Here is a 71,328-nt window from a genome sequence, read left to right as displayed (position 1 = left end):
CTCGATGTGGTAGGATGGCTCGTGTTGGCGAACCACTCCCTACACACTTGGAAGTCATAAAAACTGCTTGTGTAGCCACCTTACCAGGTGGTAAGAGTGAGACTACCCCAGTGACGCATAGGAAGCAGGCCCAGACAGCTGGACAGCTGAGGGTGAAGCGTGAACATGGCACCCACCATGGGATCTGCTTATTGAAATTTTATTCCTTCTCTGGCCAGATCAGAAGGGGCCTGGCTTCGGAAGCCCTGCAGCTTTCGAACTGGTGATTGTCCATCAGTGGGCACCTGCCAGGCATGGTGAGTAATGAAAACATTGACTCCCCTCTGTGACTAGAGTTTCTCCCTCTTCTTCCCTGGAATTCCCTTTTCCTCCTTGACCATGGTTTTATCCTTACTATGTGAATCTTTGTTTCTGGTAAAGGGCTCCTCATGTGAAAGAAAAAGAACCTGAATTACTTTCCTCAAACTGGGAAATCAGTCCCGTTCTCACACTAAAACTCAGAAGAGGAACACACGTTAGGAAATACGTACTAACAAGACATCATGAGGGCCATGAAGACATAGAGTGGGTGTGTGAGGAGAGAAAACAAGTGAGACCTGCCTTCGATGGATGGCCAGGAACGGCATGCCAAGGACATCAGAATGGAGCTCAGACTTGAAGCAGAGTTGGGGTTCTCCAGATGACTGTTCACGAACGTTTCCAGGCAAAGAGAAGAGAGTATTTCAAGGCCATGTTATGGCCAAGAGCTGGTGTTTTTGAAGCACGGCAAGAAGGCCAGTGAGTCAGGAAGACGGTGATGATGACCTGAGATTTGGCTGCAGTGTTGTGCTGGGGTCAAAATTGCAGAGCCTTGAAGTCCTGGCCAGTAAGGAGGATGGTGCATTCCAAGTGCAACTGGAAGCTGTTGGAAGGTCTTCAGCAGAGAAGTGACAAGATCTTGCTTTGCTTTAAAAAGTCATCACTCTGGGGGATGGCAGGAAGAAGAGATTGGAGCAGGCAGGGGGAAGAGGAAAGGACATGAGGGGACTTATTGCAGGGTATGGGGGAGAAGCCACAGAGGAAAAGCTTCATTACTTTTGATGAAGAGTTAGTAGATCAGGAGGAAAAATAAGGGCAGGCAAAGGTAGATTGAAGGCATGAGAAAAGAAACCGTGGTCAGAGGATAAGACCTTGAAAACGACCAGGCCTGCCCAGGTAGGCAGAGCACGGAAAGGGATCCTTGCAGAGGGAATGGTTGGTGTCTGGGTAGACCGCAGCCTGTTGATATCTGGGAAGTGTAACTGCAGGTGGCAGAAGGCTTTGGCTCGTTGGGAGCTCAGGAGTGTGACTAGAGTCCCCGAGAGGTTGGGGTCAGCCTGTCAGGAGAGCTAAGGAGAAATCACATCCTCAATGATGGAAGAATAGGCAGGTCCTCAGGATCAGGACTAGGCACTGAATGGAAGGCCAGGGTCCAATTCCCAGGACAGGGCACAAGAGCCTTTTTTTCAGGAACAGGGCAATGTTTCGTCACCATAAGAGGAGTACCATGGTGAATGTGGACTCCCACGAAGCGAGACTGAGGCCGAAACCCATAGAGCTGGCCTGGGTCTTTCCAAAGTCTCCCTGCCCTCAGCCAGGATTGTCCCAGAATTTGGAGGGAAGGGTCAAACGAGGACAGAACAGGTTTTTGCATGAGGGGAAGCACCGCTGAGACCACTTAGAGTTGTCACAGTGGGATTCTGTCTTCTATACTTTGCCTGCCCTCTCTTCTCTTAGCCATTGCTCCGCTGCATTAAATTCCATTCCATTCCATTCAATCAAGATTTATTGAGCACTCACTCACCTTGTGTCAGGTGGCACGGGGAACCCAACAATGGAGCAGACATGGTCCCTGTATCATAGGAGATCATGATTGAGTCTTTTGTCTGGTGACTCTAACATGGGTGGATTGCTTCGTAGCCTCTTGGAGCTTTCATGGACAGTATGTTTGCTTCTAGCCATCCGAATAGAGGACAGATGTAATGTGGTCTCCGTGTTGTTAGAGATCTTTTGTAATATTCAGTGGGACATCAAATAGCATATTTACTTGGTGTCAAGACTAGTCTTACATATTTCTTGTGACAGGCAGCCTCTTAGATGGCCAGCCCTTAGGATCCCCACCCTCCTGTGGTGTTCATATCCCCGTGTCATCCCTTCCCCTCATGGAACTAGTGACTAGCTCCTAATGAATAGAATACAGTAAAGGACTAAGACGTCACTTCTGAGAATGTTACAGAGAGTCTGTGATTTCCATCTTGCATGCCCTCTCTTGCTCTCTTGCTTGTTCTGAGGGCAGCCACCTGCCATGTTGTGAGTTGTCCTTCAGAGAAACCCCAACGGCAAGGAACCGATGTCTCTAGGTATCAGCCAGAAGGCCTGTCAACAGCCACATGAGGGGACCTGGAAGCAGATCTTCTCCCAGATGGAGCCTCGAGATGACTGTCTTCCTAACCTACATGGTGGTTATAACCTTGTGAGAGATCCTGAGCTGGAGGCACCCAGTTGTGTCATGTCCCGATTCCTAACTCAGAAACCGTGAGCTAATAAATGCTTGTTGTTTTAAGATGCTATGTTTAGGGATAGTATGTTACACAACAACAGATAACGAATATAGTTCTCTTCAGGAATCTAGCTTTTACTTTTGCGGTGTGCTGGTGGGGCATTTAATGCAGGATATGCTGGGTACAGATGTCCTACCTCCTGTACCTTTGGTCTTGAGCTCTCTGCTGATGATAGCTGCTTTGATCTAACTTTCTTTCTTTCTCTTTCTTTCTTTCTTTCTTTCTTTCTTTCTTTCTTTCTTTCTTTCTTTCAAAGACGGCCAGTGGGAGAGGGAACACAGCAGGGGGAGTGGGAGAAGGAGAAGAAGGCTCCCAGCGGAGGAGCCCGATGTGGGGCTCGATCCCAGGACCCCGGGATCACGCCCTGAGCTGAAGGCAGACGCTTAATGACTGAGCCACCCAGGCGCCCCTACTTTGAACTTTCTGATACTCTAAATCTTGAGCTTGGTTTATGCCATTAGTGATTCTCATGCAAACTCTTAGAGACCAGTATTTGCTGCTTCCTGGGATTGAATATGGAGACCTCATTGTCCGATGGTTAGGGACAAGCTTACAAATACTGACATCACCACTTTCTTCTCAGTTATGACCATCCACTTGTTGGACAGCTTTCTGTGCTATAAACTAAACAGTGAACACGGGAAATGGACAAAGGGACAATTCCAGTGCTACTGGAAGTGTTGTGAAGAGTTCCTTGTCCCAGTTAACATGCTCGTCCCACGTTTGCTGTGCCCACAATAGAGTTGTCTAAGACAGAACCAACTCTGAACCTTCCAAGCCAGCTTTTCTCCCTATTGCTCTGTTTCTGTGCTAACATCTTTCTAATTACCTAGACTCAAAACCTGGGGCTCTCCTTTAATTGTGTTTTTTTCCTGCGATCATTTTACCTCTAAGGTACCCAAGCCCTAGGAGTTTCTGCCCGTGCAGCACCTCTTACATCTTTGTTCTTGTTGCATTGCCATGGGTACTACTCAAGGTCATAGCCACATTACCTCTTGTTTGAAGCATTTCTATGATCTTTTCACTTTACGCTTTTATTATGGTTACTTTAAACATATACAAAAGTAGACAGATTATACTAGGACTCTCCATGTACTCATTAGCTAGCTTCGACAATAACCAGGTCATGGTCATCCTCGTTTCACCTAGGCTACCAGCTATTTTCCCCTTTCCTATATTATTGTGAAGCAAATCCCAGACATCATATCACTTCATCTGTAATTATTTCAGGAACTATTAAAGCCATAGTACTCTTTAAAATGTAACGACAACACCATTATTACTTTTAAAATTGAAAAATAGAAGAATCATCCAAAGGGTTATTATTTTAATTTGAATTGTCCTATTAATATGGTTGAACCGCTTTTTCTTCATTCATTGGCCCTTTGGCGTTGCTTTTCTGTGAGGTGTCTATGTGTATCCTTTGCTCATGTATCTGGTCGGTGGCTTGTCTTTGTACCGTGTTTGTAGGATGCATTTTCCATCCTCCCCTTGCTGCATACCCGTTCAAACCTGTTCATGCAGTTATTTTTACCTTGACCCTTGGATGGAACTCAGGCAAGGTGTAATGAATTTTCTGGCCACTCATTATTTTAGAAGTCCTCCATTTAGTGTAAGTCCAATGAATGGGGTTATTAAGTTGCCCAATGCTATGTAATTGCTAGAATTCTGAACATCGTTGAAAGTTAAAAGGTACCCTTCCAACACCTAAGACCTCTTTCAGGTGGGAAATCTTCAGAGGGAACGGGTGTGTGTTGTTGACTTCGTCTGACTTAACTCTGCAAGCCCACCTCCCCCTTACCTGTGCTTTCTACCCCTGCCCCCTTCCAAGGATATGAGGATGGGGCAGTGGGAAGTAGGCGATGGTGAACCTAGAGGAAATGGAAGTTGGTACGGACAAAGACGGTAGTGCTGTCGATGGTTAGAAGCGGTGGGGTGTTGTATATATTTTGAAAGTGTAATTTACAGAATTCGCCGATAGATTGACTGTAGGATAGAAGAGAGAGAGGGGGAGTCAATGATAACATAGTCTTGTTTTGTTCTGGAATCTGTATTTTTCTTATTTTGGTAAAATACACGGAACATAGAATTTGCCATTTTAACCATTTAAAAGTGTACTGTTCAGTGGCATTAAGTACATCCACGGTGCTGTGTAATCATCATCGTTACCCGTCTCCAGAACTTTTTCATCACCTGAAACCAAAACTCTGTATCCATTAAACAGTAACTCTCCATTCCCATCCCCACCTCCAGCCCCTGGTCACCACCATTCTACTTTCTCTCTCCATGATTTTGACTGCTCTAGATACCTCATACACGTGGTCTCACACACTATCTGTACTTTTGGGTCTGGCTTGTTTCAGACACATTAGTAGAATGTCTTCAAGGTTCATCCATGTTGCATAGTGTGTGTCAGAATTTCATTCCTTTTTAAGGCAGAATAACATTCCATCGTATGTCTATACCACGTCTTGTTGATCCATTCCCTCTTCCACAGTTATTTGAGTTGTTCCCATGTGGTTGACTATTGTGAGTAATGCTGTTATAAGTGTCGATGTACGAAGATCTGTTTGAGTCCCTGCTCTCAGTCCTTTTGGGGATGTACCCAGAAGTGGAATGGCTGCATTGTAGAGTCAATCTATGTTTGTTTTTTAGGAACTGCCATAGTGTTTTCCACAGTGGCTACACCATTTTACATTCCCACCAGCAAAGTCCAAGAGCTCTAATTTCTCCACCTTCTTGCCAACACTTGCTATTTTCTGGTTTTGACATGTAAACAATATGAGCCAACTTACTGGGCATGAAGCCGTAGCTCCTTATGAGTTTGATGTGCATTTCCCTAATGATTAGTGATGTTGCACACCTTTTCCTGTGTGTAGTGGCCATTTGTTGAATTGGGTTGTTTGTTTTGTTGTTGAGGACATGGTTTTTGAGATTATAGAAGGTATATAATCCCATTTTGAAATCCTTCTATGGTAATTTATCTAATTAAATGTTTTCTATTGCTTCTTAATTTTTTTTGATAATTCTCTTATTCTAGGAAATCGTCCATTTCCTCCTGGTTTTCCCATTTGTTGTGGAAGAGTCGCACATGATTTTTTTCTTACACAGATCATTTTCTACCCTGAATTATAGTTATTTGTGTACTTTCTATCTTCCTTATCAGATTTCAGATTTTTCAAAGACATAGATTAAGTTTTATATCCCGGGCCACATAGTACATTTTCTTGAGCATGACATTTGTGTCATAATTATTTAGGAATGAATAAATACAGTAATCAATTTCTTCCTTTATTTGATGTTTGTTTATTTGCCAATATGTCTTTATGTTTTCCTTCATGAAAGTAGTGAACATTTCAGTAACAAACTTCAACAGGTCCAATTGTATGTTTCACTTTATATACTATTTACTGTATCATCTGGAATACAGAATTCATAGCCTTTTGAATAGGAATGGTTTCGTTGACAACCGATGTGAAGTCCAGAGGGAAGTGAGGGAAGGAGGGATGAGAAATGGAGGAAATGAACTAACATTTATTGAGGACTTATTTTGTGCTGGTCACTATTTGAGGCATCTGGCACAGATATCTCATTTGACTTTCGTCACCCTCCTTTGGAATGGGCATCGCCTTCCCATTTTACAGAGGAGAAAACTGAGGTCAGAGAAGTAACCACGTAGTAGGTAGAAGAGTCCTTGTCAATAGGAATGAGGAATTTCTATGAATTTTAATACTAAAAGAGCATAAGCAGCTTATGTAGGAATTAAGGAGTCAGCCTCAGGCCTTCGTTGAGTTTCTGCTGATGTGTTACTGTGACAAGAGCACAAGTGTGAAATGAGGGCAGTGCTAACAGAGGAAGGTTCTCCTCTCCTCTGAGGGTGTTGGAGCAACAGACACAACGCAATCTGTCTGCAAGTACTTATGAGTATTCATATGGTCAATGACAATGGGTAGGTGCTTGAGGCTTAAGGAGAGTTCCAGAGCTAGTACCTGTGCCCAAAGAGCTCTTTAGAGTCTTTTGGGAAGCTAGGCAGACACAGATGGAAAGAAGAGAATAATTCAAATCTGATAATTAATAAAAATGCTTTGATGGTCTAGAGAACTCATGAGTTCGTGCCGAATTGCATAGTGACGGGCAGTCCAGAAACATGGCATCAGAGAATTTTCTAAGGAAAGTCTCAGTTTCTTGGAGGGGCCTGATAATCCCTTAGCTTGTCTGGGAATATTAGCTTGGGCTTCCTAGTTCCATAGCTTTATAAGAAGAGTTTGTTTGCCTGCTCCCTAAACACCTGCTTCACCTGTTTGTTCCTCAGGGTGTAGATGAAGGGATTGAGCGTTGGGGTGACCACGGTGTTGAGCAAGGCCACCACCTTGCTTTTGTCCTCTCCCTCATTACCCTTCCCTGACCGGACGTACATGAAGATGCAGCTGCCATAGAAGAGAGACACAACAACGATGTGGGAGGAGCAGGTGGAGAAGGCTTTCTGCCTCTCCTTGGCTGAGGGGATGTGCAGGATGGTGTGGAGGATGTGGCCGTAGCAGGTGGCCGTCACGGACAGCGTGCCCAGTAAACTGAAGTTGGCCACAATAAAGCCCAGGAGCTCTATCACACTCGTGTCTGCACATATGAGCTCCAGGAGTGGGAAGTTGTCACAGAAGAAATGATTAATGACATTGGGGCCACAAAATGGCTGCCGAAAAGTGATGAAACTTGGAAAGATGATGAGAAGGAATCCTGCCACCCATGAACAAAGAACTAGCTGGACACAGACCCTTTTGCTCATGATGGTGGCATAACGCAAGGGGTTACATATGGCCACATACCTGTCAAAGGACATCACCGCCAGGAGGAAGAACTCTGTGGTGCCCAGGAAGAAATAGAGGAAGCTTTGTAGGAAACAGCCGGGGACGGAAATGGTCTTGTCTCCGGTCAGGATGTTGGTCAGCATCTTGGGGAAGATGACCGAGGTGAACCAGATCTCCAGAACAGCAAAGTTGCGGAGGAAGTAGTACATGGGGGTGTGGAGGCGCCTGTCCATGAGGGTGACGCCCACGATGAGGAGATTCCCCAGCAGAGTGAGGAGGTAGGTCAGAAGCAGCCCCAGGAAGATGGGCATCTGCAGCTCACAGGCATCTGAGAGCCCCAGCAGGACAAACTCAGTGACAACGGTGTGGTTCCCCATGGCTCCTCTGACGTCTCCTGGGGGTGGCCAATCAGAAGGGTGCAGCATCAAGAGCTGTGATGTTCTGGGGACCTGAGGACACTTGGAACTGAAAGGAAAGAGGGATGAATATTCCATTTTGTGCTGAAAGAGTCCTTTATTTGTGTGAGGGAGGTATCTTCCTAGTACTCACTGTTCAGGCTTGTTTTGTAGATACCCTGGGGATTTCTGTCTCATGTTGGGTGCCAGGCATACTTTTGTGTTGGTTTTCAGGGTGATGTAAGTAAGGCCCTAAGCAAAAATTATCTTTGCTTACATTTTTCCTAAACTTTTATTCTTGATACTGAACAAATCCTTTTACTCCTAAATTATAATCTGTTTTCGATGCTTTTTATTCTTATATTTACCCCAGTGTTGGATCTTTGCACACAAGCAGTTCATATCTGAGGGTGGTAAACTCTGTGCTTAACTTAGCCATTCGCTGCAGAGATCCATATGCTCGTGTAAACTGATTTAGGATGCATAGAAGCTCTATTGCTTTCAAGATTACCTGAAAATGTGATGCCTTTCACTAGTAGCTAGATTAATGAGAGAGAGAGAGAATCTATGAGAGAAAAGCACAACTCTTACAAATCAAAAAAGAAAAAGTTAAATAATGTGTTCATAAATAAAAATTCCTAAGAGGGGGTTTGGTAGTCAACGTTCTTAAGGATCTGTTCTCAAATGGTATAGCCGTGTTCTTCTCTCATAACATTTTCTTGTGGACTCTAGAAACAATGGATTCTTAATATATCCTAGTTCTATTTTTTGCACCTGAGCTTCTATCTGTGACATTCTTTTGGGGTGAATTATCAGCCTTTCAAGTCCTATTTATCCTTTAAGTCTCTCCTCAAAAGGTGCTATCATTTTTATGAAATCTCTTCAGAATGAATGATTCTTTCCTCTTATCCCTCATAATTTTATTATATCTCATTTGGTTTTTATTGAATTTATAGTTGTTTTTCATTTGTTGCCTATTGAGTCAAAAAACTTCTTTACTAATTTGTGGTTTTTTTAAGATTTTTTATTTATTTATGTGACAGAGAGACAGCCATCGAGAGAGGGAACACAAGCAGGGGGAGTGGGAGAGGAAGAAGCAGGCTCATAGCGGAGGAGCCTGACGTGGGGCTCGATCCCAGAACGCCGGGATCACGCCCTGAGCCGAAGGCAGACGCTTAACGACTGCGCTACCCAGGCGCCCCTAATTTGTGTTTTATACAGCCCTTTGAAACCATTTTCTGAAATAATCAGCTTCAATAAACATTCAGCGAATGGGTGAGTAACACCTCAAACGCCTGAGGGACGGATGTGGTGGCGTTTGACACAGAAGAGGTTGAGGACGTGTCATTTATGTCGTACTTTCTAGGGGCCAGCAACTTGCAGAGTCATATGCCCAGGAGCCTTAAATTGGCCCATGTGAAGAGTTTGCTTTTCCTCATGAGCAGATGGAGGTGTCTCCCCACAAACATTCTCTAAGGGGACATTCTCCATCTTTGAGACAGTCTGTTTTTTGAGCTAGTAAGTAGAGCTCTGGTTGGGTCTGCCAAAATGCTCCCAGCAGCAAAATTCCCCAAACCTTAAAAAAGTCTCTCTTTAAAACTCAGCACCCCCTAGGAGTACCTGGCTGGCTCAGGGTTGTGAGTTTGAGCCCCATGTTGGGTGTAGAAATTACTTCAAAATAAAAATCTTAAAAAAAAAAGTCAGCATTCCTGGAAGTTTCCTCCCTTAAACATTATCAACTACAACCTTAATTATTTTGCAGACCTATAGCAAGAATTATTTCCTAGTCACTGGAGAATAAGATTGGGACCCATGTTACGTACTTGGAATGAAGGAAATGCTAGGGATACTAGTAGAGAGGATGAACTGGTAAACTGTATACACTTTCCTTTTTTTATGGTTTTATCTTCTTTTAACACAGGCCACACCATTCATTCTACAAACTACCACTATATCTAACATTTGTTCGCAGCTATTAACACAAAATAGTTGATCAGCCTCTGAGGATATAACGAGGGCTAGTCCTCAGTGTTATTTCTAGGTAACATTATTTAGATTCTCAGCCATTTGAAAAAGAGGGCTTTGGGGAACCTGGGTGGCTCAGTTGGTTAAGTGTTCGATTCTTGATCTCAGGGTTGTGCGTTCAAGACCTGCATTGGGCTCCACGCTGGATGTGAGCTTACTTAAAAAAAGAGAGAGAGATGGGGCGCCTGGGTGGCACAGCGGTTAAGCGTCTGCCTTCGGCTCAGGGCGTGATCCCGGCGTTGTGGGATCGAGCCCCACATCAGGCTCCTCCACTAGGAGGCTGCTTCTTCCTCTCCCTCTCCCCCTGCTTGTGTTCCCTCTCTCGCTGGCTGTCTCTATCTCTGTCGAATAAAATAAAAAAAAAAAAAAAAAAAAAAGAGAGAGAGAGAGAAAAGTCTTTGAGTTTCAAAGGTGAGCCCAGTGGCCAAGAAACTTACCCAGCTGTTCTGTAACAGAAGCAGGATCCAACATAAATGTGATACCCAGAGGCAGGATCCAACAGGAATGTGATACCCAGAAACACCATCAGGAGGAAATAGAATGAATGCTTTTTAGGAGAAGTCCTAGTGGGACATGACGGAAGAAAGACAGAATAGAGACTAAGATGAGGAAGGGTTGGATGCAAGTGGGAGGGGAGGTCAAAGCTCTGGCTTTATACTGAATCATAATCTTAGCACAGATAAACTATGAAAACACCTTGCGACCAGCCCAAGGATATAGCACATAGATAGCGCTGCTGATAATCTTCTGGTTTTTTTCCTATTTCAAACCAGAAGTCAGAATCTGAGGGTAGGGGTGGGAGTACAAAGGGAAATGGGCCACTTCCTGAATCCCAGGCATTTCCCCTTTTATCCTAGATGCTTGCAGAATGAAGGGGAGACTTGCCTGGCAGCCTAAGAGCCTGAACCTGCCTCACCATCTACCTAGATCATTCACTGTTGTAAGAGTCAGTTAAGCAGAGCCCAGTGGGGAAGTCTGTGGATGCCCTGGAGGTTTGTCTTGCTATACTGGAATTGCACGGTCTCTGGACAGTTCTGGTTCATTTAGAAGGAGGGTGACGTCTTTTCCTTCTAACGAAAAGCGTTAAAAATTTCACCCAGACTCAATAACGTCCAGAGCTTTGGGTTCTCCAAGGGCCAGTTACATAGTGTACAAGGTGGGACAGGCAAGCTTCCTCAATGCAAGCGAGCAACTGAATGAATAAACTGAATCAATAAATTGCCTAGCTTTGACATGGATGGTGGGGCGGAAGTTACACCATGAGTGTGTTCGATGTGCCAATCTCGAAAAGGAATATAAGAGCAAAGTGCACGGACTGGGAGGGTAAAGAAGCCACTCTGCAGTGCCAAGGTGGAGATTACCCCACAGGTCCGGGGCAGGTGTCTAGGAGCCCTCTGGGGAAGTCCCTATCAGGTCATGCCAAGTATACTACTCACAGGATTGCAGAAGATACCTGGTTCTCATGGGTATTTCTTGAAGTTCCGATATTGTCTATGGCTCTAAATGTAGATTTTACGCTGTTAGCGTGAGATCATCATCTCTCATGAATTTGATGGCATTCTCGTAGAACACCTATCTTTTCCTAACACATCCTGAATGGTCAGCTGGCATTCCCTGGGTAGGAGAATGGTTTCCTTGAACTTTGTCATCTTGCAGGTCACAGAATCTGCTGAGCACAGAATGTTGAAATCTTCCATTTTCAGCAAGCTCATCCTGGGGGAAGCCTTGGAAAAATACAGTTATCACTTGATGCATTCCTCCTTCATCCTCCTCTTGGACTAAGGGGGGTATTTTGACTGATAGAGAGTTTCATTGCATCTTCACATTGGCTCAGTCTCTGTGAGATGATATTTCTTCTGTGGACAACGGGGCTCTAGGGGAGAGCGGGTGAGCTATTCCTGGAACGAACACATCTCTTTATGGAGGTGACATCAAGGTTGAAAGATTTGGGTTGCATCTTTGTTTTCCTAAGGGATCTACTCTTCTCCAAAGTTTGATGGGTTTGGGATCCCCAGGTAATTGGTATAATGAGCCTCCCTCACCCTCTTCCCAACTCTCTTGGCTGTTACTTACCACACCTTTGCAAACAAAAGTTTCTGTTGTTTGTTCAGATCAAGAATAACAGTTACTTTTAGTTAAAGTAATATATCTAATTATGCCTCTGAAATTGGGGGCTCCAGTCTAATATTAGGCAGTCCTATTGCTACAGGGATGGAAGGAGCCAACAAAAGTAATATAAAACCTTGGTTAATCCTATCCTGACTCCTACGTTGCTGGGGCTGGGAGATGGTGAAGATGGGGTCCTGGAGGGGAGGGGAGGAACGACAGTGAAGGAAATGAAAAAGTTAGGCTTTAAAAATTTTCCCAGCTTTATTGAGATATAATTGATAAATAAAATGGCATCTATTTAAAGTATACAATGTGATGATTTGATATACCATACAGTGTCAAATGATTACTATAAGGAGCTTAATTAACATGTCCTCACCTCACAGAATTACCACTTGTGTGCGTGTTGATAACACTTAAATTTTTGCACCATGTGGGGCTCCTGGGTGGCTCAGTCGGTTAAATAGCTGCTTTCTGCTCAGGTCCCCGAGTTGGGCTCCCTGCTCAGCAGGGAGTCTGCTTCTCCCTCTCTCTGCTCCACACCCCCCCACTTGTGCTCTCTCTCTCAAGCTCGCTTACTCTCTCAAATAAATGAACAAAATCTTAAATTTTTTTTTTACCACATCGGAATACACAAGTGTATCAAATCAGCATGTCGTACATCTTAAACCTGCACAGGTTATTATGTCAGTTGTATTTCAATAAAAGATAAAAAACTTTTCAGTTTGGGGAAGAATCATTTATTCTTTTAGCAAATTTCAAGCGTACAATAGAGTATTATTAACTATGGACACCATGTTGTACCTTATGTCCCCAGAACTTATTCATCTTATTTTTTTTTTTTTTAAAGATTTTATTTATTTATGTGACAGAGAAACAGCCAGCGAGAGAGGGAACACAGCAGGAGGAGTGGGAGAGGAAGAAGCAGGCTCATAGCGGAGGAGCCTGATGTGGGACTCGATCCCGGTACGCCGGGATCACGCCCTGAGCCGAAGGCAGACGCTTTAACGACTGCGCTACCCAGGCGCCCCCAGAACTTATTCATCTTATGATCAGAAGTTTGTACTCTTTAGGGGCGCCTGGGTAGCGCAGTCGTTAAGCATCTGCCTTCGGCTCAGGGCGAGATCCCGGCGTTCCGGGATCGAGTCCCACATCGGGGTCCTCCGCTGGGAGCCTGCTTCTTCCTCTCCCACTCACCCTGCTTGTGTTCCCTCTCTCGCTGGTTGTCTCTCTGTCACGTAAATAAATAAAATCTTAAAAAAAAAAAAAGAAGTTTGTACTCTTTGGCCAGCATCTCCCCATTTCCTCCACGCCCCAGTCCCTGGCAACCACCATTCTGCTCTCTGTTTCTATGACTTTGACTTTTTATTTGTTTGTTTAGATTCAACACATAAATGATGCCATATAGTATTTGTCTTTGTCTGGCTTATTTCATTTAGCATAATGACCTCCAGTTTCACCCATGTTGTTGCAAATGGCAGGATTTCCTTCTTTTTTTATGGTTGAATTATACTCCATCAACTTCTTTATCCGTTCCTCCAATGACAGACCCCATATCTTAGGTATGGTGAGTAGCGCTACCATGAACACGGGAGTGCAGACATCTCTTTGAGACACTGACTTTATTTCCTTTGGATATATACCCCAAAGTGGGGCCGCTGGATCATATGGTAGTTATATTCTTAGTTTTTAAAGGAACCTCCATATTCTTTTCTATAATGGCTTTACCAGTTTCCATTCCTGTCGACAGTGTACAGGTTTCCCTTTTCTTTCTTTCTTTTTCTTTCTTTCTTTCTTTCTTTCTTTCTTTCTTTCTTTCTTTCTTTTTTAAAGATTTTATTTATTTATTTGACAGAGAGAAATATAGCCAGCGAGAGAGGAAACTCAAGCAGGGGGAGTGGGTGAGGAAGAAGCAGGCTCTTAGCAGAGAAGCCTGATGTGGGGCTCCATCCCAGAACGCTGGGATCACGCCCTGAGCCGAAGGCAGATGCTTAACGACTGTGCCACCCAGGCGCCCCAAGGTTTCCCTTTTCTTAACCACCTCACCAATACTTGTTATTTCTTGTCTTTTCTATAATAGCCATTCTAACAGGTGTGAAGTGGTATCTCATTATGATTTTGGTTTGCATTTTCCTGGTAATTAGTGATGTTGAGCAACTTTCTATATACCTGTCATCTATTTGCATAGAATAGATGGAAATAGACCTGGAAAAAGTGTCCCTTCAGGTTCTTTGCCCATTTTTTTAATGGGCTTATTTGATTTCTTGCTATTGAGTTGTTTTTTCATCAGTCCAGATATCTCTTGAATTCCAGAACCTTCTATCCAACTATTAACTGAGGAGCTCTACATGGATGGCTTAAGGCCAACACATTGAAAGCAGCTGGAGGAATATGCCAGAGGCCAAGAAATGTCATACTTGTTGCAGGTGGTAGTTTGGGGTGGATAGTGATAGGGTTGACAGCATGATCCCTAACCATGTATCTTTTTATATATTAAAAAAATTTTTTTAAAGATTTTATTTATTTGACAGAGATAGAGACAGCCAGCGAGAGAGGGAACACAAGCAGGGGGAGTGGGAGAGAGAGAAGCAGGCTCCCAGCGGAGGAGCCTGATGTGGGGCTCGATCCCAGGACCATGGGATCACGCCCTGAGCTGAAGGCAGACGCTTAACGACTGCGCCACCCAGGTGCCCCTTATATATTAAAAAATTTGAACCAAGTGAATTTTTAAAAGTAAAATGATCGATGAGTAACAAAATGTGAATGTATCATCTCCCTTTCTCCCCCAATCAACTTCTGCCTAAACTTGCCCTTTTCTTGTATTCCTATCGATTTGAAATGCTGTCATCATTTACTTGGTCACCCAAGCCAGAATTTGGGGGCATATCCTAGATTCTGTCCTTTCCATTACCCTCTTAACCCAACGTGTGTAATTTTGCCCTCAGGATATCTTGTGAATGAATTTCCTCTTTTTTCTTTCTTTTTTTTTTTTTAAAGATTTTATTTATTTATGCGACAGAGAGACAGCCAGCGAGAGAGGGAACACAGGCAGGGGGAGTGGGAGAGGAAGAAGCAGGCTCCCAGCGGAGGAGCCCGATGTGGGACTCGATCCCACAACGCCAGGATCACGCCCTGAGCTGAAGGCAGACGCTTAACGACTGTGCCACCCAGGCGCCCTTGAATTTCCTCTTTTTTCATTCCTACTGCCATTGCCTTCGCTTGGGCTCTTTTATCAGGATTTTAATATCCTTCTCCCTTTAGTTCTCCACTAGAGTGATCTTTTAAAATCACAAAAGACATTATAATATTTTCCAGCTTAAAACCGTTTTATGTCTCCAGATAACCTTCAGAGTGAAATAGAAGCCTCCCAGTACAGCACCCTTTTGATCTTGGGTCTGCCTACTGCTCTCATTTTCTTCTCCCATTCTTCTTACATCACTTAATCTCCAAGCAAACCGGCTGCCCCTCTTGAAAGTATCCTGTTCTCTCTGGTCTCTGTGTCTTTGTATATGATGCTTTTCCTACTAAATGCCTTGCCAACCTTGGCAAAAAATCAGATCCAGTTTTCCACGGGAAAACTTCTCTGAGTAGTTCCTCCTTCCCCACGCCCAGCCACAGTCCTCTCATCTAGAAATATAAACTCTGATATTGCACAAAATGCAGTATTATCACTGTTGGATTTTTTCTCTGTATCCCCCTACTAGTTGTGTGACCCTGGACAAATTCTTATATTAGGCACCAAATTGTATTTTTCCTTGTATATCTAGCATCTGGCATGGTACCCGTGGAGAAGTATCCCATTTTTCAAATCGTATCTATTACGTTTTGTGTGTATTTCTTATCCCTCCTAGCTATCTTATTCCTCCCATTGGGTAAGGAGACTGGGAAAGAAATGGTATTGCAGAAGGCAGAGTAAAGCCCTTTCACGGGGGGGCCCGGGTGGCACAGCGGTTAAGCGTCTGCCTTCGGCTCAGGGCGTGATCCCGGCGTTCTGGGATTGAGCCCCACATTGGGCTCCTCTGCTATGAGCCTGCTTCTTCCTCTCCCACTCCCCCTGCTTGTGTTCCCTCTCTCGCTGGCTGTCTCTATCTCTGTCAAATAAATAAATAAAATTAAAAAAAAAAAGCCCTTTCACGTTTAGGACTCGGGGCCTAGAGAAAACCTGGTTAGTCAGTGCATGGCTTCTTACTTTCTTTTTTTTTTTTTTTAAAGATTTTATTTTTATTTATTTATTTGACAGAGAGAGATAGAGACAGCCAGAGAGAGAGGGAACACAAGCACGGGGAGTGGGAGAGGAAGAAGCAGGCTCTTCCGGAGGAGCCTGATGTGGGGCTCGATCCCAGATCGCTGGGATCACGCCCTGAGCCACCCAGGCGCCCCCTGGCTTCTTACTTTCTGAGATTCTGCATCACAGGGGAGAGAGGAGACTGTTGGTGAAGAAAGGATCGCTCAGAGCTGGCTGGTCTGTGAGAAGGGACATTGGACTCTGCCCCCCGCCCCCCGCCAACCCAGACTGAGTCCAAGAGGGGAGATGGCAGAACCCCATATAGGGTTGTGGGTCTGCGAACAGAGAGCACTTGCAAACGTGCTTTCTGGGAAGGGTTTGGGGCAGTGGTAGTACCGCAGAGAAGAGGCTGCAAAAGGTTTCTAGGCAGGTGGCAGCTTCCAGAGTATCAAAAAGTGTCCCGCATTCAGAGATGTGCAAAAATAGAGTAATAATATCTAGCATGCCCAAGGGAGAGCTGCTCAGCCTCAAGGGCATCACGGATGGGAATGAGGAGGGATGTGTCAGCTGTGGACTGGTGACCTGGGGCAGGATGGTAGGGTCCAAAGGACAGATGGGCATAAGGGATGCCTCCTTGCCTCCTCTCGTCCTCCTCAAAACTCAGACACAACACGGAAGTATGCTTGGGGGAGAACCCAGAATTGACTGAGATTTAATTTCCACTATCAGGTTAATGGGGCATCTAGGGAAATTAAGCTAAGTCTTAAAAATTAAATTTGGTGTCCTCATGAGTTTGCAAACTGAGATTAATATTTGCTTTACCTGGTATCAGACAGTGTTATAAATCAGTTAATTAAATATGTATGTAAAAAGCACAATGGAGTAGAAGTACATGTATCAAATTGCTCTAAGAAAACTTTGCAATCTAAATGTAATTTAGATTATTCATTGTTTCTCAATAAAAATGTGTCAGAGCTCCACGGCTCTAAAGGGCTAGTGACTCTTGGTCTCTTAACTATGTAAAGTGGAAAGATCGTTGACCTTAGAGTCGGATAAACCTGGGTGTAGGTACCAGTTCTGCGGTTTGCTAGCTGGTGACACTGATCTCTGAGTCAGTTTCCTCATAGGAAATAGGTACTCAATACATATTAGTTTCCTTCCTTTAAAAATTTTTTTTATTTAATTTATTTATTTTAGAGAGGGTGGAGGGAGAGGGAGAGAGTGAATCCCAAGCAGACTCCCCACTGAGCATGGAGCCCGACAAATAAGTTGACAGTTTTGTTTTAAATTCATCTGTTTTTTATATCTATAACTCTTGAATAATGTGTTTATACTGCTGTTTTTTAATTTATCCACTTTAAGCAACATCATATACTTCCTTCTGTGAAAGGTGAATAGTTCCAATCACTTACAGTAACCCCCTCTCTTCTCAAATGTCTCCTCACAATTTTATTGTTAGTTTTTGTTCTTCCACACTTTTTTATCTTTTTTTTTTTTTAAAGATTTTATTTATTTATTCGACAGAGATAGAGACAGCCAGCGAGAGAAGGAACACAAGCAGGGGGAGTGGGAGAGGAAGAAGCAGGCTCATAGCAGAGGAGCCTGATGTGGGGCTCGATCCCGTAACGCCGGGATCACGCCCTGAGCCGAAGGCAGACGCCCAACTGTTGTGCCACCCAGGCGCCCCCACACTTTTTTATCTTTAAGTGATATAAATCTCTATTTTTTGACTCATTCACTCCGGACAGCATTTCTAGGCTTTCCAGGGAGAGAAAGAAATCTTCATGCTCCCTTTTTTCCACCTCTCCAAGATCCCCTCGGTGATGAGGTTTAATGGTATTTATGGAGACTTCCTTTGTGATTTTGCCAGGGATCGATTTTTTTGTAAATGATTGATGTGTGTTTAAAGGAATATACATTCTCTAACTTTTGGATACAAGGTTCTATATTCACGAGACCAAGCTTGTTAATTGCATTCAATGTTTTTTACAGCCTGCCCAATATTTCATCTGATTGATATGTCAGTTTCTGAGAAATGTGTCAGAACCTCCTCTTGAGATCGGGACTTACCAGTTACTTCTTGCAGTTCAGTCATTTTTTTTTCTTTATATCTTTTAGGCTATGTTGATAGACGTGTACAGGTCCAGTATTGTTTTATCTTCCTTCCTTTTATTCTATATAACAACCTTCCTTATCCTTCATATATATGTATTTTTTGCCTTGAAGTCTTCTTAGTCTGATATGGAAATAGCAATATCAGCTTTCTTCTGGTTTGTCTTTTTCCATCCCTTTATTTGACAGAACTTTTTGTGTTACCATGTATCAGATACGTTTCCTTAAATAGCTTATAGCTGATTTGTTTTGTATCAGTGTCTGTCTTGGGATCTCTGTTTTTTATTTTTATTATTTTTATGTTTTTATTTTTATTTTTTAAAGATTTTATTTATTCGACAGAGATAGAGACAGCCAGCGAGAGAGGGAACACAAGCAGGGGGAGTGGGAGAGGAAGAAGCAGGCTCATAGCGGAGGAGCCTGATGCGGGGCTCGATCCCATAACGCCGGGATCACGCCCTGAGCCGAAGGCAGACGCTCAACAACTGAGCCACCCAGGCGCCCCGGATCTCTGTTTTTTAATGAGGGGGCTTAATCTGTTATCTTTATTGTGATTATTTATGTACTTGGATCTATTTCTATTAGACTGGTTTTAAAAAGTTTGTTTATTTTTTTAAGTAATCTCTACACCCAACATGGGGCTCAAACGAAGGCTTCTGAGATCAAGAGTGGCATGCTCTTCTGACCTGGCCAGCCAGACGCCCCTCTATTAAACTGTTCTGTACGTTACATTTAGCGTGCTTTCCTTCCTCCTTTTCTTGTCTTCTATTGGAGTGACTGAGTTTTCTTTGTTGTTCCTCTCTGACCCTTATTTTTCCATTGTTATTTTGGAAGTTATACATTTTATTTCTCTGCTTTTGTCAGTTACCTTACATTTTTAACATGCACTTTTGCTTAACAAAATCCTAGGGTAATCGATATCTTTCTTTTTTTTCCTGAGCAATACAAACAATATAAGAACATTAACACAGACCACCCCCTCCCCTATCTTCCGTGTCATCATCAACCCCTTTCCATCTTTCGTGTCATTTTGTTTTAAATAATATCTACCAAATCAGTCATAATAATTATTGCTTTTTATAGTTAATGTTTGTTAGATTTACTCAAATTTTTACCAAATTGTTTGCTTACCGTGACTTCTTGCATCTCTTGCCTTACTTCTAGAATCAGTTTTCTTCTTTCAGAAGTAAATCCTTGAGCAGATCTTTCAGCAAGTATTTGAAAATGATAAACTTTCAGTCTTGATATGGAGATACTTTTATTTCACTCTTAAATGAGTATTTTGCTAATTATAGAGTCAAAAGTTGGCAGTTATTTTGTCTTGGCTTTTAAAAATTTTTTAATTTCAATTCAATTTCATTACCATATACTGTATTATTAGTTTCAGAGGTAGAATTTGTGATTCACCAGTTGCATTTAACACTCAGTGCTCATTACTTCAAGTGCCCTTCTTAATGCCCATCGCCCAGTTACCCTAACCCCCCCCACCATCCTGTCCAGCAACCTTTAGTTTATTCCCTATAGTTAAGAGTCTCTATGGGGCGCCTGGGTGGCTCAGTAGTTAAGCGTCTGCCTTCAGCTCAGGGTGTGATCCTGGCGTTATGGGATCGAGCCCCACATCAGGCTCTTCTGCTAGGAGCCTGCTTCTTCCTCTCCCACTCCCCCTGCTTGTGTTCCCTCTCTTGCTGGCTGTCTCTGTCTGTCAAATAAATAAATAAAATCTTAAAAAAAAAAAAAAACACAGTCTCTTATGGTTTGCCTCCCTCTATGTTTTTGTCTTATTTTATTTTTCCTTCCCTTCCCCTAGCTGTTGGCTTTTTGAGTCATAGTGTCTCAGTTGTTAGGATTTCCACTCTCTGTTAAATTAATCCTTTCACCTTTTATTTCCAGTGCCTTTTATTTTTAATGACCTGTAGTTTTACTGTGACGGGCCTAGGGAGGATTTATTTTTATTTATACTGCTTGGGATCCAGTGTGCTTTTTAAAAAAAGAAATTTATTAATTATCGTCTGTTTTTTTAAAAAGTTTATATTATTTATCTAAGTTATACATATGCACATTTTTAAAAAAAATCACAAGGTCCTATAAGACTTACTATGAAAAACAGCGGTCTCCGTTACCCCCAGGGGATCCTGGTTTCCCCTTTCCCAGTGGCAACCACTTTTATCTCTTTTAGTATTTGCCTCCCTGTCTCTAAATAATATGCTTGTATGCTAATTCTTGGGTTTTGGTGTTAGTTGACTGTTGACTTTATCTGTTGTTGACTTATCTGTTGACTTCCTATTACAGAAGATGAGAATTTCACTCTTTCTTTCCCCTACCCCACCACACAGATGTGCTCCTCCTAGCCCCTGCCCTTCTATATTTTATATTATAATTTTGGTTCAATTAATATTTGATGTTTACATTATTGTTGCATATGCTATTTACGATCATTTCCCGTACTTTCTTTATCAGTTTCATTATCTTGACTAAGTCCCTCCTAGAGCCTTATGACCCGTTTCAATCTCGACTGATGGCCTATCCCTCTATATCTGGTTTGTACCTATCACCATCACCTAAGGATCTCCCCCTCCCATTACCCTGTGGATTCACTAAATCTGATCCCTGTCTCCCATGACTTCATGTTTCTTGACTTCATTGGATGGAACTTATCATCCAATAGCTTCTTGAGTACATGAAATGTAATTTTTTTTTTGAGAATTTCCGTGAAAATATCTTTCTCTGACACTAGATTGATCATTTGTCTGTATATAGGATTCTAAGTTGGTTTAATTCCTGCCAAGATGCTGAAGTAACACAACTACCAGCCTCCCTCCCTCAAGATCAATAACAGAGGAACCAGAGAGGGAAATTAACAAAGACTTGAAAAAACCATGAGAAAGTCTTGGGTTTCTGGAGAGAAGGGGTGAGGGCTGTTTCCTCTGTGTGTGTGTGTGTGTGTGTGTGTGTGTGTGTGTGTGGTCTCTTGCTGTGGTCCCCTTTTCTAGTTGCCATTCTCCTGGGTGGGATCCCATTCTCTTTTTTGTCTGTTTGAACCCTGAGAAATATATCTTTTCCCATCAAGCAGTGAGTGTTCAGGATGCCCCATGGCTTTCCCCATCTCTCAGCTTTGTCATCTCTTTCCAAATCTTGTTGCTGTTTAACACAGGGCATGTACGCATGCTCATTGCCTGAGCAGAAATGGCAAAAAACCAAAAAAGGAATAGAATGCATTGTCTAAGGCATCTCTCATATGGTTTCAGGGAGAGGCTTTACTCAATCTGTTCTTTCTCAATACTTTCCTATATAGACTCATGTATGTGTGCACGTGTGTGGATGGGGTGATGGCTGGTGGTGAGACTGGTCTGCTCTTGTGCGTTCCAGTAAGCCCCAGGAGAAAGCTGAAGGGGCCATAACTGTACTGGCTACTTGAACTTAGAATATGGGATACTTAGGACATTTTGTAGTCAGCTTTTTTTTTTTTTCTTCACAATTCTGAGACAATAAGAAAGATTCCACTGGACATCCTATTACACAATTAATAATAATCCATTATAAACTACTCTAAGCCAAAAGATTATTCAAAGAGCATATATTAGTCACCTATTGCTGCTTAACAAATAACCCAAAACTTTAAATTAAAACAAATACATCTCCCAGTTTCTGTAGTCGGAGATTCAGGAGTGGCTTAAATGGATGGTTCTGGGTCAGGGGGTTTTATGAGGTTGCAGTCAAGATGTCGACTGTGGCTACCATCATCTGGAAGCCCGACAGGGGCTGGAAGATGTGCTCCCAAGAAGGCTCACTCACATGCCTGGCAAGGTGGTCTTGGAGGTTGGCAAGCAGCCTCAGTTCCTCTTCAGGTGGGCTCAGAGCGACTACTTACCCCACGTGAGTAGTCCAAGAGAGAGCAAGGCAGGAGTTGTAATGGCTTTCATGACCTAGCCTCGAAAGTTATACATCATCATTTCTGCAATATTCTACTAATTACATGGGCAAGCCCTATTCAGTACGGTAGGGGACTGCACAAGGGCATGAATACCAGGGGCGAGAATCACTGGGGGCCGTCCGGAGGCTGGCTACCATAGGTACCAGAGTATCTTCTGGATCTTAAGGGTAAAATGTGCACTTAGTTCCACAAAAGGCCTAAAAACTGAACTTTAGGGGCATAAAAGCCTGCCTGCCTTTCTGCTGTTTTCTCTCTGTCTCTACATCTCTCTCGCTCTCTGTCTCTCTTTGTCCTGCTCTCTCCCTCTCTCCCTTGATTTCCTGGTCCGTTGTCTCTGCATCTGCTTTATTCTTTCCTATGTGTGAACTGGCTTTCGCTGCCTTGGCTGCATCTCAGCAAACATGGCTGCCCACAATGGCAGCCTCATCCTCTGAGTTTTCAATCCATGTAACAAGGTGAACAGCATGGAATAACTAGAATCAATGAATCCCAATTTCAGATTTTCAGGAGAGAGCATCTGTTGTCTATCCTGGATAGATTAACTGGGGGAAGGAGGTCAAGAGGAATAAAATAAAGACATGATCACAGCTTCCCAAAGAATGGGGGACGGATGTGGACTGGCAAACACGTCTAGTATCTGTTGTTGTGATCAGAGACCACAGTGGTACCTTCTTAGGAGAACAAAACTGAATTGCATCGTAATAAACACCTTCAAGGAGTCAGCTCTTACCAGGACTACTTTACTATAAAGTACTTAAAATCATGTGTGAAAAGTACGTCTTTCACACGAGATTTTAGAAACTCCACAGAAACTTAAGATTTCACTCATTGCTCAATTATGTTTTGCATAAATTCTATTTTTCAAACCAACTTCTATAAAATTTGTTTTGTGTTTATCTCTAAAATTCTCCAAGATATTAGTCATATACTTCATGCTTTGAGAACATTCTGAAAGAGTTGACCTCTGAAATGTCAACAGCGTGCTAGAAATAATTTTAGAGAGAGAGAAATGTTAAGTCATCTCCTGGGAATGTCTCTTATTAGGACATTTGCCTGCTGTAGGTTGGGGCATTCTACCTTGATGTAACATCATAATTTATGAGAGGTTTTCAACATTTTGGTTAACAGATCGATAGATGGAACAGAGAAAACTGCTTAATGACAAAAGGTAGGAAAATAGATTGTTTTCACTGCAATGAAGTCCCAGTTTTCCTTTCATAGTGTGTTCTGCTGATGGGTATGTTGAAATAAACATGTGACTTGAGAAGGATATCTTCTGCATAGTACAAAATTTATTATTCTGACATTTGGCAACAGGATAAAATGATGGTTAAGACCTGGAGTCAAATTACTCTGAAAGTCTCAATTTCCTCGTTTGCAAAATGGGATATTCTGGTTACTTTTGCTATATATAGCCAAACACCTTAAACTTAGTGGGGTAAAACGTGGTTCAGGATGTCAGAAAGGGCATGGCCGAGAAATTCTTACTTCGAGGGTCTCTCAGGCACTTGCAGTCGGATATCCACTGGAACTGCAGTCATCTGAAGGCTCCATGGGGCTGGACATCCAAGATGGCCCCCTTACATGGCTGGCAGCAATGGCTGGCACTATTGATTAGAAATACCTACACATGGCCTCACTGACATAGCGTGATGGCCTACGTGCAGTAGGATTTCTTAAGTTGGGGTTGGTTTCCCCCAGAACGAACATCCCAAAAGAGCTTGGCGGAAGTTGTAAAGCCTTTGCTGATCTAGCCTTGGAAGTTATATGACCTAATTCTGCCATACTCAATAGGTCAAAGCCTGCCCTGGTTCACAGGAAGGGTACATAGGGCCCAACCTGTCGATGGGAAGATTGGCAAGATTACATTGTACAAAAGCATTTGAGATGGGAGATATGGTTGTAGCCATATTTAGAAAATACAGTCTGCTGCACGTAGATAATAATAATTGCTACTTCATAAGGTTTTGTGAGTATGGAATGAAAAGAGTATGTAATAGAGTCCCGAATCAGCACTTACGTGATTTAATTACTTTACTTAATTCAGTACTTAAGTGCTTAGCCAGCACTTAACCAGTACTTACTATATTGCCCAGCACACTGCAAAAGCTCAGTAGATGTCACCATTGTTATTATTCCTACACTAGCCCTTCAGAGAATTTTTCGGTTTGGAGTAAACATTATTTTGATTTTCCGAATTACTGTGGTTCTCAGACAAATCTGAGGAAGACTAGACAGGTCAAGGCCAAAAAATACGAGTGAGATTGGATAGAAATGTATTATGGTTACCTTCGAAGTGTCTTCTCGTCACTTTATAAAAATTACGAAGTGTACAACAGCCTTTAGTTAGAAGTAAATTGCCCCAAATCAGGGGAAAATGCTTTGTGGCCCTCTTGCTTGCTTCGAGATAATGACAACACTTTGGACGGGAACTTGCACTACGGCAGAAGCACCCTATTGCTTTTGCCTTTGTTTCCTTAACGTTAAATCTGTTGTAATGTTGAAGTCAGCGTAAACTTCCTTATCAAGGTCTGCAGGTCTGTTCTTTACGATTGGAAAAGCCACAGATTTTCAGATGTTATGGAATTTCACAGCGGTAACTTTGCCTTACCAAAGTGATGTGAAATGAGCGTCCCTGACAAGGAAACTATCTCGGACAAACTCAGCTGGTGCTTTGTTGTCAGTTGTGATGACTTAGATTCTCTTCTCCTTGGCACAGAAATTAATGTCCCAGCGGCACTAGGTACGGATAAATGATATTAGTTTTATCTGCCTTTAGCTATGAAATTGTGTTCGGCTTATCACTGTGGGTTGAAGGACATCTTTGTACCTGAACGCTTTGATGTGACGGTGGTGTCAAACAGATTTTGACTCAAATAAATATTCAGTTGGGCAAAGAATTACAAAAAGAATCTTGTGACCTTGTTGCAATCAGGAGAAATGTGGAATGAATTATGGAAAAATGTATTAAAAGAACATTTTTGGATTTTTTCTACTACAAAATAGTTTATGTTCCTCATAAGAAATTTTAGAACATCCAAGCAAAAAGTGAAAAAGAGGGGCGCCTGGGTGGCACAGCGGTTAAGCGTCTGCCTTCAGCTCAGGGCGTGATCCCGGCGTTATGGGATCGAGCCCCACATCAGGCTCCTCCGCTGGGAGCCTGCTTCTTCCTCTCCCACTCCCCCTGCTTGTGTTCCCTCTCTCGCTGGCTGTCTCTATCTCTGTCAAATAAATAAATAAAATCTTAAAAAAAAAAAGTGAAAAAGAAAAACCAGCTGCATTCTTATCACTTGGAGGCAATAATTAATACACATTTTACAATAAGCATCTTGTGCATACACACATTCATATACACCAGAAATGTTTCTGAAAGTTTTTATTTATTTATTTGAGAGAAAGAGTGAGAGAGAGAGAGATCACAAGCAGGGGGGAGGGGTAGAGGGAGAAACAGTCTCCCCGCTGGGCAGGGAGCCTGATGTGGAACTCGATCCCAGGACCCTGGGATCAAGGCTTGAACCAAAGGCAGACGCTTAACCATCTGAGCCCCCCCAGGCGCCCCCACCACAAATTTTTTAAAAATGGATCATAATGTACATGTTATTTAGCACCTGGATTTTTTTAAATAAAAAAACTATAGGGTGGGGATTTTTCCATGTCAATAAATACATAAAATCGATCTAAATTCTTTCAATTGGTCTCCTATTCATCTCTCTGTAGGTATTTAGATTGTTTTCAATTCCTACAATTATAAACAACATTAGAAAGAATATCTTTCGCACACATATTTTTTAAAAACTTGTTTAGGGGCACCTGGGTGGCTCAGTCGTTAAGCGTCTGCCTTCGGCTCAGGGCGTGATCCCAGCGTTATGGGATCGAACCCCACATCAGGCTCCTCCCCTGGGAGCCTGCTTCTTCCTCTCCCACTCCCCCTGCTTGTGTTCCCTCTCTCGCTGGCTGTCTCTTTCTCTGTCAAGTAAATAAATAAAATCTTTAAAAAAAATAAAAACTTGTTTAAAAAATTATAGAAGTAGTGCACAAATTAAAAAAAATTCAAACATTATAGAAGTTTATAAAATGAAAAGTAAAACATTTTCTTTCCTCTTCCCCTAGTTCAGTTCACCACAAGCATCTAAAAATACTTTCTGATTGAGATTATTCTCATGATTATTATTTTATCTTTAATGTTCTTTAGTTAATTATATATTTAATATTTGTCTTTAGTAATATTTCTGCCTTTTTTCTTGGTTTATCATCTTTTGACAGTGTCCATGGCCATATTTTTTTTTTTTTATTTTATTTATTTGTTTGACAGAGATAGAGACAGCCAGCGAGAGAGGGAACACAAGCAGGGGGAGTGGGAGAGGAAGAAGCAGGCTCATAGCAGAGGAACCTGATGTGGGGCTCGATCCCATAACGCCGGGATCACGCCCTGAGCCGAAGGCAGACGCTTAACCGCTGTGCCACCCAGGCGCCCCCCATGGCCATATTCTGAATGAGGAGGAATTTATTTTTTCTATAGCACCTGCCACTTTCCCTGATCCCTCCAGCTCCAGATGGTGGTAGTTACATTTTTGTTCACGTAATTAGAAAATAAATAAAATTTAATTGAATCTCTATTTCTTATTATCCTAATATTTTTAGCTATATTGTAATTTTATATTGGTTGCCGAGATTTAGAACATTCTTATTCTGTTCTGTAACTCCAATGAAATCTTTGAATCTTGTCTGTAGGTTAATTTTAGAAATGGAAAATCAGTAAACATTATTTTTCAATTAATTGGATACATATTATTATAGTTTGATTCCATCCAAGGAAGGAAATTAATTCATGTCATGAAATGTTTGTTGCCTAGAGAAAAATCTTCCAAATACTAAGGTCTAATCAAGGATGGATCCAAGTTTTATAGGTCTTGAATCTTATACAGTTTGAAGGGTCATCTTCAAAAGAAAAAACGCAAAATTACGCAGAGAAACTGTTGGGGCTCATCCCCTGGACTTGGAAAGGTCTGAAGTGTGTGAGAAGCCCTGAGGCTTATTTTCATTAGTTTCCTAGTGAATCTGTTTCTGGGTCTAACAAATCCTCCTCAACTTTCTTTGGTTTCCTTCACTTCCTACCGGTCACATTCAGCTGCTGCTATGTGTCTGGCGTCCTGGGTGTCCTCTCCTCTTTCTTGGTTCCCTTCTCATTTTGCTGAAATCCTTCTCTTGCATTTTATTTCACAAAAACTCCATTGGTGCTCTCTACTCTGCATGCTTGCGTGTGTCAAATGCATTTCTTTCCCCCAGATTTGATCTATTGTTTCATTTGATTTGGATTGTGTAGAAATCTAAGTTCAGGGGCGCCCGGGTGGCTCAGTCGGTTAAGCGTCCGCTTGAACTCAGGCCCTGATCCCAGGGTCCTGGTATTGAGCCCCACATCGGGGTCCCCGCTCAGCAGGAATCTGCTTATCCTTCTCCCTCTGCCTCTCTCCCCCACTTGTGCTGTCTCAAATAAATAAATAAAATCTTAAAAAAAAAAAAAAGAAAGCTAAGTTCAAAACCATTTTCTTAACTTTGAGGGTAAACAAGAAACTACTAGAAATGATTACTACTCTGCATAAGAGAAACACAAATCAAAACCACAATGAGATACCACCTCACACCTGTCAGAATGGCTAAAATGAACAAGTCAGGAAATAGCAAATGTTGGCGGGGATGTGAAGGGGGAACCCTCTTACACTGCTGGTGGGAATGCAAGCTGGTACAGCCACTCTGGAAAACAGTATGGAGGTTCCTCAAGAAGTTAAAAATAGAGCTACCCTATGACCCAGCAATAGCACTACTAGGTATTTACCCAAAAGATACAAACATAGTGATCTGAAGGGACACCTGCACCCCGATGTTTATAGCAGCAATGTCCACAATAGCCAAACTATAGAAAGAGCCCAGATGTCCATCAAAGGATGAATGGATAAAGACTATGTGGTATATATATACATATATATATACACACATATATATACACACACACATATATACATAGTGGAATATTACTCAGCCATCAAAAAATAAAATCTTACCATTTGCAATGACATGGATGGAACTAGAGGGTATTATGCTAAGCAAAATAAGTCAATCAGAGAAAGACAATTATCATATGATTTCACTCATATGTGGAATTTAAGAAACAAAACAGAAGATCATAGGGGAAGGGAAGGAAAAATAAAATAAGATGAAATCAGAGAGGGAGACAAACCATAAGAGACTCTTAATCATAGGAAACAAACAAGGGTTGATGGAGGGCAGGTGGGTGGGGAGATGGGATAACTGGGTGATGGGCATTAAGGAGGGCACGTGATGGAAAGAGCACTGGGTGTTATATGTAACTGATGAATCACTGAACTCTACCTCTGAGACTAATAACATACTATATGTTAATTAACTGAATTTAAATAAAATAAAAAAGAGTGATAGGAACAATTAAAAAAAGAAATGATTATTACCTTTGGAAGGAGGTGAGTGGAGAATGGGGTGAATGGGGGAGGGCAGGAGGGATGCTCTGAACATTTTTAATGTAGTTTCATTCTTTTGCCGAGTAAAAGTATTATTATATTTATTTAAAAATTAATTGGGGCACCTGGCTGGCTCAGTTGGTAAAGCCGGTAACCCTAAATCTCTGGGTTGTAAGTTTGAGTCCCATGTTGGGTGTAGAGATTACTTAGAAATACACTCTTTAGGGGCGCCTGGGGGGCACAGCGGTTAAGCGTCTGCCTTCGGCTCAGGGCGTGGTCCTGGCATTATGGGATCGAGCCCCACATCAGGCTCCTCCGCTGGGAGCCTGCTTCTTCCTCTCCCACTTCCCCTGCTTGTGTTCCCTCTCTCGCTGGCTGTCTCTATCTCTGTCAAATAAATAAATAAAATCTTAAAAAAAAAAAAAAGAAATACACTCTTTAAGAAAAAAAATCTTAAATTAAAAAAATAATTAAGTTAAAAATTAAATAAGTTAAAATTTAAAAAATAATTAAGAATTCTTAAATTAAAAAATGTTTTTGATGAGAAGTTTGATGCCATTCGTATCCTTGTTTATATTTATGAATAAAGTCTTTGTTAAATAAAGGTAGCTGGTGTGGATTTTTCTCCCTAGCTGGGTAGGTCTAGTTCTTTGAAAGGGCCATCCCCTGAGTGAGAGGGCCAGACTTCGACTCTGTGTTAGTTGGCTGTATTTGTCGGGAGGTAGATTTTCCACTAGGGTAACAGGGTGTGAATTAGGCAGGGCAGGGATCCACACATTATGTTTGCCAAAGCGAAGAAATCTCTACTCTGCTGGTGACACCCTTCAGCACACATACCCTCGGAATGGGCTGACTTCCTGTTGTCTTAATGTTTTATTCTGTGTTTTGGAACTCAGCCGTTACCTAAACAGGATACTACTTTTCTGTCAGGTCTCAATATCCTCCCTAGAAGCCCCTTCTAGATCATCCATAGGTGATCCATAGGTCATCCATTCTTTAGAGAACAGGTCTCCAGCTTTAGTCTAAGAGCAATGGCCCTGGCTGTTAGGGCTGTTCCTGGAGGAGGGGAAGGGAGGGATTCATTGCTCTAACTGTTCCCAAGGCCCTTCGTTTACACATCTGCCTAGGATTTAGGGGACTGTGGGCAAGTGGTCTCTCCTACAACAGGGTGTGTTTGGGCAACAGTGAGTGACACATAGAGCCGGTGAGACTAAATATTTTTCATTTGTTTACTGACCATTTGTATTTCTTTTTTCTGTAAATTACTCATGCTTGATCATTGCCCATTTTTATTGTGGTATTCACCTGGTTGAAAAATATTTTGTTTTAATTCGTAAGAACTCTTTATATAAGACTAGGGATCAGAAATAAGACAAAACTATACATTTAAGATAATTTAAAAGAATTTTAAGAGCTTCCATGGAATGCTGTGGCAAAAACATAAAGTCATGACTTAAAAAATTTTTTTTGCACGGTATTAATGATGAGTAATGGACACCAAGATGTGGCAGCCGGAACAGACCAATTAAATATCGGAGACTGGAAAGGTGACTAAAGATTTAATAATAAAAGGGGAGCAGAGCTTGCTAGATTCGCAGCTATATTTTGCCTGATATTTCAAGACCAGACAATTTCAATGTTATTTAAACTATTCTAGGTCATAAAAAAAGATCGAAATCTCCATGATTCCTTTTATGAAGCCAACATAACTTTGACATAAAACCTAGAAATAGAAGAAAGGGATATACAACAATGCTGCTTTAGAATATAGGAGGGGGGCACCTGGGTAGCGCAGTCGTTAAAGCGTCTGCCTTCGGCTCAGGGCGTGATCCCGGTGTTATGGGATCAAGTCCCACATCAGGCTCCTCTGCTGGGAGCCTGCTTCTTCCTCTCCCACTCTCCCTGCTGTGTTCCCTCTCTCGCTGGCTGTATCTCTGTCACATAAATAAATAAAATCTTAAAAAAAAAAAAAAAGAATATAGGAGGAAAATTCCTAAATTAAATATCAGTAAATAAAATCTAGTATTTATCAAAAGGATAATAAATCATGACCTAGAAAAGTTTATTCCAGGAATACCAGTGTGTTCAATATCAGGAAATTTAGCAACATAATCTATGACAATAACAAATTAAATAAAAAATAATATGATTATATCAATAGATGCCAAAGTCATTTGATAAAATTTAGTAGCCATTCTTAATTTTAAAACTCTGTAAAAATAGGGATAGAGCAAACTTCTTAAAGTAACAAAAACCGGGGCACCTGGGTGGCACAGTTGTTAAGCGTCTGCCTTCGGCTCAGGGCGTGATCCCGTCGTTCTGGGATCGAGCCCCACATCAGGCTCCTCCGCTGGGAGCCTGCTTCTTCCTCTCCCACTCCCCCTGCTGTGTTCCCTCTCTCGCTGGCTGTCTCTCTCTGTCAAATAAGTAAATAAAAAATCTTAAAAAAAAAATAAAGTAACAAAAACCAATTACCAAACACACCAGTAAAGCTAACTGATATATGGTTTCAATTAAAATTAGGAACCAGATAAGGATGCTCGCTATGGACATTATTTGATATTATCTCATAAGCTTTCTAGCAAATAGAGTCTCGCAAAATGAAATAGCCAGCTAAGATATTGGAAAAGAAGAGATAAACACATTTCTTCAAGCTGGTAATACGATTGTATAAAACCCAAGAGATTTAATAAAATATACTAGAGTTAATGAGGAATAAGCAAATGGGAAAATAATGTATTCACAGCAAGGACTATTAAATGCTGTTTCGAACAAGAGACATCTTTGTGAAGAAAATTATTTTATACAAACCTGCACGAATGGAAAGACATACTGTGCTGTTGGGGAGTCTTAATATTAAAGAAGTTAATTCTTTCAAAAGTAAATTATAATTAGAGTACTAACGTGTGTGTGTGTGTGTGTGTGAATAAAGCAAACTAAGGGTTTACATAAAAGAAGAAGAGTAGGCAAGGAATATTTCTTTTGTGGAAACATTAAAAACTAGCAACGATGTGATTGCCTTCCCACGTATTATAATGTACTTTGAAGCTATATAGCAAATCGGGATGACTGACATAAAATAGCAAGTAGATTGGTGGAATAGAATGGAGGATCCAAAATAGATTCCATTATGTATGAGAACTTAATATACATGAAAGGTTGTATTGCAATCCAATGGGAAAATGAGGAGCCTTTTAATTCTACCTAGAATATGTAAATTTCCTTTGTGTTAAGAAGGGCTTTGTCGCTGCAGTAAGTTTCTCGGGTGCCTGGCTGGTCAGTCGGTGACACATCTGACTCTTCTTGATCTTGGGTCCTGAGTTTGAGCCCCGCGTTGGGTGTAGAGATGACTTAAATAAATAAATAAATCTTAAAAAAAACAAACAAACGACAGTTTCCTTCTGGATTGGTTAATTGGTTTTTAGTTGAGACTGGTAGAAATGAGACATAGTTTTACTTTCTTGTAGCTTTTTATTTTGACGTAACTTCCAGTTTACAGACAACTTGTAAAGATAGTTCAAAGGATTCCCATGTATCTTTCACCCAGATTCGCCGTATGTTAACATTGTAACCACATTTACCCTGTCTTTTTCTCTCTTGGCATATTTCTCTTAACATAGGTGACTTTCACGTTTTTAACTCCAAAATACAGTTTCTTTAAACATAAGTGGGATCATGCTATCCACGTATTTGGCAACTGATATTTTCAATCAACAGTTTACACATATATGTATATACACATATATATTTAACATCATAAATGTATATCTTTTTAAATTAAACGGTTATTCTATAAAATGATGTATGAATCTCTTCGGGCTGGTAAAACCCTTGCGTTGCTGATAAAGCTGAAGATTTACTTGACTACCACCTTCACTCCCAGACTCTGAAAGACCTTTTTTTGTTTTTTTTAGATTTTATTTATTTATTTATTTGAGAGAGAGTGTGTGTGAGTAGGGGGAGGGACAGAGGGAGAGGGACAAGCAGACTCTGCTGAGCATGGAGTCCACTCGGGACTCAATCTCACGACCTTGAGATCATGACCTCAGCCACAACCAGGACTTGGATGCTTAACCAACTGAGCCACCCAGGAGCCCCTGTATCTGCTATTTTAATATATACTTCTTGGATTTCTAGTAAGTTTGCGCATATTTTCATACATTAATTGCTACTTTGTTTTTCTTTTTCTTCGAATTGCCTATTCCCATTTTTTCCCTACCAAAGTGATTAGCATGAAAAATAAATCTTCCTACCACGTTTCCCCCCAGAGACCCAGTTCGACTCTCCAGAGGCTTCTGCAGTTAGCATTTTTGGGTGTGTACTCTAGAGATAGTCAATGCTTGTATAAACATACGTATTCTTTTTTATTTAGTAAACTTTACTGAGGTATGATTTACATTCAATAAAGCCCAACTACTTTAAGTATACAGTTTGATAAGTTTTGACAAATGTATACACCTGTGTAACCACCATGATAATCAATACATAGGATATTTCCATTACTCTGGAAAGTTGTCTCAGGCCCCTTTTCATCAACTCCATGGCTTCTCCCTTTCCCTCTCCCCGCCCCCCACCCCACATCTGTCCATCCCTGGGCCCAGGCAACCAATGATTTGCTTCTCTTCCCTGTGGATTACTTTTGCCTACTTTAGAATATCATATAAATAGAATCATAGCACACATATTCTCCTCTGTCTACATCTTTTGTTTACTGTAATGCTTTCGAGCTTGCATCTGTGTTGTATCAGCAGTTCATTCTGTTTCGTTGCTGAATAGTATTCCATTGCATGTATACACCACAATTTGTGCACCTATTTACCTGCGGATGGAAATTTAGGTTTTTTCTAATTTTTGGCTACCATGAATGAAATGGCTATGAACATTCATGTACAAATCTGTTGGTAGACAATTTTGTTTGTTTGTTTGTTTCTCTCGGTTAATACCTAGGGTTGGAATTGCTGGATGGTATGGTAAGTGTATGTTTAACTTTATAAGAAACTGACGGGTTGTGTTGCCAAGTGGTTGTACTGGTTGTATACCAGTAATGTATGATATTTCCAGTTTTTCATATCTTCATCAACTCTTGCTATTATATGTCTTTTTCATTTTAGCTGTTCTAGTGAGTTGTGGTGATATCTCATTGTGGTTCTGTTTTTTATTTTTTTAAAAAGATTTTATTAAAAAAATAAAAATAAAATAAAAGATTTTATTGATTTATTTGAGAGAGAGCGAGAAAAAGAGAGCACGAGAGGGGGATGGTCAGGCGGAGAAGCAGACTCCCTACTGAGCAGGGAGCCCGATGCGGGGCTGGATCCTGGGACTCCAAGATCATGACCTGAGCTGAAGGCAGGCGCTTAACTGACTGAGCCACCCAGGTGCCCCTCACTGTGGCTTTAATATGTATGTCCTTGGTGATTTATTGGCCATCTGTAATGTATGTGAATTTTGTACGTGAAATGTCTGTCTTTATTCTTTGCCCATTTTACATCTTGAGATGTCTTTTTATTATTGAGCTTTAAGAGCTCTTTATATATTCTGAAAAAAGCAGAAGTTTTAAATTTTGATGAAGACTGACTTATAATTTTTTCTATTATGGTTCATACTTTTCAGGTTCTATCCGAGAAATCTTTCCCTAACTGAAGATCACAAAGATTTTCTCCTACATTTTCTTTTGGAAATGTTATGGTTTAAGCTTTTATGTTTAGGTCTATAATCTATTTTCTTTTTTTTATAATAATATTTTTTATTATATTATGTTAATCACCATACAGTGCATCCCTGGTTTTTGATGTAAAGTTCGATGATTCATTAGTTGCGTATAACACCCAGTGCACCATGCAATACGTGCCCTCCTTACTACCCATCACCAGTCTATCCCATTCCCCCACCCCCCTCCCCTCTGAAGCCCTCAGTTTGTTTCTCAGAGTCCATAGTCTCTCATGCTTCATTCCCCCTTCTGTATAATCTATTTTAAGTTAATACTTTTGTTTGGTATAAGGTAACGATTGAGGATCACTTAAAAAATACTTATACCCACTTGTTCCAATACTGTTAAAAAACCTATTCTTCCTATATTGAATTACCTATGCATCTTTGTGGAAAATCAATGGGCCCTAAAAGTGAGTGTATTTCTAGGCTCTATCCTGTTCCTTTGAATTATATGTCTATCTTTCTGCCAATGATAAACTGTGTTGGTTACTGCTGCTTTATAATAAGTCTTAAAATCAGATAGTGTAAATCCTGAAACTTTCAAACATATATATCCTTGGAGTATAAACAAAATCGTATGTTGTGTTTGGGTTTAGGAACTATTAGCAATGCTTTTATATTTAACTTAAGTTTCTTTTTATTGTAAGATCTTTTATAATAGAAACATTTCATCATGCACAGAAGTAGAGAAAATAGGATAATGAAAAGATGCTCAGCAACACCGATCATTAGGGAAATACAAATCAAAGCTACCATGAGCTATCACCTCACCTGTCACAGCGGTAAAATCAGCAACACAAGAACAACAGGTGTTGGCGAGGATGCGGAGAAAGGGGCACCCTTTTGCACCGTTGGTGGGAATGCAAACTGGTGCAGCCACTCTATTAAACAGTATGGTGGTTCCTCAAAAAGTTAAAAAATAGAACTCTTCTATGATCCAGCAATCGCGGTACTAGGTATTTAGTACAAAAATACTAATTCAAAGGGATACATGCACCCCAATGTTTATAGCAGCAGCATTATCAACAGTAGCCAAATTACCATACACACACACACACACACACACACACACACACTGAAATATTACTCAGCCATAAAAAAGAATGAAATCTTGCCATTTGCAATGACATGCATGGAGCTAGAGAGTATTATGCTAAGCGAAATAAGTCCGTCAGAGAAAGACAAATACCATACAATTTCACTCATATGTGGAATTTAAGAAACAAAACAAATGAGCAAAAGGGGAAAGAAAAAGAGAGAGGGGGGAAACCAAGAAACAGACTCTTAACTGTAGAGAATAAACTGATTGTTACCAGAGGGGAGGCGGGTGGGGGCTGGGTGAAATAGGCGATGGGGATGAAGGAGGGCACTTGTGATGATTACTGTGTGTTGTATGGAAGTGTTGAATCACTATATTATATACCTGAAACTAATACTACACTGTATGTTAACTAACAGGAATTTAAATGAAAACTTAAAAAAAAAATACTATGATGAATGTCCATGTACCTAAAAATGGTAAGTTTTTGATTAAACTTGTTTCATCTAGATTTTCTCCCCTACTGGATTATTTTTTTTTAAAGATTTTATTTATTTATTCGACAGAGATAGAGACAGCCAGCGAGAGAAGGAACACAAGCAGGGGGAGTGGGAGAGGAAGAAGCAGGCTCATAGCGGAGGAGCCTGATGTGGGGCTCGATCCCAGAACGCCGGGATCACGCCCTGAGCCGAAGGCAGACGCTTAACCGCTGTGCCACCCGGGCGCCCCCCTACTGGATTATTTTGGTGCATATACTGGACATCATATAATTCCATCTATATATATTCAACATGTGTCTCTAGAAGCGAAGAACAATTTTTCAAAAATCACATTTATGACTTCTGAAATTTAACAATTTAATGTTTATATTAATAATCTTGTATATTAATATATGATAATACATATAATATGGCATAATAAGCTTAATATATTAAATAGCCTTTCATATTTCATATCCATATTTCCCTGATTATTTAAAAAAAATTTTTTTAAAGATTTTATTTATTTATGTGACAGAGACAGCCAGTGAGAGAGGGAACACAGCAAGGGAGTGGGAGAGGAAGAAGCAGACTCCCAGCAGAGGAGCCCGATGTGGGACTCGATCCCGGAACGCCGGGATCACGCCCTGAGCTGAAGGCAGACGCTTAACGACTGTGCTACCCAGGCGCCCCTAAAAAAATTTTTTAACAGTTTGGATGAAAATCCAAACATGAACCATGCTTTGTAACTTGTTGATGTTCCCCTAAGACTTTTCTAAAATCTAGATCCTCACTCTGTCCGTCTCTCTCTCTTTTCCTTACAATTTATTGGTTGAGTGAACTCGGACATTTGCCCTTTAGCCTGCCCACGGCATCCTCATGGTGCTGTGCAATGTGTTCCTCTGCCCTTCTGTATTCCCTGAAGACTGTAGAGGCTTTATCAGATTCAGGTTTGATTTTCTTGGCAAGAATATTTCATAAGGGGAGCCTGGGTGACTCAGTTGTTGGGCATCTGCCTTCGGCTCAGGTCATGATCCCAGGTTTCTAGGATAAAACCCCTTGTCGGGCTCCCTGCTCAGCGGGAAGCCTGATTCTCCCTCTCCCACTCCCCCTGCTTGTGTTCCCTGGCTGGCTGTCTCTCTCTCTGTCAAATAAATAAATAAAATCTTAAAAAAATAATATTTTAGAATTGTTCATTAAATTCTTTCATACCTTCTTTCTTTAGCAGGTGGTATACTCTATAAGGAAAATATTTACCAACTCTTCAGTTATCCTGTCAAGACTGTTTTCAATTTTTGCAGAAAGGAGTCAATGAGCTCTGGTACCCAGCTCAACAATTAAAAGCCATTCAAGCCTTTTACAGGTTGTGAAGAACCATAGCTGAACTCCAAGCAGAAATCTTTAGGGAGTTCATTGGACGATCGTATTTATTGGAAATGATTCAGAAATATCATTCATGAGCTATAATTATCTCTTTCACTTAGTTGTGCTTCATACTTTCTCGTATTTAAATCCAGCTCACGATACCTGACAAACTTTAAGGTATTCATTTAAAATGTCTAATGAAATAATTTAACCATGAGAAAAATCACATGAACTTATTCATTTATTTTTACATTGAATAGCAAGAAAACAGAAATCTGTCCCTTTCGTTTGAGAACACAGTTAGACATATTCTCATCTGAGTCTTTTACCCTGGTTGATTAATCAACTGTGTTTCATTTGAAAACTTATAAAATTTAATTTCTTTTTTTTTAAAGATTTTATTTATTCATTTGACAGAGAGAGAGACAGCCAGCGAGAGAGGGAACACAAGCAGGGGGAGTGGGAGAGGAAGAAGCAGGCTCCCAGCGGAGGAGCCTGATGTGGGGCTCGATCCCAGAACGCCGGGATCACGCCCTGAGCCGAAGGCAGACGCTTAACCGCTGTGCCACCCAGGCGCCCCTAAAATTTAATTTCTTATCAGCACAGAACAAGGCATCTTGTAACACAGCATCTGATTTTAAAAGTGTTAGGTCTGAGGAGATTACTTTTACAGTGTCTTCTCATTAAAGCTGACTTTCTATGGCTGAAAACTTCATTTCTAAGACTGCATTATAACTAGCATTCTGGGTGAAATTTAGATTTTGTACATGCAGGCAACAGGAGCCGAGATTGTGTTCTGTGGGGAGAGCAGGAGTGCATGAGAGAGCACGCAGCGTCTGTTCCAACATAGTTCATGTCAGGCGATGGGATTCTGGGGCAGCCTCTTCCTGACTCAGCAGCTGCCCGCAGCAGAAATGGCATTATGTCCTAGCCCAGCAGGGGTACTCTGGGTTCCTGGAAGTTCTGCTTAGACCGCATCCTTTCAGCCCTTCCATTGTCTTTGTGAACCATGAAAAACCACCTTCTTACACCAATCTGAGTGATTTCCATTTCTTACTAATAAGATGACTGATTTCTGTATATTATTTTTGTACTCAGCCATCATACTCAATTTACTTATTGGCTATTACAGTTTTCCAGATAATTTTGGAAAGCTTCTATTAAAAATTGTATAATTTTCATCTCTTCTTTGCTAACTTCTTCATCTTTTCTCTTGAATAGTTGCACCTTGTAGTGCAGGTGATAGCACTTTTGTGTTTTTCTGACTTCAATGGGAAAGCTTCTAGTCTTTCCCCATTGAGAATAATTCTAGCTTTGGAGATTAGAGATACATAATATTAAGAAGGTATTCATCTTTGGGGTGCCTGGGTGGCTCAGTCGGTGAAGCATCAGACTTTGGCTCAGGTCATGATCTCAGTGTACTGGGGTCAGGCTCCCAGCTCAACGGGGAGTCTGCCCGTGTCTCTCCCTCTGCCCCTCCTCCTGCTTGTGCTTTCTCTCTCAAATAAATAAATAAAATCTTTTTTTTTTAAAGAAGGTATTCATCTTTTCCCATTTTATTAATAGCTTTCTTTTTAAAAAAATTAAGAATGGAATTTGGTTGTTGTCAAAAAGTTTATTTAAACATCCATGGGAATGACCATAGATTTTTTAGAATCTATTCATATGATAAATAATATTAGATTTTCTTCTTTTTTCTTTTTCCTTTTTATTATTTTTTTTTAAAGATTTGTGTTTATTTTTTTGACAGAGAAGGAGACAGCCAGCGAGAGAGGGAACACAAGCAGGGGGAGTGGGAGAGGAAGAAGCAGGCTCCCAGCGGAGGAGCCTGATGTGGGACTCGATCCCATAACGCCAGGATCACGCCCTGAGCCGAAGGCAGACGCTTAACGACTGAGCCACCCAGGTGCCCCCTCTTTTTTCTTTTCTTTTTTTTTTTTAGAGATTTTATTTTTATTTATTCGCAGAGATAGAGACAGCCAGCGAGAGAGGGAGCACAAGCAGGGGGAGTGGGAGAGGAAGAAGCAGGCTCATAGCAGAGGAGCCTGATGTGGGGCTCGATCCCATAACACCGGATCACGCTCTGAGCCGAAGGCACACGCTTAACGACTGAGCCACCCAGGCGCCCCTCTTTTTTCTTTTTTAAAAGATTTTATTTATTTGAGAGGTGGGAGTGAGAGAGAGAGAGCACGAGTTGGGGGGGAGGGCAGAGGAAAAGGGAGAAGCAGACTCTGACTGATCAGGGAGCCTGATGTGGGACTCGATCCCAGGACCCTCGGATCATGACCTGAGCCAAAGGCAGACGCTTAACTGACTGGGCCACACAGGCACCCCGATTTTCTTCTTTTTTGAAACAGATTTTCTAATATCAAATCATCTTGCATCCCTTGAAAAACCCCACTTGGTCATGGTATATTATTTTTTTAGAGCTTTACTGGATTCTCATTATTATTTTATGATTTTTGCAATGATATTCATAAATGGGTAGTTTTCCCTTTTTGTACTATTTTTGCTATTTTGTACTACATTTCTTCTTAATATAATGCTTGCTTTATGAAAAGAATTAGAAAATTTTCATTATTATTATGTTGCTGTTGTCAGTTCCATGAAATTATCTGTGTCTGGTGATTTGGGGAGGGTTGCACAGAGGGTACACACTTTGACAACTTTCTTCTATGCTACTTCTGTGCTACTTGGTATATTTAAGTTTTCCATCTTTTCTAGGGTCAGTTTTGATCTATTTCTTACAAGTTTTCAAATATATTTTTGGATAGATGTGAACAAAAGAACAACAACATACATGCATATATAAATAATTTCTGCTATATCTGGTCATTTCTTCCTTTCCTATTTGGTGTGTTTTTGCTTTCTCTTTAAAAAAAAAAAAACAGCTAGACTTGCTACTTAATCTGTTTAGTTGGTTTTCAAAAATCCATTCTTGTATTTGCTCTTTTTAAAAAGATTTATTTATTTATTTTAAAAAGAGGGGGGTAGGGGAAGCAGAGGGAGAGGGAGCGAGAGAAACTCAAGCAGATTCATCGCTAGCTGGGAGCCCGAGGTGGGGCTTGATCTTATGATCCTGAGATCATGACCCGAGCTGAAACCAAGAGTCAGATGCCTAACCAAGTGTGCCACCCAGGTACCCCTGTATTTGCTCTTTCTAGTTACAATAATTCCTTACTTTCTGTTTCCTCTTTATTAATTCCTTCCTCCTAATTTCCATAGGTTTATCTTATTTTTCTCCCAAATTCACTGCTTCGCATCCTAACTCATATATTTTTTTTGTCATTTCCTGTTTATTATTATAATCATCTTAGGGTGTGAGATTTTCCCTGGGCATTCATCTAACTCTATTTTCCATACATGAGGCAATAACAAGGATAGTGGTGAATAAATCAGCCTTTCATGAAAATAGAGTTTACAACTTTAGGTGAGCACAGAGTCTTCTGAAAACAAACATTTTAAATGCATGTGATTCCCTATAACAAATATACTTCATTTCATTGTTATAAGATAATTATCCTTGGAACTATTTTTAAAAATCTTTTAATAATGTAGGAAAGTGCTTTGGTCTTTTTAGTTGGCTGATTTAGATGAATGCTCAGCTCTGTAAGCACAAGATACAGAAAAGATACAGATTTAACTAAATTTTTGAGTAACTGGTATCTATTTTCTTTTTTTTTTTAAAGATTTTATTTATTTATTTGAAAGAGATAGAGACAGTCAGCCAGAGAGGGAACACAAGCAGGGGGAGTGGGAGAGGAAGAAGCAGGCTCCCAGCGGAGGAGCCTGATGTGGGGCTCGATCCCGTAACGCCGGGATCACGCCCTGAGCTGAAGGCAGACGCTTAACCGCTGTGCCACCCGGGCGCCCCTGGTATCTATTTTCTTATCTATTTCATAAGGTGTGGGGCTTTGTTTTCCTAAAGCATCTAAGTCAATGGTCTCCCTTTCTTTCAAGTCACCTCATTAAACTGTTAACTAAGGCTTTTCTTTAGTTATAATTTCTAACCAAGATCAAATTAATGAATATGGAGCTTATATTTTTCTGATTTCCAAGTTCGAATTATTTTAATATTTCACCTTGGAGTATAATCATTAGTCAGGTTTTTTGTGAATATTTGAAATTCTTTCCTATGCTTAAACATTTCATCTATTCATGGAAGCATAGATGTTTACTAAGAGATTAAAAAATGGGATCAGGTGGTGAGGTTTTGGTGCTCATTGTACTATTCTTTATGCTTTCCTCTACGTTTGAACATTTTCGTAATAAAAAGTTGGAAAAATCAGGTCTATTTATATAATTACAGGAGACATCTAGGAATACTACGGAAACGATAGAAGAAGAAAGGGGGAGTCAGCCATGGGAAGGGGCTAGTGACTATGTGGATTATAAGCAGACAGTTGATATCCTCTGGTGTTTTTCCTCATGGAGAGCGGAAATGCTCAGGGATGTGTCAGGAAATATTAGGTTAGATATAAGAAGGGACGTCCTTCTGTAGGAGACCACGCAGCTGTTCCTCCTTGACTGTCTTTAAGAGCTCCAGAGATGCCCTCTGTCCAGCAAGGCGGAGGCCATGTATGGGGGTGAGACAGCTCTTCCTTTGATTGGAGAGAGGAGGCAATGGAATGGTTCTTCAAACAGACTTGGGGGCACCTGCCACGCATAGGACTGAATGGAGGTAGCAGGATGGTGTCCAGCTGCCCTGAAAGGAGTGGGAAGGCACCAGGCAGGGATGCAGATCAGGTCCTGCCTCAGTAGACCCGCTGGGGTCCACAGGTTCCCTCTGTGGCTCAGCCTTTGCCTTGCCTCTCACCCAGAACAGTTCCATGAGAACACTGAGCACAAGGCAGGGAGGCGCCCTGGAGTTCGGGGAGCCCCGCTCTTTAGTCTTCTGGGAATGAAGAATTCATACCAAACTGGCCCCCACAAAAGCACGGGATTTTCCAAGGGAAACGATCTTCATGACATCGGCCGGGCAGAATGCCCTGACAGCAAAAAGTCATTCATGTCAACTAGTAGTTGGTGCCCACTGTACTCAGAGCCATGCTGATTATATTCAGGCTACTGGACAGTTTCCAGAGCTCCATGCACATAACACCTAGGAGCACGGGTTCTGGATTCTGAGCTGGATTTAAATCCTGACTCTTCGGTTAACTCGCTGTGGAACTTGGGAAGTAAGTGCCTTATTTGTGTCTGTGCGTCAGACCCCTGGGCGGATTGGCTACCATGATAACAGCACCTAGTTCGTGGGATTAGAGATGACCTGTGTAAAGTGCTTGGAATGTCCCACAGTAAGTGCTCAGTAAGTGTGACTATTATTATTTAGCACGGCCATGTTGTATCCTCTTTGACGGGCCCCATGCTCCTCATTTTCCAACAACTCAGCTGCCTTAAATGGACCCCAAGTTACCTCAGGGTTGAGAAGCAGCTATTCTTTGATTTTCCTGGTCACCCAACTGGAGGGGGTGCCCAGGTTCTCAGGAGCTTCTTGCCTTTCTAGCCTCATGAAAACATTAAGTTCTTAGGTGAGAGGACTCTGGCCCTGGGTGTTCGGTTCTGTGGGTGATGGAGCAAGAGAATCATCTCATGGAGACAGCCTTGGTGTCTCTCCTCTTGAGCTAAAGGTGTATCTGTGGGTAATGCGATTCGTTTAGCTCAACCACAGGCAATCCCGGGAGCCTGCTGGGTTACCCTTCCTCTACATTCGGAGTAACGTCCCTAGGTAGCCCCAGGACTTGGTATAAGCCATTCCGGGGAGACTCTGTAACTCTGTGCATCTAGTACAGGCCTGGTGTAGGTGGCTTGTTTCCCAGTTTCTATGGAATCTTGAAACTTGGAGTCCCAGCTATGGATCCACTGAGAGAAGCTTTCCCCTCTCTGGAGAGAAGCTGTGGGGCTTCTCCAGAGACTCATTACAACACTGTGATAACAAGGCCCCAGCCACTTCAAATCCCTTGGCTGTGGACTGCTCTAACTTTAAAAACAGAAGTTTAGGGGCGCCTGGCTGGCTCCGTCTGTGGAACACATGACTCTTGATCTCAGGGTTGTGGTTCGAGCCCCTGCATTGGGCTCAGAAATTACTTAAAACAAAACAAAACAAAATTGGAGTAGGTGCCTGGGTGGCTCAGTCAGTCAAGCATCTGCCTTTGGCTCAGGTCGTGATCCCAGGGTCCTGGGATCGAGCCCCGCATCAGGCTCCCTGCTCAGCGGGGAGCCTGCTTCTCTTTCACCCCCTGCTCCTCCACCCTGCTTGTGCTCGTTCTCTCACTCTCTCTCTCTCAAATAAGTAAATAAATAAAAATTTAAAAAATAATAAATAAGTAAAAATAGAAAATTAAAAAAATTAAAAAGCTGGAGCAAAGTAAGTCAGTCAGAGAAAGACAAATACCAAACGATTTCACTTCTGTGTGGAATTTAAGAAACAAAACAAATGAACATAGGGGGGAAAAGAGAGCCAAACCAAGAAATAGATCCTTTTTTTTTTTTTAAAGATTTTATTTATTTATTCGACAGAGATAGAGACAGCCAGCGAGAGAGGGAACACAAGCAGGGGGAGTGGGAGAGGAAGAAGCAGGCTCATAGCGGAGGAGCCTGATGTGGGGCTCGATCCCAGAACGCTGGGATCACGCTCTGAGCTGAAGGCAGACGCTTAACCGCTGTGCCACCCAGGCGTCCCAAGAAATAGATTCTTAACTATAGAGAACACACTGAGATTTACAAGAGAGGAGGTGGGGGGATGGGTGCAATGGGTGCTGGGGATTAAGGAGGGCACTTCTTGTGATGGGCGCTGGGTGCGGTGTATAGGTGATGAATCACTCAGTTCCACACCTACAACTGATACTGCACTGGGTGTTAACTAGCTGGAATTTAAATAAAAACTTGGAAAAAAAAAAACCCTGAAGGTTTGCCCTTTTTCTCTCCATTCACAGAGCATAGGAACTTTGGAAAAGTTTAATGAGTCTGGTTGAGGGAGTGAGGGGGAAAATGGCAGGTAAACCCTTTCCAAGGGCTGGACCGGGGAGTTCTGGCCACGGGCGTTGTATGGCTGTGGTGCGTGGGTGTGGGCCATGCTCCGGGAGCTGCAGGGTAATTCCTCCTCTGTCCTTTCTTAGGGGTCTCTGGCTGCCCTTGACCTCGTCATCCTCCAGGCTCCGTGAGCTTGCTCTAGCCACGGTGGCCTTCTTGTCCTTCAACCACACTCACATGTGTCTCAGGGCTTGGGGCCCCATCCCTTGTGGCATTTGCTCTGTGTCACCTCTTTAGATGGCCTTTTCTTGTCTGTCTAATGTAAAACAGATACCTTCTTGTCCCTCCCTGTCCCCTTACCCTGTTTATTTACTTTTATTTGTAACACTGCCTGATATTTTATTTGCATATTTATTTTTGTGTTTTCTTTTTCTTTTTTAAAAAGATTTTATTTATTTATTTGACAGAGAGAGAGAGGATTGGGAGCACAAGCAGTGGCAGAGGAAGAGGAAGAAACAGGCTCCCCACTGAGCAGGGAGCCTGACGCAGGGCTTGCTGCCAGGACCCTGGGATCATGACTTGGGCCGAAGGCAGACACTTAACGGACTGAGCCACCCAGGCACCCCGTGTCTGTTTCTCCTACTAGAAGGAAAAGTATGAGGCTAAGGACTGCCCTGTTCATTGCTGTATCTGCTATGCTTAGAACAGTGCTTGACATAGAGGAGGGGTTGAATAAATATTTTTTTTGTGAAACTGAGAAAGCAACACACCTCTTGCCCAGAGGAGTTTCTGCATGGAACAGAAGAGCTGTGGGGTACGGGCAAAGGGGAGGCGTGAGCTCTCTTTGCAGCATTTTGCAGGGTTTGGGGCATAAGATGCCTTTTGAGAAGGGGATGTGAGGCATGAGAAAACCAAAGGTGAATCACTTAGGCTAATTCATGTCCTCTTGGGATGACTGGTCTCTCTTAACACCAGCACCAGTGAACTCAGGATGTCTTCAGCACCTTTGACTGCTCCCCTGAGACCACTTTACTATGTCCTCATCTCTGGGCCTCAAGAATGGGACCTACAGTGATAAGAAATGTGAGGATGGATACTCAAGAATATAGACTTGCTTCCAGCCAGATGGGACCGTTCCTTGTTTAAAGAATAGCTTACACCTCCATGCTTTGGCTCCTGCCACTCCTCCTAACAGAGGTCTCTCCCCCTCCTCCCACATTCCAGCTACTATCCCCTCTTCAAGATCTAGTTCAAATTCTTTCATGAAGCTTTCCCAGCCATCATGGGCAAGAACACCTTTTCCTTCCTCCGAACTCCTTTAAGTCTTACTGCTCATATATTCATGACATTTAGCTATGAACAAATGGGGCGACTCTAACTAACTAACTAACTAACTAACTAACTAACTAACTAACTAGGAAGTCTTTTTCTCTGGCTTCTCCAGTCTTCAAATGTCATCCTTCCCTTTGGCACTTAAAGTCACAAGCGCCCAAGCCTGGATCCTGATGAACAACCTGAAAGTTCAGTAGCCTACTGGACGCCGTCCCATGGAATTCCCATAATTCCCAGAGGGTGCTTACGTTTTCTGCCAATCCTGCTGGTTGTGCAGTTCAGCTGGTCTTCTGGACGTCTCGTGACCACCTTCTGCAACTGCTACTCTTTTCCCAGACCCTCCCCACCCCCATCCACGTGCAAACAAAGGCCCTTCTGTTATCTGTCCACCTACATGAAAGACCAGCTGTAGCAACTACCAAAACTTCAAAGAAAGCTTTGGGATAATAGGAGGAAATTCTAGTGTAGAAAAGGCACGGGGGGAGGATCCCATAGAACAAGAGAGAAAGAACAAGAGGAAATTATTATTCTTAGAGTCCCCTAACCATAAATCTACACAGGTGTTTTCTTTTTTAATTTTTTTCTTTTACATTTCCTCATCCCTCATTCTGCTGACTCCTCCCTCATTGCTACAAGGCCTGCCTTCAGCCACGTGGCGCTCTCCCCATACCTCACTGGCTCCAGTCACCCCCAGGGGCAGGATCCTGGTCTCTGAGGGCCAGGGAGAAGTGAAAACCCCATTTGGGCCCAAGGACATGTTCTCTTCCGCAGAGATGGGTTTCTTTCCCCAGTGTAAGCCACCTCCGTGTCATGATGAGCAGTATAGCTCAGCATGGTCTTAAACCATTGAGGACATCATTTTGGCTTTACTCCTGCAAAGCCATTGAAGTGTTTTCCCCAGACAAACAAACAAACACAGTCCAGTCCCCAAATTGAATCAGAAAACTGTTGGTAATTTTAAAATAACTTACCTTGGCTTCTAGACATTAGATATTTTTAAAAATAGTGTGGTTCAGGGGCGCCTGGGTGGCACAGCGGTTAAGCGTCTCCCTTCGGCTCAGGGCGTGATCCCGGCGTTACGGGATCGAGCCCCACATCAGGATCCTCTGCTAGGAGCCTGCTTCTTCCTCTCCCACTCCCCCTGCTGTGTTCCCTCTCTCGCTGGCTGTCTCTATCTCTGTTGAATAAATAAATAAATAAAATCTTTAAAAAAAATAGTGTGGTTCAAGCTTATTAGAACACTCTGGTACTTTTTTTTTTTTGGCTTTATATGTGTTTTATATCTTACAGAAATCAGCAGAATCATAAAGCATCCAGGAAGAGAATGGTGGTGTCATCCAAGTGTCATCTGTCCCTCCCTTTTGAAGGCCCGAGGTGTGTCTGGGTGTGGGAGGGTCATGTTTAAGAGGGAGTCACACTAACAAAAATGTATTTGAATGATGAATGTGTCAGAAAGACATTTTATTAATCTCTGTGAGAAATAAGACTGCGAGGCTAGAAACGTTCTACGCAGTGCATTCACTCCCCTTGCCCTCTTCCTCTTCTGAACCACTCGCTGAGATCTCTTTGACCCTTCATAATGGAGAACCGTGTTCTTCCATCTCCAGTCAGTGTATGCTTAGACTGGAGAAGTCTAGGGAAGCAGGCAGTACTTCAGAAAGAGATAAAAATTCCTCCCTGGTCATGCTGCCTGTCAGGGAGTAGACATCCTACTGGATGAGCCCAAAGTCATCTAATATTTCAGGGGCAGGCACCCCTGGGTAAAACAATCCTTTCTGGGGCTGAGTCCCTGGTCACCACGAGACAATGGCAATCATGAGTTGTACTTCCCTCCTCTACCGCCAGGAGTCTGCCATGAGCTGGGGAGGAAGGTGAGTCAGGAACAGAGGAAAAGGTTAGACACCTAAGGGGTGCTGTAAGTGCTTGGGTACTTGCCAACAGCTTAGAAATGAAGGAAATGGATGGTCCCAAATCACTAGTTTTTAACCTTTTTTGAGGCACAGAGCCATCTGAGAATTTGACTCTTCCCACTTCCCTGCTAATCTACTTAGACATGCTAGTTTGCATGGAAGGGATTTCCCAGACAGAACTCCCGGAAGTTATCTGTGGGCTTTCTGCTCTAGACTATTAACTCTTGGAGGGCGAGGACTGGGCTTGTTCTCTGACGTGTGTTCAGCAGTTGTTACAAGTGCCTGAGATACAAGTGGTGTCAGTAAATATTTGTTGAGTGGAAAGGAGCAGAAGCAAACCTGCACTTCGCTGGCAAAGGCCAGTCTGGGCTGTGCAAATGCTGGTGGCATTAGCACCTCAAGAGGCTTTGGTAGTGACCCCCTGTCCTTCTTCTTTTTTTTCTTTTAAAGATATTATTTATTTATTCATTTGACAGAGAGACACAGCAAGAGAGGGAGCAAAAGCAGGGGGAGTGGCAGAGGGGGAGGGATAAGCAGGCTGTCTGCTGAGCAGGGAGCCCGATGTGGGACTCGATCCCTGGGATCATGACCTGAGCCGAAGGTAGACGTTTAACCGACTGAGCCCCCAGGAGCCAGATCCTGTCAGTCTTAAAATTCTTCTGACAATATTCATGTAAAAAATAGTATCTCGTTATTATTTCATATTTACTGTATTACTAGGGTGGTTGAATATCTTTTCATATATTCATTGGCTATCTGTATATCTTTTGTGAGTTGCTTATTCATATTTTTTGTCCTGTGCACAAAGATAAAACATTTAGGGGCACCTGGGTGGCTCAGTTGGTTAAGCGTCTGCCTTTGGCTCAGGTCGTGATCCTGGGATGCTGGGATCGAGTGCAGCATTGGGCTCCCCGCTCAGTGGGGAGTCTGCTTCTCCCTCTCCCCCTGCTTGTGTTCTCTCTCTCTCTCCCTGTCAAATCAAGAAATAAAATCTTTAAAAAAAAGATAAAACATTTATTTTTCTGCTGGCGTTAAAGGATTTTTTCCTTTGGTGCCCAACTTCTTGGTCAGACCACTTCAAAGAATGAAGAGGCAGACCCAAGAGTGGTGGGCAGCAAAGCAAAGTGTATTGAGTGACAGTACAAACTCCTTAAACGGAGGGGACCAGAGAGGGTTGCCACTAGAGTTCCTAAGTCTATGGGTTTTTGCTGGTTTGTTGGTGGGCTGTTTTCATCTATTAATGCTCCATGAGCCTGGCATCCATTTAGGTATTTGTCAACTATCCTATGGGAAAGGGTGGAGGGCTCCTTCCAGGGTGGTGCAAAATCCTTTTAAGGGTTGTTTCCTCTTAGGTTAGGGCAGGGGTGGGGGGGATTGACCATGCCTGCCTGCCTTTCTTTCAACTATCCTTCATCACTGGGTTGCTTTCTCTTTTCTAATTGCGTCTTATAAGCTATTTGTGGGCTTATCAAACATCTTAATAGTTGCATACTGTTCAGTTTTGCAATTCTCCATCTAGGGAAGGAGATCATTGGTCAAACAGGCAAAAATGAATGTACAAGGTGCTTAACACATCGTTCATAATACAAAAACATTCAGAAGGATCTCGAAAATCCAACAATAGAGAATTGGATCAATGCATTACGGCAAATCTACACAAAGGAATACAATTAAAATAATGATATATTTCTGGGCACCTGGGTGGCTCAGTCGGTTAGGCAGCTACCTTTGGCTCGGGTCGTGATCCTGGGGTCCTGGGACCAAGACCCACATCGGGTTCCTTGCTCCACGGGGAGCTTGCTTCTCCCTTTGCCTGGCACTCCCCCTGTGCTTGCTCTCTCCCCCACTTCTCTAGGTGTCAAATAAATAAATAAAATCTTAAAAAAAATGATATATTTCTTATACGCTATATTCATTGATGTAGAAAGAGATTTCTAACGATGAAGTTAAGAAAACATCTCATAAACCACTTTGTCAGTATGCTTTTATCCTGGTAAATATATATTTATATATAATAATGTGTGTGTGCATATATATGTCTATGTACCTGGAATATATATACACACATTTATATATAAACTTATATATTATTTACCTAAGTTATATATATATGTTTATATATAAGTATATATATATATAAGTTTTTATATAAACTTTAAACATTTATATATATGTGTATGTAAAAACGTTTATATATACACATATATATAAGTATATATATATAAACGTTTATATATATATAAACGTTTATATATATATACTTATATATATGTGTATATATAAACGTTTTTACATACACATATATATAAATGTTTATGCCTTTAGACTCAGCTGCAACACTAACTCTTTCCTGAGTCTCCAGCCTGCCAGACTGTCCTGTAGATTCTGGAATTGCCATCTCCCACAACCACATGAACCAGGTACTTAAAATAAATCTCTCCCTTTCTCATATATATATAATTTAGGTATATATAAGTGTATATATAAGTGTGTATATATATATATAAGTGTATATATAAGTGTATATATATATATATAAGTGTATATATAAGTTTATATATAAACTTATATATATATATACTTATATATAAACATATATATATAACTTAGGTATATATAAGTGTATATATAAGTGTGTATATATATATATAAGTGTATATATAAGTGTATATATATATATATAAGTGTATATATAAGTTTATATATACACTTATATATATATATATATACTTATATACATGTATTCCAAAATGTTTAACGTGGTTATTTCTGGGTAGTATAATTACAGATGGTTTTTAATCAATTAATTAATTATTATTATTTTTAAAATATGGAATGCTTCACAAATTTGCGTAATCATTCTTGCCCAGGGGCCATGCTAATCTTCTCCGTATTGTTCCAATTTTGGTCTGTGTGCTGCCAAAGCGAGCACTGGATAGTTTTTTAAAAGTCTTTTTTTTTTTCCTACAATAAAAATGTTTTGTTCACATAAAAAAGGCAAAATGTTCTCAGAATTTGAACCTCCACTCAGATCGGGGAGTAATGGAATTTCCTAATTGAGTCTCCCCCCCCAATGCAGGTCTCATTTACCTCCCGTTACGTTAGGGTTTTTGGCTTCAACCTTTACTGCTTCAAACTGAGTGCCCAGTCCACTAAAACCTTCATTTTGGTTGAATGTTTTCATATGAACTGTCCTTGCTTTACTTGTTTGGTTCATTCTTTATCGCAGGAGATGTGACCCTCATCTCCGGCCACAGTTCGATCGAATCAGAAGTCAGAGAGTGCAGCTGCTTCCGGATTGGTGAAGCCCTCCTTCCTTCCTCGGCAGGATCCTTTGGGAGAAAACTGCTAGAACTTCACATCTGAGAACTTGCTGTCCCTTTGGAGCCCCTCAGGTAATTCTCCTTGGAACATTTTACGATCTGACTTCTGGAAATCTGTAAAAATTACGTCTGGCCATCTTCCTTCAACATTCTGGCAAGTGAACTTGTTAGTGGGGCAAACATTTGCTAGGTGCTCTGCTTCCAGCAGAAGGAGCTGATGTCCTGATGCGTGCGACCTCTGGCACAGCTGTATCCGGCCTTAGATTACTTTCACCATCTGAATTAAAAAAGCATCACCCACGTCCTCTGTTTATTTTAACATCTATTCTGTGCTCCTACTGGGTTTTATTTCCTGGTCGCTTCTTTTATCTGCATCCAAATGCTTCTTTTCCGAAGGGTTGTGATTTCCTTTTTGACATATACACTCCTGCTGAAAACTGTCATTAGATCTGCTTCCTCTGAGCAGTGGCATCCTTCCAGGGTCACCCATCAGTCGTGAGCTCCGTATAATCTATTTATTTTCTTGTGATAAAATTCATGTTCCCATTCTGGTCTTCTATAATATAGCACTTCCCAAACTAGGATTTTACTAAAATTAATGAAAATTTTTTGGGAAAAAAATCCCCCAAATTGATGTGTTTGGCAACAAGAAACGACATTTCCTCCCATCCCCCAAACGATCTTAGACTATCATCATCTTTTCATAGAAGACAAAAATTTAATCCTGAAAAGGTCAGAAAGGACTTAATTTCAGAATTTAATAATACTGAAAAAGTCTTATTTCATTATAGACCTGAAATCCTCTGTCAGGGACCATCTCCGGTCCACAGACCCATGTGGGAAACCACAGCTAGAATATACACTTTTGCAGTTCTATTTGGACACTTTTCCCCGTTCCTCCAAAAGTTCAGGAGGTCCATGATGCCCAGGTTTTGTCTTAGTTACTTTGCCATTTATCAGAGGCCCATAAAACTTCCGTCACAAGTCGCAAGCGGTCCCCCCAGTCCTGGTCTGGGACACAGCCTTCGTTGTCCGGTTGTCCTGCCTCGTGCTCTTTCTTTTCCAAAGTCACTCTTCGAACTGGGGAGATGAACACAGCACTGCAACCACAAGTCCTTCAGAGTCCTCCGCCGTAACTAGCATGTCCCAGGTTTCTTTTGCTTGCATAATTTGTTCTCATATGGATCCGCTAAAATACGAGGTCGCCAAATTGCAACAAGCTCTGTCTCAGGCCTCAGAACCCACTTGAGGAAGGAACTTCATCATTACCAAGGCCAGGTCTGGGCTCCTATCCCCTTACAGAGTTACCAACTAAGAGAATGGGGTCTCCTCCTCCTGGGGTGGGGGGAGGGCTGGGTGCCTCTGTGGGCTTCAATGAATCCTCCTTGGTACTCGACCTAAGGATGCATTATTCCTGTGAAAGTGTCAGGGTGGGATTGTCTTTTCTCCTCCACCGTTCTGAAGAGTGATATTTAGTAGGCTTGACACAAAGACTTTTCTAGCATAATAATGCTGAACTGATGCTATGAAAAACAGTCGACATTTACAGGAGAAAAGATGGTTTGTTTTGAGCTATTTCATCTGGATGGGGTTCAGTTCTGACCCTCAAAATCTCATGGTGGGGGTGGGGGGGTGGGGAGGAAGGCAGAGGAGGGAGGGATACCAGAGATAAAGGACCTTCTAGAGCCTATCCAAGAAGGACTCTGTATGAATTGAAAGGTCACTTGATGAGAGGAGTGATGTTTTTCACTGTTCATTAGACCTTGTGCTTGTTACCAGCGGGTAGGATTATTTTCTATCGGGTCATGACCTGTACCCGCAGTCACGGGCTGATCACGTGATAGAACGGAGAGGTATTCATCAAGATTTCACCATCTTTCTGGCAATGGAACCAGATGGCATTTTTAGCACGCATATTTTGGTGTCTATCCCAAGAACCAAGTTAAATTTAGCCCATTTCCTGACGGCCGCTGAATAGCGTAGGACTCCCCAGTCTTGGATTACTCACAGTCCTCTGTGTCTGTCTGCGGAATCGCTCCTTGCAAACTGCTAGGCCTTTGAGGAGCCCAAGTGTATAGGGTGCACTGGTCCCCCAAATCCTTAGAACCCACTGGGAAAGGTGTAGACGAGTGGTATATTCGGTATTTTTTTAGTCCCAGTCCTGACAACGTCAGGAATGACCCAGTCAGATGGAATGTGTGTGTGCACGGTGCGTGCACGCGTGCATCCATGTGTGTGGGCCTGGGTGTGTAAACAGGGTCCTCTGGGGGCCCTTCCTCAGACTCTCGGTGCGTGTGCTCCTGAGGAGTGGGTCTGCGTTGTGTCGGGTTTGGGAAAATCAGATCGGAGTGTTTTGCAGGTTCTCAAAGAGAAGTGGCTCTGGACTGAGCAGAAAATGGAACTTCCAGGGCTGTGGGCCGTCCTTCTCCGCACAGGGCCTCTGGGCCAAGTGTCAGAGACGGATCAGCGCCTGCACACAGCAGGCATCGGCGTCTCCGAGCGAATATGTTTAAATGCATATGTCACGGTTAGACTCCATCCAGATACACCGGATCAGACTCTGGGGGATACAGCCCAGGAATCTATACCCAAAAAAAGAAAAGTAGGGCAGGCTGTGTTGCTATGTGAGCAGGTTTGGTGACGACCGCCTCACTCGCTCAGTTCTCCGAGGGGGTAGTAGCATCCATGTTCACCTCAAGTCCTTTTGATTTTCTCTCCTGAGTGTTTCTTGCAGCTTTTTCCGTGTGTCCGCTAGCCACTGGCCAAGTGCAAGCTACCGGCCTCTCCGGCTTGGACCGCTGCAGTAGACTGAAGTTCCCCTGCAGCGACCGTCCCCCTCCAATCTGTACTCCACAGAGCAGCCAGGGTAGCCGGTCCTAGTCACAAATTTGATTCTGCCACCCTCCCCACTCCACCCTGACCCTCACTCCAGGTCTTTCTTTCCATTGCTTTTAGGGTGAGCACAACATTCTTCTGGAGGCAGGATGACCCAGGTCCCTACCCACCACGCCAGGGTGGCCCTTTTCAGTTGCAATTTTATATTGATTCACGTAATTAGGGGTGTGTCTCTGCAAGACCAGTGCGATGTCCCATGAAGGCAGTTTCCAGGCTTCTTCACTATCGTAGCCCTCGTGCTTGGCATTGGGTAAGCTCTAAACACCTGCCCTCGCCTCCACACAGCAGGGCTGGTCATCAAGCAATCGTCAGTCTCAAAGACACCCCGTCTTGGGACGTGCGTGTAATTCTACCCAGGAGTTCCATTCATTCATTCATGTCCTCATTCATTCATTCATTCCTCATGACAAGAGTAGGGTGACGTGCTGTCTGGAGCTGAGGAATTCTGCGCCCGGCCGGAGTCAGCCAGCACCCAGCAGGCACTGCTGCTCGTGATCTGAGCACGCTTCTGAGCACTTGGTGCACCTCGCTTCTCTGTGCTCAATCACAACAAACATTTATTGCCCATTACCGAGGTGCCCAGAGGTGCTTCTTGTCCTTAAGTAGCTTCTGGTCTGGGGAGGAAAGGCAGACATTGAACAAGTGACAAGTGCATCAGTCTTACAAGGAGGGAGCTGGGTACCCCCTGGAAACACAGCAGAGGGAGTCCAGGTCTAGTGTGGGAGGTCAGCGGGAAGCTTGCCTGAGTAAGGAACATCTGAGCTGAGATCTAGAGGAGGAGAAAGAGGCAGAACAGGCGGTAGGGGGGCACTTGGGTGGCGCAGCGGGTAAGCGTCTGCCTTCGGCTCAGGGTGTGATCCCGGCGCTCCGGGATCGAGCCCCGCGTCAGGCTCCTCCGCTATGAGCCTGCTTCTTCCTCTCCCACTCCCCCTGCTTGTGTTCCCTCTCTCGCTGGCTGTCTCTATCTCTGTCAAATAAATAAAATCTTAAAAAAAAAAAAAAGAACGGGCGGTAGGAACAGTCCAGATGCAGACCCCTGTGGAGTGAACTTTGGAGGATGGGGCTATTTAATGGGCAGTGGGGAGCACCCACTTCTCCCTAATTCTCTTCCTGTGCCCTGGGGCTTGGCTGACACAGCCTGTGCTGACCTGGGCAAATGTTACGCTGAACAGGAGAGGGCTGGCGTGGAAGCAGGTACCTGTCTGGCCCCCTTCTCTGACTCAGGCACCACCCAGCACTCTTGTCAGAGTGACATCAAACATCACGGCCACCAGTTTTTACTATTTCTTTATTAATATAGAAAAGGAGCCCAAGGCAGCTGGACCAGTAGTACAAAGCACCAGGAGTTAATACTATTCTGGTGAAAGGGTTGGTTTTACAAAACTCAAGGGACAGACAGAAGCTGCCCTGGTTCTGGGGCCAGGCCCAGCCCACCGCCCAGAACCTCAGAGCAGCACCTGGAACCAGCCCCGGGAGACAGTGACAGGTAGGTCGGGGGCGGGATGAGCTGAAGACCACGGGACAGATGGCAGGGACAGAGGGCCAGGCAGTGAGAACCATCCTGTGGCTGATGAGGACAGGGAACTGCTGGCTTGAGGCTGTCATCGGACCATGGGCAGGGCAGAAAAACCCCGCGGATACTAGTGGGAACAGGGAATCCAGACACAGCCCTGGGGTTGAAGGGCCTTTCCCTTCTCTCTCCACCAGGGGCCACTTTTGCTCTATCCTACAGGTGGGGCTTCAGGGCCCAAGGCACAGAGGGAGGCCAAGAGGCCTCCCAATTGGGAGGATGGGGGGCAGGGAAGGAAGCACTTGAGTGTCCCCCCCTTAGCCAGGGCTGAGACACAGGGCCGACAACAGCACCCCTGCGCACTGGGGCTGGAATGCGGGACAGGGAAGGGCTTACCCTTGGCCAGTGACCAGGACCAGCCCCATGGCAGTAGTGCCTGCCTTGAACTTTAGCAAAATGGAGTCTGCAATGCGTACTGGGTGTCAGCAGACCTGGGTTCTAGCCTTAGCTCTCCTGGAGCAGAGCTATGACACCATGGGCCAGCCATGTCCTGCCCTGGCCTGTTCCTTATCCGTTAATGAGGGCTCTGGATAGGACTTCTAGGTCGGGGGAGGGACTCCCCAGGTCAAGGGCGCTCCACGGCCTGCTGTTGGTAGTTAAGGAGTTAGTAGTTAGTTGGTAGTTAGCTCCCAACCAGACTCTGGACAAAACTGGCATGGAAATGGAGGCTGGGGGGGTGATGGAAGGGGATGCTTTTGCTTGGAACCTACCCCCACAAATACTCCAGAGCTGGGAAAGGCTGCCGGGAGCCTCTCCTCTGCCCAGGGGAAGAGGCCGCCCTCCCTCTGGCACAGGGAGGGGACGTGGCTCGGTGCGATCCCTTCACAACGACCACCTGGGTAACACTTGGCATGGAGAGAATGGGTGGCACTAGGCAACCCTTTATGTTCTTCTCCGGGCTGGGGTGCTCAAGGCCTCGTGCGGCTGCGGGCTCCAACCCTTCTCCTGGGCTCAGGAGTGCTCTTTTTCACTGTCGTCCTGCCCTGGGGACAGCCCAAGACTGCCTGGCTGGCACATGTTAGTCGGTGAGGAAAGGACACAGGGGCGAGTAAGCTGACAGGGAGGCGAGAGCGACTCTCTGGCTTTCTCCTCTTCCTCTGGGACGGCAGCTCAGTCAACTGAGTCACAGATCTCTTCCACCACAGAATTGAAGATGTGTGGCTGGTCTGCATAGACGTGGTGTGAAGCGCCCTCAATCTCCTGCAGACAGAGGAGGAACCCGCCGGCGGTGGGAAGGCCCTTTATTCCGAGCACTGGGAAGCTGGCACTCCCCCCCCCCCCCCCCCCGTAAACCTGCTGGCCCATCACCAAGAGCACTTATCAGAAACAACGGTCCACCTTTCTCCTAGAATTTCGGCACTTTCCTGTGGGGGTCAATGAATCCCGATGCCCCATTCTTGTTCTCCTCTGGCTGTTCACTGTACTCCCTTAAGTCCTGGCCCCACTGCCATCTGCTCATTTCATCCACGGGTCTGCTAAGCCAGGGCCCATAGGTGGCCCCCAGCCTAATTAAGCATACTCATTAGCAAATGAGGGGGGAAAGGGCTAAGAAAATGGGAGGGGAGAGGAGGATGGTAGAAAGGCTTCATGGCAGCCTCTACCACTTGCTCTACTGTTCACGGCTCTGGTTTGGGGTGACACAGGGGGTCCGGCGTGGAGGCACGCCGTCCCTGTCTGACTACCGAAGAAGAACCTGTCATTCAGCTGAACTGGACTCTACAGAAAGGAGACCCCCCCCTACTTACAGGATCATGGAGTCAACCCTTTCAAATCCACTGCACGATTTGAATCCGCCCGCTCCTCCTTCCCCCCGACTCCTCGCTCACCCGTCTCCACCCCAAGGCTCCTCTGTACCCAGAGTTCCTTGCCGTGGGCTGGCATTCAGCACACGCTTCCACCTCAGTCCTGCTCCTTGGCTGGCCAACATACCATGTCTCGGACGTAGGAATCGGGCCGCTGCATCTTTACTTTCTTCCCCGTGCTCGTATCTATCCAAGTGTTGGCCCCGTAGATCATGGTGATGGGCACATCCTTGCGAATCAAGTGAATCCGCTCCAACATGGGGCGCCGTGCCCAGCCGAAGGACTCCATCATGGCTTTGAATGCCGTCTCCCCACTGCAGGAGCAAAACACGGTGAGGCCGCGCACAGAATAAACGCCGCCATCTGGTGTCAGCGTGCTGGGCTCTTCAGAGGCTAGGGCGGCACCCCTGTCACATGTGTATTCCTCTCAGGACCCTGCACCCGGCTCGGGAAATACTCGGAGGAGGAGACAGGTCCGAAGCTGTGGAGGCCTCCCAGCACAGGAGACAATTGGGGCCCACTTGGGAAGCCTCCTGATGCTGACCCAAAGAAGCTGTTGCCCAAAGAAGCAATGGGTTTATTCAACAGGTGTTCACAGATCATGCCCTGGGCCAAGTGTGGGGACATCTGAGTCACACGGAGGTGGTGCCGGCTGTCCTGGTGCTCACAACTATCTCACACTTTGGGGAGGCAGGGATTAAGTAGCTGATTGAAAGAAAGAAAGAAAGAAAGAAAGAAAGAAAGAAAGAAAGAAAGAAAAGAAAGAAAGAAGAAAGGAAGAAAGAAGGAAAGAAAGAAAGGAAGGAAGGAAGAAAGAAAGAAAAAGGAAGGAAGGAAGGAAGGAAGGAAGGAAGGAAGGAAGGAAGGGAGGAAGGAAGGAAGGAAGGAAGGGGCGCCTGGGCGGCTCTGTCGGTTGGGCGTCCAACTTTTGGTTTCAGATCAGGTCGTGATCTCGGGGTCCTAGGATCAAGCCCAGTGCTGGGCTCCGTGCTCAGCGGGGAGTCTGCTTGAGATTCTCCCCCTCTTCCCTTCCCACTTGTGCCCTTTCTCTAAAATAAATAAATTTTTCAAGAAATAAATAGCTAATCATATGATTATATAACTTCAGACTTCTCAGGAATTATGAAAGGGTGGTGAACAGACAAGGGGGCTTAGCTGGCTGAGGGTGGAGGAGAGGGGCCAGCGGCTCACGTGAGGGGCGCTGTGAAGAGCAAACGTGAGAGCAGTGCCAAGGGCTTCCTCAAGAGACTCTGGAATGACACACGGGTCTTGTGAGGACCCCGGGGGAGCTGTACTACATGAGAAGCCAGGCCCATCGAACCTACTTTGCTCCCTGGCCATTTCCTTAGGCAGGACTGACTGAGAAAGCAGCATGAGGGTCTGCAAGGCTGGGACGAAAGCCAGCCTTCTGGGCTGTCTGCAGCTCTTGCGGGAGGCAGGAGGTGGCGAGGTTCGGGAGACCACAGCCTATCGGGCCCAGCCTGTTCGGATATTGTATCCCAGCCTCCTGTATTGTACCTCTGGGATGAAGACAAGCCTGAGTTCTGCACAGGCCACCAGACACAGAGTTCTTCCTTAAGACACAGCAGCATGGTGGATAATTATGGCCTCCGGAGTCAGAGAGATGTGAATTCAAACCCTGCCTGTTTTCTTAGCAAGCATGTAACCAGAATACACTCTAATTTTTTTTACCTACAAACTGCAGAATTATATCCTCTTTATTCTTTCACTGAGTAAAATGAAAATATGTATAAGGCCCCTAAGATGAGGTGAAGCAAAGTAGGTAATGCCCAGATATTCTCCCCTGGCCACATTTCATGTTTTCTAAGGGATGGGTAAGAGTTACCGTGAGCGTGTCAGGGTTACAACTCAGAAACACTCACACGGTTATAAAACTGAGTGATGGCATTGCGAGGAGAGGGCCGATGATCACTGATATCATCTCTGCTTCCCCCAGCACAGGAACGAGTTGCACGATTATACATTCTGAGGCTGAGGTCAGGAGGCCATTCATTCCACACAACTAGGTCTGGGACCGGGGAAAGTTCTGAGCAGGGAGCTGGGGTTGGGTCTCAAGTGGGTATGAGACTGGCACCGAGCCCAGTGGGGCCTGAGAGAGGGGTCGAGAGCAGGAAACAGGGGGCTACCTGATTTGACTGCTGAGCTGGGTCTCAATACCGCCGCTTAAGCGGGGCCCTTCAATTAGCAGAGCTCGTGCAGAATGCTGGAGAGACAGTTCCCACGCTGCCCCGAAGCTGGCTGGGCTGCGTGTGAGGCTAGTGCCCAGACGGCACTGCGGGAATGCAGCCCCCCGCCGTCTTCACAGCTTTGGGCTCACCACGGGTGACCTGGACAGGCCTGGACTGAGGTGGGGCCGTGCGGCTGCTCCAGTGACCTTGACTTCCCCCAGATGCCTCACAGCAGGCTGGGTGAGGCTTCCACGGAGGCGTGTCACCAACCTGGCCTCCCGTATCAGCCGCACCCAGGGCACTGCCTGCTGGGAAGATTAGGGAAGATTACCACCCTCTCAGCCACCAAGACTGCAGATCATCAGGTGTGGGGGGCCTGCTGTGTGAACGGTCATAGATAGAAACATCTCAAGATTTGGAGGACACCCCAAAATGTCCAAAAGGGTGTGGAAGGAATTCCTGTCCCAACAGTACGTATTTCAAGGTGCACAGAATTAAATTTTAAAATGCATACGCTTTCCATCTGCAGTTCTACTTGTGGGAAGGTATTCTAGATATAGTCGTGTGTGTGTGTGGACGTGTGTGTGCGTGTGTGAAGGAAGATGTGCAAAGAGGTTCTCTGAAGCAATGTCACATAACATCTCAGAATGGAAATAGCAAGGAAATTTGGGGAACTTCAGGCTGGGATGGAGAAGACTTTTTTTCCTGACTTTTAAAAAAATACCATATTCCTATCACTTTTTCAGTTAAAAAAAACAACAGAACTTTTAAAAGGTTTTCTAGACTCTTGCCTGTCAGGCTAACTGCCTATCTTCAGGGAAGAATTAAGAGTCTTCCTCTAGAGATGGGCAGCATGTTTAAGCAACCTATTGTCTTCTCCATTCCTTCGTGCCTCTCCCTGGGGAGGTCTCTGGAAATAATCGAGCCTGCTAGTGCCCGTGTTTCCCTAACTGAATGAGAGCTTTGTGCAAGAAGAAATACAGCAGAGAACGGTCCTGGGACAGCTCTGGAGTGTTTCCAGCAGCTGGAGTTTTGTCTCCAAACGCGTGCACCGCGAGCTGGCTCTGGGAGCTGCCCTCACCTGGGATTCTGCGCATTGCAGTGGTAGATATACTCAGATATAGTATCGTCTTCAAAGAAGTCTGCAAACTTGCGCTTGAAGTCCGGCCGGAATCGCTGAACCAGGCCAGGCCCTGGGAGGGGAGAGAAAAACATGGGAGTGGCCAGTCTGGGGGGCAGGGGTGTGGTGTGCAGGAAGACCCCTCCTGCACGTGCATGTTTGAACAACTTAAACCAAACGTTATTTCTCTAGGGGTTTGTGCACTCTGTACATTTAACTTTATAGTGGCAGACAGAGTGTGTGAGCTGTCGGGGAAGCCCCAGATGACTGCAAGTCCGAGTCAGCTGGTTACCAAAGAATGTAGACAGTCCCATGGAACCAGCTTAGCTTCAGCTCAATCGAGTCCCAAGTTCTGTCCTTCCAAGGATCTCAAGCCCTGTAAGAGTTCCTGGCTGAGGGGTGCCTGGGTGGCTCAGTCAGCTGGGCGTCTGACTTTTACCTCTAGATTTCGGCTCGGGTCCTGATCTCAGGGTTGTGGGACTGGCCCTGCGTCAGGCTCTGTGCTTAGTGGGAGTGCTTGTGGCCCCCAACCCCCTGCTTGCTCATACTCTCTCTCTCAAATAAATAAATAAAATCTTTAAAAAAAAAAAAGGTTCATGGCTGACATGCTTTTCTTTTATGGTCTGAGCTATGTTCTTTCTCCCTGAGACCCTTAGGACCCTTAGGGCTTTTTTTTTTTTATTATTTTTTTTAAGTAATCTCTGCACCTGATGTGGGGTTTGAACTCACAACCCCGAGATCAAGATTTGCATGCTCTACCGACTGAATCAGCCAGGCACCCTGAGACCCTTAGGGCCTTTTACTCTTCTGAAGGTAACAGATGAAGCCAGACTACCTGCCAAGAGTCCTCTCATGTCCAGGCCTGTAACAGAATCCGAGTGGAGAGGTGAACTTAACTCTGGCATCTCAGACTTGGGCCGCTGTCTTGAGCAATCTGTTCCCCTCACCTTCCTTTACAGCACGCACCCAAGCAGGGGGGCACCCGAAACAGCCTAGAAACTGGGCCTAATGGTCAACTTCTGATCTCTCTCCTGGTCTTCTCTGTGTGTGCGAGGATCAAGCTGTGAGAGGGAGGCACAGCCGGGATCCCCTGGGCCCTGGCCTCCCCCCACGGCTGCCAGCCAGCTGCTCCACCATGCTGGCTCTGAGGCCCACGCACGGATCGGGCCAGATACAAGTCCGGAGAAGGGGAGAGCAGTCAGAGCAGGGCTTCTCCCTGGAAAAGGACTAGAGAGGGCGGCTGGAGTCCACAGCACTGGGAACTCTAAGAAGGTCAGCTCTCTGATCTTTTACTCTTCTTTCGTACCTTCGTGCCTTGATAACCTCCCTTTCTTCCCAAACCTCTACCTTCTACTCAAATCCTCAGTTTTCCTCCAGAGTCATTCTGTGTCTCTTGAAGGGCCTTGAGAGACAACTCTTATTCAGCCATCGGTAATTAACTTGTAACAACTGGCGGCTGAATATCACTACGTCTACATAAGCCGTCATTACAGGCTACGAGGTCACCAGTCTTTTCTACAGAGGGCATCTGCTTTTTACTGCAGCAGATTAAAAAGCACCCCTTCCCAGAAAGGAAGAGTGCTGGCAGCACGGGGTCAGAAGGCCGAGACCTACTCGTTTTACTTATTCTGGCTGGCTCCGCCACCTTCCTTTCCTTCCCTCCCTTCCAGAATTTGCTGACAGCTCCTACGTGGCCAAGATACAATAGCTCATTGGAGTAGGGCACGGTTTAGAGGGGCCTGCCTGCCACTCTGGGTTCTGTTGGAGGCTGTGGCTCCCGCAGGTGCTCAGTGAGCTGCAGAGACGGGATCTGATGGGGGGGCATGCTTAATCACCAACAGGTTGCCATAAACTCACACACGTAGCCTAAGAACTCAGCAGAGCTCACTTCGTGGCCCCTTTCTCTCTCTCTCTGGGGGTCTAGCCAAGGCAGAGAGGAGTAGTTCTGCTCCATTTGTCCCGGCATAGGAAAGCTCTTTGCATGTGGATGAAGGAAAAAAAAGAAGCTTCTGAAACTGCAGACAAAGAGATCTGGTCCAGATTAAGAGCTTTAAATAACAACGCTAGGCCTATTTCCACTTCTCGTGGACAAGCGGGCATAGTGGGAGTCTAGATACAGCGGGGCTTCTAGAATGGGATGGCCTTGGTTTAAGGAGATGGTTTCTTTATCTGCAGGCTACTCACCCCAGGGCCCAGCTACTCGGAGAACAGCCAGTGGATTGGAACGCCCTAGGACTGACACCACAGCCTTGAACCAGGTTGGGGGTGCACGGATCTCACTGGGGTCAGTCGGTCGAAGAGGAAAGCCCCATGGGTCCACCAGGATGAGGTGTTTAACTCTAAAGGAAGAAAAAGGAAAAGACAAGTTGTATGTGCTTGGAAGAACCATAGCCCTTAACTTGCCCAGGAAGAAGAAAACCATTGGGCACTAATATTGTAAGGTTCCCGGTGGGACAAGGAATTAGGTCACGAGCCAGAGAAGCGACTCCTCCTTACCTTTCAGGGTACTTGATAGAGTAAGAGGTGGCCAGGAATCCTCCCAAACTATGCCCCAGGAGGATCATACTGGGGATGCCCATGGTCTCCCGCCATGTCTCTATGGATGTCACAAACTCGTCCTCGGCCCCCTCGGGGTCCCTGGGGAACGTTGGCCTCGAGCTCCGCCCAAAGCCAAGCAGATCGAAGGTGTGCAAGGTGCGGCGGGCGCTCAGGGAATCCATGTTGAGGATCCACAGGCCCACGCCGCCCCCGAAGCCGTGCACCATCACCAGGGGGGTGCGATCCCTCAGCTCCGGGCTCACGGTGACCGTCCAGATCTTGTTCTGGTTTGGGAGGGACACATATCGGGCCAGGAACTTGTTCTGGAGGCCTGGGGAGAGGGGAACGCAGGGCAGAGCAAGAAGACTGTTTTCTGACAGCACTGTCATGCGTCCTTCAGCTTCCTCTCTCCATTGCCAAACCCGTCCCAACTGTCCTCACCGCCTTCCTTTCACAACCCTCTGACCACATGCCCTAAGAGATCAACTCCAAGCACACTTTGTGGGCCATCTAGTCTCTAGGTAACTAGAGGGGCCATCTTACTCCTCCAGATTGTGTGTCTGCCTCCCTTTGGGCCCAGCGTGGCAGTGACTACACTGGCCTCACAGAGCTCCTGCATCCAATGCTCTTGTACCTGTGTGAGCTTGGGGCTGGACAGAGGGACGGATGCAGCCTCCCTGGGGGTGTCTGGCGGGGGCAGCTTCTGACTGGAGCTGAGGCAGGTGGAGGGGGTGATGGGTATGGACTGAGCCACAAGCTTATTCCTCTTAGAGACAGGCAGTGGGCAGTGCTTGCTCTGGGGCCTAATGGTCACGTGACAGAGCGGCTTGGGGGAAGTTGCCTGGATCCCGGGAGGAGGCTGTTCTGCAGCTGTGCTTATTCAGGCTCCCAGGAAGATAGGGTACCCACGGCTGGGGCTGTGGGTGCAGGGCAGGGAGGATCTAAGGGAAATATGGGCAGACGCAGCTGAAGGGTCTTGTTTGAGCCTGTGGCTGCTGCCGATGATGGGATGCCCTGCCCCAACATGATACTGCCCAAGAGAGCTGGTCTGTGGGAATCCCAAACTACTGTAGTGACCACGTAAGTGGTGGGCCTAACTGGATGGAATGCAGCATAGCAATATTAGAGAATACAGGACCGCTGCTGGGCCTCAGGTGGAAGGGTGGTAAATCTGAGAAGTGCTTATGTGTTTGGAAGAAGAGGGAGGGAGAGAAGGAAGAGGGAGGAATGGGGGAGAAGGAAGGAGAGAAAGAGAATGTGTAGGGGTGTGTGTGTGTGTGTGTGTGTGTGTGTGTGTGTGTGTTGATAGTTGGTATAGGGTTTGAAATGAAGTTGTGGGATGTGTCAGGAACTAGCATGGCGGATAGGGAGGGAGATGTCGAGAAACCACTATCGTAAAATATGGTGTCCCCTGTGCAAATCTCTTCTCTCAAATCACTGACATCCTTTCCGTCCCCCCAAGCACTGTGAGTCAGGAATCAGTGGGCTCTGTGTAGCAGCCTTTGGGGAGATCCTGTATCCTCCTTGGGCCTCCCGATAGAGGTGGGATCAGCTATCCCTCCTACTTACACTGGAGGATCCTGGCTTCCACATTCTTCAGGTGGGACATGGAAGTGGGGCGCCAAGCTGGCAGCCAGCTACTCAGCCAGCCTTGAGGCCTGGGACAAAGAAACACAGTGACACCCATTGGCAACATTGATGCTCCCAGCCTTGCTGACAGTTACAAAGTTATCAGGGTGTTTCCCAGGCTCAGGAGACCCATGATGGCAGTCAGCAATTCCCTGCTGCCCGAGAGACTGTTACTCCTCCCCAGCAAATGGCTATTAACAACATGCTCTTTGTTTCAACAGATACTCGGGGCACCATGTGAATCCCACTTTACAGTTTGCAAAGCTCTTTCACATGTATCATCTCATTTGGGCTTTATAACTTTCCCTTTGTTACTGGTTATCATAATGGTTCAAGATCACAAGGGGAAAAAAGCCAACTATTAACTAATATTTCAGTTATCTTTATCTTGTGCCATGCCCAGGACTGTATGTTCCTTTAGGGTAGGACACATTCCCATGCCACCTGCCCTCCTGGCAGGGCCTTGGGGTTTGTTTGTGTCCTCTTCCAAGCTCCTGGAAGTACAGAGTGGGGTCAGTGCCCAGATGGGCTGTCAGGCAATCAATCAGTCTAGTCTGGAACAACAAAATGCGACAGGAAGGGAGCAGGAGGCAGGAGACCTGGGTTCAAGTCCTGTTGGGATTGCCTTGCCAGGTTGCCTCTGGCCTCGTTTTCCAGATTACACAATGTGTACAAAGCTCACATATATCCTCACCTCCAATGGCGCGAAGTAAAATGATGATAAGCTATCCTGCTCTCTCCTTTATTCCCAAGAAAATGTAAGGGTGCAGGGTAGAGGTTGAAAGCACCAGTTTTGTGGCAGTGGGGGCGGGGGGGGGGACCCTCTGGTTCTGCATCACACTATCATCATTTACAAGCAGAATGGCTTGGCCTGGTAAATAACTGATCTTCAAGCATCTAGATATGTAAGGGACCTCAAAAGGTGCCTAGGACAAATCAGATGCTGAGTGAGTTTATTATTCTTTTTCCATCGTATATGATATTTTTCCTTTCTTGAACTCTGCCTGAATGAAGGGGATTACAGGATGGATACCACCGGCTACTGGGAGGGTCTGAGAACATCGGCATAGTCAGGCAGGGGCGCTCTGTGGGGGAATGAGGGAAACCATTACTGATCCCTCTTGCCACACACTGGACATCCCGATACGTCATTTGAAGCACAGGATTTTAGATTAGGATGGTACCTTAGGATTCATCTGGTCCAGCCTCTTTATTTCACAGATGAGGAAACTGATGCCCAAGGAGGCCAACTGGCCAGTTAGAAAAAGCAGCAGAACTAGAGCCCACATCTCAAATCCGGGTTTCTGTACCCTTTCTGTGGAAGTTCCAGCCTCAGCTTTTTCTTTTTCCAAGGAGAATTATTTAAAAAATTTATTTATTGATTTACTTATTTTTAGGTAGTATCTACACCCAGCATGGGGCTCAAACTCACAACCTTGTGATCAAAAGTCACATGCCCGGGGCGCCTGGGTGGCTCAGTTGGTTAAGCGTCTGCCATGGGCTCAGGTCATGATCCCAGGGTCCTGGGACTGAGTCCCCGTCGGGCTCCCTGCTCATCAGGGAGTTGGCTTCTCTCCTTCCCTCTGCCCATCCCTCTGCTCACACTATCTCTCTCTAATAAATAAATAAAATCTTGGGGGAAAAAAAAAAGTCACGTGCTCTACCGACTAAGCTAGCCAGGTGCCCCCAGCCTCGGCTTTTCAAACTCACAGTATATAACCACACTTTCATACTCTTTTTTTCTCAAAGGAAGTGCAAAATAAACCAGAAGGCCAGAGTTCTAATCCTGACACTGCCACTTACCAGCAGTGTGACTCTGGGCACATTACTTAGCCTCTCTGTGTCAATTTCCTCATCTTTAAGAGAAAGATAATAACAATAACTACTTCATAGGGTTTATATAAAGATTAAATGAGTTCATGCCCCTAACGCCTAGCATAAGATAAACTCCCAGCAAATGTTCTTTTCCCCCAGCTTAGTCATAAGCTGCCTACATTCATTCAACTCTTCGATGACTGCAAGAAATCCTGAGGTTGCAGCTGAGAGGGGTGTATCAGTGACTTCATACAGATGAGAGCTGCCATTCGCAATCAATCCAATTGTATGGAGACTCTCAACCCTTTTAATACTCTACTGGAACTCCTTACTGTAGGCTTGAAGCAAGGGCACCAAGACCGCAGAATTTCGCCAGTCTTAAGAGACACACTTTCTCTCTATATCAGAGACTGTGACAAGTCAGACCACGACAGGTGGACCCCACCTTGCCTTGTACCTGCCCAAAGCAGCACTGGGGAGATATGCCCGACGTCAACAGCACCATGGGCTGCTCAGCAGATATTCTTCAGGGAGGAGCTTTACTTTGCCTCTCTTCACCAGAAATGTTACAGCGAAAGCACTGGAAATAGTCCCTGGCACAGTGCATCTACTCATTACTATTGGGGAGGTGAGGGCTAGGGTGGGAAATTGAGGCAAAGAAGCCACTCAGCCATGAACTTAGCTTGACCAGAGTGGTCTCTTCCCTCTAGAGAGCTTTCATCTTGGGGGCGGGTGAGGCAGAAGAGGGTTCTGTGCGTTGGGTCAGAAGCCTGTTCTGGACCTCTGTGATTTGGGCAATCTCCTCTAACTTTCATGAGCACTGGCTTCTTCATCTGTGAAAAGGAGCTGAACTACCCGTATCCCTGCTAATCTGTTTCCCTAAGTCATTGCGGCCACTGTAAATTTCCTTTGGGGAAGGTCATCTTTAGAAAGTAAAACTCTTCCTGAGCAGTTCCTTCAAGCCCAGAAAGCTATTATGGCCATAAAGTTAATTAGTGTTGCAAGTTGCCAGTTCTGCAGCTCTGAAGAGCAGGAACACGGGATCCAGGAAAGGGCCTGTTCTGCTGAAACCAAGGCTTGGCTGGGAGCTGAGTCATTCTTCTGGAAGCAACTTTTCCTTGCTTTCATCAGACTGCGAATGGCTAGTCACACCACCTACAGGTGGCATCCCAATCCTGATGCCCTTGTGACAGTGGTAACAAATCCCGGAAACTGTAATTCTGAAACCACAGCATCAAGGATCTTGGGATGATTAAAAACGTTATCAACTAGGCTCGCAGGCGGCTAAGTGTCTCAGTGGCCGAGAGCTAAAGAAACTTGCGAGCCCATTACTCCAGACAACCCCAGCGCGGGAGCCCTCTCTCTCTTCTTCCCATGCCCTCTCCCTGCCTGGCTAGGAGAGGCCCTTCCCGCCCCCGCGACCATGGTCCTGGGGCAAATCTCGACGAGCAGACCTGACTGTGGACTGCTACCCGCGCGCCCGCATCCCACGAGCTGCCTCGGGGGCTCTGGGCCATCACCACGAAGTCTAACCTCTTCGTACCGCGACCAGAGGAGCGAGGAGCGATCGCGAAGACTGCGGTGGCAAGTCAGAGTCACTCAAGCTGTAGGCAAGCTTATCTACCATCGCTTCCCGAGCTCTGCTGCCGCCTCTTCTGGGCAAAAGCAAAGCAAGCAAACGCACCCCCCGGCCCTCCCATGAAGCCGACCTGAAAAAGGAAAGGCGGGAAGGTGTCTACAACTGTTCCTCAGTCACCGACAGTCCCGGGATCATGGCCCAGAGAGAAAGAGAAGAAGAGAAAGACACAGGATTAACTCACGGTTGCTCCAGATCATCAGCCATAGTAAACAAGCCCTGCCGGGTCGAGCTGAGCCAGCCCATCCCTCCGCCTGACGCCAGCACCAGCTGACCCAGAACAGGGTCGGATAACAAAGGGGGCGTGGCCAGGCCGCGGGGCGCAGGCGGGCCCTGAACCCGGCTGGTGGTCCCCCCGGCTCAGCGTGCCGACCGAGGGGGCCCTGGGGGCTCACACATTTGGGGGACAGTGAGGGAGACGGGCAGTTCTGAAAGAACAGGGTGTCTCACCTCCTTCAGCCCTCCGGTCTGTCTTAGTTCAAAAGTGACCGGACGACCCCAGCACGCGCACACTGACACACTCCTTGGGCTTCCGCGTCGAGCTCCCTCCCCTCTGGTAGCCTCCTCCTGGTGTTTTCCCGTAATGTGGGGCTTATGATGCTTGTGGAGACAATACTACTGGTTGAGTGTTTCTTACAAAGGGGCCGGGGGCCTGTACCCCAAGTAGATTGCCAGGTTTTGCAAATAAAAAACACGATGCCTTAAGTTGAACTTCAGATAAACAACAAATACTTTTTTTAGAATGAGCACCTCAGGTGCAATATTTGGGACATAAGTGGGCAGCCAACATCTTATCTGACAACCCTAAACCTTAGCGACACGTCAAGATGCAGTTCCTCTGCTCTGGAGATTTCCCAAATTAGTTCCCAGGAAATATGTGCTCAATCCCAGGTCTCCCTGTTTGGAGGATCCCTGCCTCTCCTCCCCTCAGCAGGAGCAATTGAAGGACTAACCTGTAAGGCCTGGTCTGCTTTAGGTTGCTGGAATGGGGTGTGGGGTGGCTGGCTTATCTCTTAGGTCCTGAGCATACTTCAGGTTTGCTCAGCAGAGGAGTCAAATCTTGAGGCTGGCTCCAGAACTTACCTGAACTGGTAAACAAGTCCTCATGTCCCTGGAGCTGTCTGGGTTCAGGTCATCCCCTTGGTTAGGTTAAAACCAAACCGTGGTGGAGGGTGGGTGGGAAAATGCTGGTGGGGAGGGGTTTGTCAGTGTTTTTCGTTAGCCCTCTTGCAGGTGTTAGATTCTGAGATTTCTTCTGTTTTGTAACACAGTGTTAAATTGATCTGATTATCACTGTAAGGGCTCAAAGTTTAAGAGAATGGGAATTTATAGAGTTTAGGGGCCGAGGAATTTGCAAGATGTGGGGCAAAGCAGTAAAAATAGAGGACCTGTCTCATTTCTTTCCACAGAGCACAGTGAGTCTAAACTTCAGTGTGCATAAAAATCATCTGGAGGGGTTGTTAAAAATTCAGGTTTCTAATCCCTAACCTCTGAGATTCTAATTTAGTTGGTTTGGCTTGATGCTAAAAACTGCATTTTTAGGAAGCCCTTCAGATGCTGGAGCTCAGTGAGAGTTATTGGTTAATCAGAAGCATAGTTTCTGGGGTCAGAAGTCTAACTTAAGGGTAATCTTGATTTTGCCACCTACCCACTACATGCCCCTGGGTAAGTTACTTAGCGTCTCTTAATGTTCTTCCCCTGACTTGTTTGTGTCTTGTTGTGAGGATTAACCAAGATAATTCCAAGAAACCGTACATTTAAGCTAAAATTTATTGTTATTATTATTATTATTGTATACCTATTCAAAGCCAAGCATTACGTTAGGCTCTAAGAATACCATTATCGAAAGGAAAGAGATCAGCCTGCTGTAGCGGTAAGCACAGACTTTCTATCCGCTGCCACCCTAGGCTGTTCTGCGCCTTTGCAGAGCTGGCAACTTCAGATTCCGAGCTCAGCTCAAACCTCCCCTCTTCGGAGGCCTCTCCTGACCACAGGGTCTAAAAGAGACCTCCAGTCACTGGATCATACCACTCTATTGTATTTTCTTCATAACACATATCACCATCTGAAATTATTGTGCCTTTTTGTTTACTCATTTATTAGCAGTTTCCCTCCACTAGAACTTAAGGTTCGCAGGGGCCTTGTCGGTTTTGTTCTCTGCTCTGACGCCAGCACCGACAACAGGGTGGGACTCAGAGTTGGAGGTGTGGCTCCGAGTAATACATGAGTCTACTTATTGGATGAAAACATGGATACAAAGTCTAGCTAGGAGGCAGGACTGTGTAAACAGTGACCTATAAACTAATATGCCAAGTGTCAAGGGTTTCGGGAGCTGTATTCTGAGTTGTACCACATAGGAAATTCTGGGCTACATCATTCCAGGATAGGGCAATAAAATCTCTCCCTTGACTGAGAACCTGTAAGATGTAGAATTTTTTGAGGCAAGGTTGACCTGGCTGGAACTGGTTATATCTCTCTAGACCTCATCTCAGGAGGTGGTTTATTTTGTTTCTAGGTGCTGAACCATCTNNNNGGTTTCTTGGAAGTAGGAAACATGTACGTATGGAAAATCGTTTTACAACCAAAGTCAACAGATCCCTTAAGGTGTCCCCAGAGCGGGGATAATTTAGGATTGGGCTGGATCTGCTAGAATTATGGGGTGGAGAAGGCTCTCAGTGGCTGCCCTAGGCAGGCCTCGGGGGAGAAATGTAAGGTACTTTTTCTCCTTATCTTTCAGACAAGACACACTACGTGTAAGTACAAAAAATATATATTTTCCTTCTACTGCCATCATGTGTGATTTTATGGATGATTAAAGTATTAATATGGTCTTTATTGATGGAAACTAATTTTGACAAACCCTCTTTCCTGTACCTGTAAGTCGCTTTAAATATTCCAGGAGTAGGTGGAGCTGATAACCTAATACTTAGGCCTGGCAGGGATAGATCATTCTTTGGTTTCAAATGGGTGTCACTGCCTTTTGAATGAACTATGAACAAGATGTGACCCTTAGATTAAACACAGGAACTAGGGGCGCCTGGGTGGCTCAGTCGTTAAGCATCTGCCTTCGGCTTGGGGCGTGATCCCACAGTCCTGGGATTGAGCCCCTCATTGGGCTCCTCCGCTGGGAGCCTGCTTCTTCCTCTCGCACTCCCCCTGCTTGTGTTCCCTCTCTCGCTGCCTGTCTCTCTGTCACATAGATAAATAAAATCTTAAAAAAAAAAAAAGTAAAAAAATAAACATAGGAACTGAGTGGAATAGTTCTAAAGTAGTTCTGTCCCTCATGATAGCCACGAATTACATGTGGCTACTTAGGTTCGTTAGAAAACAAAATTT

At 44.3% G+C, this 71,328-nt stretch overlaps 2 protein-coding genes and 1 non-coding gene across 6 annotated transcripts; all 3 read right to left on the bottom strand.

The window, feature by feature from the left end:
- Positions 1-6,831: 6,831 nt before the first annotated feature.
- Positions 6,832-7,761, bottom strand: LOC103681056 (olfactory receptor 49). Its single transcript, XM_008710563.2, has one exon. The coding sequence runs from the start codon at positions 7,759-7,761 to the stop codon at positions 6,832-6,834; it is 930 nt and encodes a 309-aa protein (XP_008708785.2).
- Positions 7,762-50,299: 42,538 nt separating this feature from the next.
- Positions 50,300-50,407, bottom strand: LOC121100326. Its single transcript, XR_005832079.1, has one exon. It is a non-coding gene; the product is annotated as a U6 spliceosomal RNA (small nuclear RNA).
- A 4,557-nt stretch (positions 50,408-54,964) lies between these two features.
- Positions 54,965-68,320, bottom strand: ABHD4 (abhydrolase domain containing 4, N-acyl phospholipase B). 4 transcript variants are annotated; one of them, XM_008710519.2, is made up of 7 exons: positions 68,177-68,320; positions 64,482-64,570; positions 62,871-63,243; positions 62,559-62,713; positions 60,336-60,447; positions 57,193-57,379; positions 54,965-56,463 (listed from the first exon to the last, which is right to left on the bottom strand). In XM_008710519.2, exons 1-7 carry the CDS (start codon positions 68,236-68,238, stop codon positions 56,374-56,376), a joined length of 1,068 nt encoding a protein of 355 aa, XP_008708741.1. In that variant the 5' UTR covers positions 68,239-68,320; the 3' UTR covers positions 54,965-56,373. The 4 variants fall into 4 exon arrangements, with proteins under 4 accessions (XP_008708741.1, XP_008708743.1, XP_008708742.1 ...); XM_008710521.2 differs by having other exon boundaries at positions 62,871-63,196; positions 68,177-68,319; XM_008710520.2 differs by lacking the exon at positions 68,177-68,320 and adding an exon at positions 66,814-66,832.
- Between the last annotated feature and the right edge of the window lie 3,008 nt (positions 68,321-71,328).

This window comes from Ursus maritimus, unplaced genomic scaffold, assembly GCF_017311325.1.
Source record: "Ursus maritimus isolate PB19 unplaced genomic scaffold, ASM1731132v1 scaffold_36, whole genome shotgun sequence".
Taxonomy (NCBI): Eukaryota; Metazoa; Chordata; class Mammalia; order Carnivora; family Ursidae; genus Ursus; species Ursus maritimus.
The sequence above is the reverse complement of the archived record's forward strand: the minus strand, read 5'-3'. Positions and strand labels throughout refer to the sequence as shown.

Bases quoted from the DNA above. Each gene is read 5' to 3' on its own strand.
- LOC103681056 (XM_008710563.2), bottom strand. From the start codon at position 7,761: ATGGGGAACCACACCGTTGTCACTGAGTTTGTCCTGCTGGGGCTCTCA.
- ABHD4 (XM_008710519.2), bottom strand. From the start codon at position 68,238: ATGGGCTGGCTCAGCTCGACCCGGCAGGGCTTGTTTACTATGGCTGAT. The intron at 64,571-68,176 runs GTGAGTTAATCC...TCTTTGTCCCAG, and splicing joins GCTGATGATCTGGAGCAACC to GCCTCAAGGCTGGCTGAGTA. The intron at 60,448-62,558 runs GTGAGTAGCCTG...CTCCCCTCCCAG, and splicing joins CCGAGTAGCTGGGCCCTGGG to GGCCTGGCCTGGTTCAGCGA.